The 72,089-nt window shown below is 29.0% G+C and overlaps 1 protein-coding gene across 1 annotated transcript; it reads right to left on the bottom strand.

The window, feature by feature from the left end:
* Positions 1-13,015: 13,015 nt before the first annotated feature.
* LOC129966679 (LHFPL tetraspan subfamily member 2a protein-like) lies at positions 13,016-65,874 on the bottom strand. Its single transcript, XM_056081194.1, has 2 exons — positions 64,975-65,874; positions 13,016-13,802 (listed from the first exon to the last, which is right to left on the bottom strand). The coding sequence occupies exons 1-2, from the start codon at positions 65,519-65,521 to the stop codon at positions 13,540-13,542; spliced, it is 810 nt and encodes a 269-aa protein (XP_055937169.1). The 5' UTR covers positions 65,522-65,874; the 3' UTR covers positions 13,016-13,539.
* Between the last annotated feature and the right edge of the window lie 6,215 nt (positions 65,875-72,089).

The raw sequence follows: 72,089 nt of genomic DNA, 5'->3' as shown, positions 1-72,089 counted from the left end.
TCTTAAAAGTATTTAGTCTTATTGATAGTTTCAAATGATGAAAGCCAAAGAAAATTACAGAAAATAAAAATTAAGAACTCAATTAAATTTATTTACAAAGAAAATATTTAAAAAAGCAAATGAATATTAATTACTGAAAATTTTAAAGATTTGAATTTTTTTTGTAGGAGTATAAATACTACTTGATCTAAAATATATGACTCAGGCCCTAGTACCCAAATGAAGGACGTCTATTTTAATAGTTAAAAAAAATTCTTGGAGCAGCTGTTTCTAATCTTAATTCTACTTGGTAAATTTTATCCTATTTGTTTCATGAAATTCTATCAAATTCAATGGTCGGATATTCATGATAAAAGAGAAATATGGCTCCTTCTATCCATTAAAAAAGAAGCGTGGAATATTCAATTCTAATTCCACTTGTCAGTTTTAATTCTATTTTGTTTAATAAATCTGGCCAATCCACGATTCAAACACTCATGGTAAAAGAGAAACGTGATCTATTCTGTTGGTCTGAGAAATCTTGGACCACTTGATTTAATTCTAACTGATTGGGAGTTCAAATATTATTTAGTACTTCAAGTCTTATTAAGCTTACGATTCAGAGATTTATGATAAAAGTGAAATGTAACTTCCTCTGTTGGTCAGACAAACCTTGGAACAATTAATTCTAATTCTATTTGGGGTTTTTAAAATCACTTGGTTTAACAAATTTCCATGATTCAGATGCCCATAATGAAAAAGAAAATGTTCTCTTTTGTTGATCAGAGCAATCTTGGAGCTCTCGATTCTAATTCTAATTACTAGGGAGTTCTAATCCTACTTGGTTCTACAAGTCATATCAAGCTTGCAAGTCAGTTGGAGATTAATAATAAAAGTGAAATGTAACTTCCTCTGTTGGTCAGACAAACCTTGGAACAATTAATTCTAATTCTACTTGGGGTTTTAAAATCACTTGGTTTAACAAATTTCCATGATTCGGATGCCCATAATGAAAAAGAAAATGATCTCTTTTGTTGATCAGAGCAATCTTGGAGCTCTCGATTCTAATTCTAATTACTAGGGAGTTCTAATCCTACTTGGTTCTACAAGTCATATCAAGCTTGCAAGTCAGTTGGAGATTAATAATAAAAGTGAAATGTAACTTCCTCTGTTGGTCAGACAAACCTTGGAACAATTAATTCTAATTCTACTTGGGGTTTTAAAATCACTTGGTTTAACAAATTTCCATGATTCGGATGTCCATAATGAAAAAGAAAATGTTCTCTTTTGTTGATCAGAGCAATCTTGGAGCTCTCGATTCTAATTCTAATTACTAGGGAGTTCTAATCCTACTTGGTTCTACAAGTCATATCAAGCTTGCAAGTCAGTTAGAGATTAATAATAAAAGTGAAATGTAACTTCTTCTGTTGTTCAGACAAACTTTGGAACAATTAATTCTAATTCTACTGAGGTTTTTTAAAATTCTTGATTTAACAAATCTGTCAAATGTATAATTTAGATATTCATAATAAAGGAGAAACGTAACTTCTTCTGTAGGTCAGCCCTTTGGTAACACTAAATATAAACTTGATTTAGATCCAAAATATGTATGGATGAATGAGCACCTTTTAGAAAAATGAAAACAAAATGGTTGAATGTTCTTTTTGAATTGGAGGAAAACGATTAATATTTCCAATGTTCAGCGCATCTTCGTTTAGCTATTCGTTGATAAATGGAATATCACGCAACAAGTTTTCGAATAAGGTTGGTTAAGAATAGAGGAGCAGGCGTCCTGGCATGGGGTAGCGCGTCTTCCCCGTGATCTGGGCTTCTTGGGTTCGAGTCCCGGTTTGGGCATGGTTGTTGTTCAATCTGTGAGATGTGTGAATATGCCTTCCTGTAAAAAGGTGTCGTGCAAGCGGATGAGTGATGCGTGAGTAGCAAAGTCGCACTCTTGGTCCTAGTTGGAGCCACTAAAAAAACAAGGGACGCTCTCCCACCGGCTTAAATCGCTGGCTTCGTAACAGCGGGATTGTCCATGGCAAGTGCCATAAGAATAGAGAAAGCGGATTGAATCGGTGATCCCTTTTATTCCATTCCTAATTCCCCGTCAAGCTATAATGGGGAATTTGAATTAATTAAAGCCTTCTATGTATGCAATATGTTAAAATACTATAACTTATAATGAACTTGAAAAGGATGTCCCAAATTAACGCAAGATATGTATTTGCCACTATTCGTGCACTAAAGTGTTGGCAACCTTAATAAAAAACCCATTTGATAGCTGATAGTTTAGAATTAGTAAAAATGGAGATACTACAGAACAACGTGTTTTCATTGTTGAAAAATATTTAAAAAATAATGAAAATCTTGCGGTAACGGTTCGAAAAGTTGTGAACTGGCCTCCTAGATCGTGTAATTAAATACCATTGGATTTCTTTTTACGGGGTTATTTGAAGCCAAAAAGTCACTAATGGAAATTCAACGCTACATCAACGAAATGCAGTCACATTTATGCAAAATGGTCATGGAAAATTTAGACAAAACGGGGTACATATGCCAGCAAAGCTGTGGAGACGATTTGCCCTATGTGTTATTCTATACATAACCTTATCCTGTGTAATTTACGATTCAATAAAAACATAAAAATTTAAAGTAAAAAAAAAAAAAACTGTATTTTTTTTATTTATTTCAAATTTTGCGTTAAAACGTTGCTCTATTGTGTAACACTCCATTTTTACTAACTCTAAACTATTAGCTGACAAATGGTTTTTATATAGAGCTGCCAGTATTTTACTGCACGAATGGTGGCAAATTCAAATTTTGCATTAATTTTCGGATACAGGACACAGGATTTGTGGATAAAAGTATTAAATCAAGTTACGGTATATACTGCTTTTTCCCGAAAGAATGAGAACAATGCAGAATTATTGTACTCCTTTCTGATTCAAGAGTGAATGCTAATTGAAATTAAATCTCCAATTTGCTAAAAGAACTCTTTGTTTAAATTATAATGGGAAATGAGTTTATCAGATTTGAATTGCAGAAGGGAAGAGAAAATGTATCATTTTAAATATAATAATAATCTTTCGAAAACTAATTTATTTGATGTCGGAATACGTTGGAATTTAATTACGGGAAATATTTGTCTGCGATTCAAATAAATCTGAAAATCTGAGAGATCTGAATGTAACGTTATTTAAATAGATAACTACATAGTTTTTGCAGTTTATTGAAAAGACCTTTATTTAATTCACTCCATGTTTTTCTTCTTGTATAATTCCCTAAAATGAAAGATTTCTTCAATGTTGCAATAAAAATTTAAAACGTTTAAATGCATTTTCTTTTAGTTTGAAAGATCATGATTTCCTTTAAAAGGATTTTAGAAAGCATTTTTCTCAATTATGAAGCAACGAGTTAAAGCACGTTTATTTGAATACATTTTTAGAGAACTAAGAGATTTTTATGAAATAACGGGAATATAAGATTAAGAAATTTTGAATTATTTTTGCCAGCATTTTTATAAATATATGGCGAAGAAAATAAATTACGACGTGCGAAGATTAATTCTTTATCAAAAAGGGCACCCGAGAATTCTTATTTCTTTTACTAGTAGTAATGGGATTAACAACTCTTTATTTTTCATTCGCCAGTTCATAATTTATGTTACTCAAGGCGCTATTTTTTTAAATTTTAACTTCAATTTTTTAATCCATGGCATTGACAGTGGATTAAAAGTTCTTAATTTAAATGCGAAGCTTCTTTCATATATATATATATATATATATATATATATATATATATATATTATTTTCTCGTATAGGAACTTTAGTAAAAAAAGGTTCAAAAGTTAAAAAAAGAATTTAAAAGTCGAGATTTTGAAGAATCTCGACTTTTAAATCGCCTGAGATAAACAAATATTTTTTGGATTATATGTGTCACAATACCATCAAAATGGAACTAGATGGACGAATGAAATTTAGTCTTTGCAATAACATTGCAAATGTGTATCAAAGTTTGAACGAAATTTGTCAAAGTGAAAACAGTGTGTCTGTCCGACCGCCCTTATGCTCGTGGAAATAGGTAATTAAAAAAAAAGCAATAATCTAATAATAATAGAAGAAGTTTAGCATAATAATAGAAGAAGTTTAGAATGCAGTTCTTACAACAGATTCTCAACATTCGAATTGTAAATCAGTGTAAATTGTAAATGTTTTTTTTACCAAATCACTCAAGATTTTGACTGTCTGTCATCTGTTTAATAGTATAAACGTGAATATAGTATTCACAGAATACTCCGATCAGGAACTTTAGTAAAAGAAAGGTTCAAAAGTTAAAAAAGAATTTAAAAGTCGAGATTTTGAAGAATCTCGACTTTTAAATCGCCTGAGATAAACAAATATTTTTTGGATTATATGTGTCACAATACCATCAAAATGGAACTAGATGGACGAATGAAATTTAGTCTTTGCAATAACATTGCAAATGTGTATCAAAGTTTGAACGAAATTTGTCAAAGTGAAAACAGTGTGTCTGTCCGACCGCCCTTATGCTCGTGGAAATAGGTAATTAAAAAAAGCAATAATCTAATAATAATAGAAGAAGTTTAGCATGCTGTTCTTACAACAGATTCTCTACATTAGAATTGTAAATGAGTGTAAATTGTAAATTTTTTACCAAATCACTCAAGATTTTGACTGTCTGTCATCTGTTTAATAGTATAAACGTGAATACAGTATTCATAGAATACTCCGATCAGTCCTGAGGCACACGGATAAGATCTGAATGACCGGACGGCCATTACAGCATTGGTTGGAACTAAGGTTAAGCCCTAAGAGCCATCACTAGCCTCGATACAACCCTTCCCATGGGAAGCACGTCCTGTTAGCAGTAGGAGGTACTCACACCCACAGCATTTCTCTATCCACCACGTGGCGAGAACTAATCAACATGCTGGAAGCTTCCTATTCTCGTATCTGAGGACCCCCCCCCCTCACCACACCGGTGGGAGTAAGTGAAAAGCAACAAGCTAAAAAACTAAATTGGATTTGTGATCTTAACGTTAAAATTGTAAATTTATCTATTAGAAGATTTTCAAATGCAATCCTGGATTGTTTTTGCGACATTACGCATTTAACCAGAAATCTCGCCATATTACTCACATATACGAAGATGGAGAGATAAATACCCTGGAAATTTACTGTATTTTGGAGCTATTGATTTGTTCCGCTATCGTTAAATAATAAAAAATAGGATAGTTAAAATAGGACTAAATAACATTGCAAATGTGTATCAATGTTTGGACGAAAATCTTTAAAGTGAGAGCAGTGTGTCTGTCTGTCCGCTTATATGCATACTTTACATAGGACTTCAAAGAATTATTTTTAGATGATCCGGTTTAAGTTGGTGAAAATTCTACATTATATTTCCTTAGAAAATTTTATAACATTTGCAATGTATAAAATTCTTATAACAAATTTTCATTAATAAATTCTTATAACAAATATTCATTCATTCTTATAACAATGTATAATATTATTTTAACAATTCTTATAACAAATTAATTGTTATAAGAATGTATTTAGAGTTTTAAATAATTTTATATAAACAATTTTCAGTATGGAAATACGGTAATTTATAAAGGTAAAATCTCGAATATTTTAAAAGGAAATAGTTTCCTGTTTAAATAATTAAAAAAAAATCACTTCAACCACTACTATTACTATCTCAAACCTTACCAGTTTTATCAATTTTATATAGCTTAAAAAACCAATAAGTTCCATGCCTCTATGTATCCATTTTTTTTTTTAACTTTTTATACAATAATGATTTTATTTCATAACATTAGCAATATTTATATTTTATTTTAGGATTTCATTACGGATTACATAGTGTAATTTCATAACATAATTTCGCAACAAAATTCTCCTCATTATCACTAAGGAAATTAAGTAAAAAAAACTAAGTAAAACAAAATTCACAGTTATGTAAAACAATCCAAAAATAAATAAAACAAAACTGAAATCCCATCTGAGTCATTCAAAAGTCCTTACTGGAATGCTCCACAAAGCTTTAAACGCTCCTTTTTATACATTATCCAGATTCAGAGAACACTTTAATCGTCCCCCTCCCCCTTTTTAAAACCCCTCAGCGCATGTCACGGTATTCGTAAAACGTGATAACATCCCAAGGTACGTGTGCATCAGTTAATGATGCTTCAACTGTCAAGGTAGTGAGCATCGTTGCTCTCATTGTAGTCAATTAGAAAAGAAAACGGCTAAGGGGTAGATTTTCATGTTCTTTTGGTGAATTCCTAGTTTTTTTTTCTACCTCCTCCCCAACCCATTTTAATTAGAGGGTTAAGTAGAGGGAGGGAGCATCGCGTGATTGTTTTCGTAGGGGGAGGGTAAGAATGGGAGGATGTACAAGAAGAGAACTTGGCATTTCGCTAAGTTGCTGAAATCTGAAATGATTGAAGCTCCTTACGATGGTTTGAAGGTAATGCGGGCATTCTGATAATGTTATTTTTGATGTATTCAGCATCATTTAGAGCATGTTGGATATGTAAGTAATTACATTTAGAGGAAAGTATGTCGCATATTTTAATTAGATATAAGATGTTAACCGGAATTTTTATTGAAGATAGTTGTTAGCAAAATCATACTCACTAAATTATTGAATTTTTTTAAAATCTTAATTGAAAAAATAGAGTAAATTTCTTAGATTGTTACTTTTTTTTATTTTCTTAAATACGAAGTATACAAAAAGATAATAGTATAATCATCAAATATTTCGAATCGGAATTTTGAAAGGTTTCTATATTTTAGATCAATACGAGTATGAAAAACTTGAACACAAAGGTTTCGAGGAAGGTGATATTTAATGTGTGATTGTTGCACCAAATTTGTAGATTTCTATCAAAACTCCATTTAAATAAAGTCTATCTGTCCTCCCGTTCTAATATAAGTTTACATAGTAACTACAAAGTTATAAGTTACATGATAGCTTCCGCGATAATTCAAAGTAAAACGAAAGTAAGTTACATGATGACTTCCACAACCATATAAACGCGATAATTTAAAAATGCAATAACTTAAATATATACAATTTGATATGTGATTTTGTGATTACAATTGCAACTCTGAGTAAAAATTTGGTTTCCATTGAAAAAAAAAAAGCGCTTAAAATACATTTTGGTGTTTCGGTGTTTGGGTATTAATCATATCCCAGTGATTAAATGCCAAGATAGAGCACACATAAGTAGGCTCTTTCGTAACTATCCTTCGCCATTGACATGTGGTTAATAATTGTTTAATATTGATGATTTGATTGCTTAGGCCAAAGTTTTGCAGGAGTTTCACTTGATAATGTTTATAGACTGCTAAACTAAAATAAATTGAGTAATATATATTGCAGGAATCATAGAAAATACTCTATAGAGTATACAATGATTATGAATATTGGAAAAGCTATAAAATTTAGAAAGTAGTTCTTTCTTGGATAGAAGAATTCATTAAAAATTTTGCAAAGTTGCAGTTGGGATAGCCCGGTTGGTAGGCCGTTGGACTTGCATCTCTCAGGTTGTGAGTTCGAACCCAGCTGGCCGAAGACTCTCCGTGTGCGTGGTGTCTGGCGTACGTATAAATCTGTCGGGGTTACGAAGTTCTCCATGTCGAGAGTAATACCACTGGGGTTCTGATTCAGAGGTGATCCTTCTCTGATTCGGGTCTAAATTACGATCTATGGATGAGAGCATGAAAGGCATGAATGAAGTCCGTCCCGTAAAGAGGTTGTGATGCGTGAGTAGCTATGTCGTACTCTTGGAGCTTCTGAAAAAACAACAGACGCTCATGTGGCTTGTAAAGTGCCGCAAGTCACAAAACAGCAACAAAATTCCAAATAGATTTCTAAATTAAAAAAAAAACACATTTTTTTTAAGTTTACCTCAGTGACTCCGATGTTTATTATAACAAAAATGCCTTTTTAATCCCTTCTCTAATTTAAAGTGCAACATTTTCAATTTTCAATGATAACAATAATTTTGATTGTTACAGTTACTAGATTTATATCTAAGCGAATTGCTTAAATTTTAAAGATATATATGTATATTTTAGGGGTGGGTGGGGCTCATATTATTCTTATTATGAAATTAAGAAAACTTTTAAGCTTAAAATGAAGATTCAATGTATGAACTTAAAAATAATATCGTTACGATGCTTTAGGAAAAAAGATTCGAATATCTTTAATAAAAAAAAGGGGCATATTTAGTTTTACGATCAATTTCGCTGTTATAACGTTGAAATATGAAGCTAAAAAGAAGATATATATTTGACTTTCCATGTTATAGGAATTTCAGAATGCAACAAATACCACAGAAATATTTATGATGTTTATCCAGTATCATTAGATGTGTATAAAAATCTGAAGTGATTTGTCAAATTCAGGCCCAGTGATTTGAAACTTTTGCCTCCTGTCAAGATGACCTTAATAATGATGTTTATATTTATATAAGTAGGAAGAAATATTTGCCCCACGGTCAAAGAATCAAAGGTTAACTTCAAAATACTTTGCCACATCATTTAATAACGATTGATAAATTTAATTCTTAGCAATTCTCTTGCCTCGCCACGATAATATTGAATTGCACAGATACTTTAGGCTTAAAATATATATCACTTTTTAATCAAACAATGTACTACGATAACTGTTAATAATTTTGGTTGATGATCAAAGTAATTGCATCGTGATCATGAAAAAAAAATGAATTATATGTATTTTAAGCTCAAAATAAGCATGCAACCTAATGTGACCACAAGATTGCCAATGAAATATTAAGGATTAACGCACTTGATATTTGGGGTTCATATTTTTTGTCGAAAGAAAATAAGACTAATTTTTCAATTTCCCGTAATTCGCGGTTGCTTCTCAGAAGCATTCTTTATCGTGAGGCGATGGAAGATGTGAAATAAATCTTCTGTGGCAATCCGAAATGGACAATATTTCTCTCCCACTAAATCTCGATTACAAACTGAGATGGTAGACTTTCAACTTAAATAATTAATACTGTTCATTTAATGAAATAGTCAGAACATAATTTAATTTAAGCTGCTGAAATCTTGTCAAATACTAACTTCAGATAGCAATTATATAGGGCAAATCAAACTTTGTTTGAAATGTAGAGATTTCATATTAAAAGAAAAAAACCAGTATGTCAGCGCTAAAGCATAAGTTTCAAACACTAGTTCTGGATAAAATCAAAGAACTGGAAATATATGGAATTGTGAAAAATGAAAGAGCTGGAAATTAAATTCGTCCAACTTGTTCTATATATAATATGCCTGTTTACATCGCGATGAGAGCAAAGTGACAGACATTTTCCCCTTCAGTGATTTTACTAAGAGAATCTGATAGGGATTTCTTTGAATTGTGTAGACTTAAAAAAGGAAATTTTAGGTGTCTTTGAAAGGCATGTGTGAGTATTAGGAATTTTTAAAAAATTCTTACTTATTACTCTAAGTATGAGAAAATGCAATAATCATCAGGTTTCTACAGCGCATGAATAGAATGAATTAACATGGGCTAACCTAAGATAAAAATTTGGAAATTACTTAAGATTTAAATAAGATTTAAAAATATCATAATATATATATAATAAATTTGGAAATACAATGTAAAACAGACGATCGATGCATTAATTGCTCCTCAGGGGATGAAATAAATGCGGAATGCAAGAGAAATCAGAGCATTGTTTGCGAACAGTATTGAACAATTAAGTGAAAGGACATTGTCTTCATCCCAAATATAAAGAAAAAAAAGGTAAATAATAAACCAAGTATAATATATGGAATGAAATACAGTTTCATATTCTGTCCTACATTTTATTTTCATTTTACTACTGATTATTGACGACTTATTGCAGCGCATTTCTTCAACTACAGCTATTTGCGCATCCGCGTTGCTTGTGGTTGATACATTTCCTCTCTTTTTTTTCATATCTTTTAGTTCTTCTCTTCCTTATTCCGTTTTACTTTCGGTTGTCATTTTATTTGTACTTATATTTTCTCTCATATATATATATATATATATACAAAAATATATTGTTATATATATATATATATACAAAAATATATTGTTATATATATATATATATATATATATTTATGAGAGAAAATATATTGTTACATATATATATATATATATTGTTACAAAATTTTTCTACTACAAATACCGCCAATCAATCGTAATAATGCAGCACATTTAATCGCTTGTTCAGCAGCTTGCTTGCTGTCTAATCCTCTGAGTTCTCTTACTTGTCGGCGACTCCAACTACTCTCACACACCACTTCCCTGCAGCTTCATTCAGGGTGCCTGTCTTTTATAGTTCCGGGATGCGGAGCTAGAATCTCCCAGATCAATCAGCACGTCTCTGGGTGTATCTCAGTTCCTACTGGATGGATCGTGAAACTTCTCAAACTTTCCAGTATGATCCATTTTGTCGCCAAATTCATCGCCAAGCCACCAAAGGATCGCCAAGTTTGTCGCCAAGCTCTGAGGTCATTGACGCGGCACCCGTTCAGCATGCACAGGACAGATCGTACATCCTGTCTTTCTTACGATGTCACTAGGCGTACTGGGAAGCAAATTTACAGATTTGTAATATTATATATATATATATATATATATATATATATATATATATATATATATATATATATATATATATATATATATATATATATATATATATATATATATATATATATATATATAATTCAGAGCATTTATGTGACTAATAATAAGTTCTAACAATACTATTTTGCTTTCAACTCAGATTTCTGATGAAAACCTTTTTTTTCTGTTTTTAATATACCGCAATTTCAGCAATTTTTGAATAATTTTGAAGAAAAATTTAACTATCTCATAGAAGTATATATTTCTGGAGACAATAAATTATGATATAGTGCTTTTGACAGAATCTTTGTTTTTGATGAATGAATCAAATAAATTTAATACCATAAATACGCAGATGTTTCAGAAGAGCCATTAACAATAAATCCAACAGCTATGAAAGATGACATGGACAACTTCATATTTTAACCAGTTTAACTTTTGGGGGCTTGCTTTTGGCACGCATGAATAAATTTTGGACACTTTTTGATAAATCACCGAATAGATATAGATTAGTTTTATAAAAGTTAGCAGACGGATATGTTAAGTGAATCTGTATGAAGATCAGTATTTGTTTAGACCTCCATTATTTTGTCAGAATTTCTATATTTTTTTTAAGTTATTTTTATGATTTATTTATGTATGACTGATTTTTTTTTATTTTGCTGATGAAACCGAATCCAGTTTTTTGGAAATCAGTAGAGCATAAGACAATTATTATTTTTATCATTACAAATGTTTTTTATTATTGATTTATATAAGCGAAAACCATTTATAAAATTAGGAAACATCAGGGTTTAATTTAAAAGATTCAAACAAGAGATGAAACATTCATTTTATTGAAAACATCTTTCTTCTTACAAGAAATGATCTTGTTACATTGTAGAAACATGACAGATGGGTTGTAGAAATACATAGTCTACATCTACGCGAATCATGAAACAGTTAAGCCGTTCTTGAAAAGTGCATAAGTGTTTTTTGAATGTAAACATTTTGGAAATTTCAAAAACATATTTAAAATAAGTTGCATTTTTAATTAAAATTTAACATATAACAATATGATGATTAATAGTACTTTCAAAATTTTGCTTCTATAATATTAAAGACAATAATCCATTCAGGTTATATAAATGGGTGAAATCATTTGAATAAAAATTAATGCTTGCGTTTATAATCAAAAATAAAATATTATCCAATTAAACTTTTCCAGTGAATACATAGGTAGCATATCAGAAGGGGACAGTAAATTTATTTTAAATTCGTGATGAAAGAATGTGAGAAAAAATTAAATAGGTTTCTTTAAATTAAATTGAACATTAAATTCCAAACGAATTACATTTTCAATAAAATTTGTATAAATATAGATAAATGTGTGTAAAGAATGCAGAATAAAAAAAAAATACTTTTTATATTTAACTAAAAAGCATCCATTGTTTGGTTAATTTTTTTTATTATTATCTTTCCAGTGTCAGAAAAGAATGAAGTTGGGAAATATTTTTATATAAAATTAATTTAATTATCAAATTGAATTAATATTCAAATTTTAGATATAATTAATATTATTACAAAAAAAAAAGAATCAGGAAAATACCCATTAATGTATAATGCGGATTTAATGTAAATAAGGATTAAAGAAATTTTATAAATAACAATAAATCGATCTCCTACTATTAACTCAATTTTCAATAAATATATACAGAGGCAACTATAATTTTCAAACATCAATCAAATATAAATAGAAAATTAGATTAGTATTTTCAAATTAGTTTGGTTTGCATAATAATATTTAATTCACTAATATTAGTCACTAATTCAGTCACTAATATTAGTGCTTGCACAATACCTTCTATTGTAACCAATCAATTGGTCTAATTATTCGATTTTCATTTAAAAATGATCATATTTATGAACAATTATTATGTCCATAAGTATGATTATTTTTGTATGAAAATTATGCATTGCTTAAACGTTTTAGCATGATAATGTTTAAAAGTTTTTAAACTATTAATAAATTGTGATGTACATAAAGTAAAATAATTCAAATAATATGTAATAAAGTAAATAATAATAATAAAATAATATGTAATAAAATAAAATAAAATGCTCGTCAGGGAAAGCTATTAGACCTCGAGCTACTAAATTTAGTAACAGATAGTCAATAACAAAGTATTTTTTCCCAATTTTAAAATAAATTTAGCAGAATATTAATAGAATTTTTAATATTTTTTAAAATAATTTCGGTGTACATTATTGAACATAAACATTTTTAAGTTTATTTAAAATAAAAAAAAATCTTTTATAACTTTTATAAATTAAAATTTTTTTATTTACTTGCAATTTTTACATAAAATTTTCCCAAGATATTTTTAAATATATTCTGCAGCAATAATTGTTATTGTTATAGTTACTGTATATGTGCACATGAGCGTTGTGTCGATATCGAAACAATTTTTTTTGATTAAGCGTTATCGCCAGTATGTGATTAAGAGCAGACTTTAATTATCAAATAAAGATTAATGAAATAAACCTTAAATATTACCATGCAAAGACGTTTCAGAATAGAGATTTAAATATTTAGATTTTTTTCTTTCAAAAATCATATTTCAAACCAAGAATTATTCTAATTTTTAAAAATAAAATTATGTTTACAACTCAAAAATGTTTTAGAAACTTCTTCAAGAACCAGTTTTCTTTGAAGAACATATTGATATCTATCATGCAGTATTTTGATAGATTAGATAAACTACATTCACTTAGTGCTGGATTAAGTTGATGCAATTCACTAAAAATGACAAATAATCTCCCAAATCACATTTCATCTACATTCAGTCTTGTTACAGCTCTTAGTTTTACTGGTCCCATGAGATTCAATGATGCGTGGTATATTTCAATTCACAGCAAGAAGTTGGGATTCATATGATCAGCACGGATGTCGTATCTCACTGGCTGGTCATCGTAGACTCTGTAGAAGCTGAAGTAAGCGAGGAAAGGGCAGTAAAATGTGAGAAGTGTTCCTGCAGTCGATGCAACATAGGCCCAGCCGACACGACACAGGTCCGGTCCATAGGCATGGGCATTAGATCCACAGTGGAGCTTCCCTACGTGAGTATCCAGTATCAGCGGGTATAGGAGAAGACTGATGGTTTGCAAGAAGCCTAGAATAAAAAGAAAGAAAATCTTGAATGAAAAAACGATCAATTTCTCTGTTTGTTTATAAATATATTTATTAAAAAAGATATGTCCAGTATATATGTCCAGAAATATAAAATTCAGTAATAAATTATATATATTAGCGAGCCGGCGTCCTGGCATAGGGATAGCGCGTCTTCCCCGTAATCTGGGCGTCCCGGTACGGACATGGTTGTTCTACTTTTGTGTTCTATCTCTGAGGTGTGTGAATGTGCCCCTCTGTAAAAAGTGGTTGTACAAGCGAATCTGAAGCATGAAGTAGCTAAGTCATACTCTTGGCCCAGTTGGCACTACTGAAAAAGCAAGAGACGCTCACTCGGCTTAAATCGCTGACAGGTAACTGTCAGCGGGCTTGTAAAGCGCCATAAGTCACAAAATGCATTAGCGAATATAAATCACAACAGCGTTCTGGAAAATGGAAATAAAAAGCACTTGTTTTAATTTGGAAGAGAATTTATCAGATATGCATGTGAATTTCAAAAGAACGCTAATGAAACATGGACATTCACTTTGCACACACCGAATCTGAGAATGAACTCCTTACAGTATGTTAAAAAATAAATAAATAAAAAGAAAAGATGTAATGAAGCATCATAAAGATCCTATTCATGCAAAAAAAAAAAAAAAAAAAAAAAATTTAAATAGCTGGAGCATTGGTAAAAATTTCATTTTTTGAACAATCCAATTTCCAAATGTTCAAAAAAAGTTATCTAACATGCACTTCAGTGAATGCATTGGGAAGGACTTGACTAGAAGGAGAAAGGTTATGGTTCTTCCCTCTGAACGCTACTGTCGAACTAATCTCTGGAGGTTTTCCTCTTTCAGACGAAACATAATGACATTCCCCCACCTTCTCCCTCCAGGAAATCAACATATTTCAATATATTGGAACTAAATCAATATGACTGGTAAAAATTGCAATTCTTCACTTTTATCATTAATCCTTGACTTATAGGTGGAAAAATTTGCTAAGATAAGAGGATTTCAGCAACTAATCTGGAGCCGCCGTGGTCTGGTGATAAGGTTTCGGACCGTCATGTAAGTGGGTCTGTTGCACGCTAAATCCGTCGGGACAAAAAGTCCTCTTGCCGGTGTGGTGCGGAAGTTTGAAGAGGGAGTGGCAGATCTGGCGTCGTCCTCGTTGTAAAATACCCTTAGTGTTGCTTTGAAATAGGACGCTAATATAACTGAACTGAATAGAAATTGAGCTCTTAGCCACTTCAGAAAAGGGAAATTTATGTCTTCATATAGAACGTATTATAGAAGTGCTTATTCTGAAAACGATGGCTTGGTTACCGGATGTTGAATGCAAATCTCAAGGTATCAAGAGTATTATAAAGGTAAAATCCTATAAAACTGGTTTAATTTTGTATTTTAAAATTCGCTGGAGAAAGAAATTGAAAGTCTTTTGAACGCCACTTACTTTTGACTCTATGAATTTTTACGAATAATAAACAGACATATTAACCTCTCAAAAAATCAGATGTTGGTGTGGCATAGAAATATGGAGAATGGGTGAGTGTTGGTATATTCCTTTCTTATGATCATGGTTCAAAATTGAAAATTCCATTTTAAAAATAGCCTTCATGTTGTTTAAAAGCATACTGTAAATATTCCTAAGCAAAATACAGGAAAATATTATAAAATGAACTGATTCAACCTGCACTTTAAAAAATGCATGATATTGCTGCCTTCTTCAAAGATAATCATTCCTTACTTTAAACATTAGAACAAGTTCTATCTGACATGGTCCAGCAATCTCTCTCAAAAATGGAAAGGAAGATCTATCTGAATAATATATTATTATACACCAATCCAAACCGGATGATCATTATTGATTCAGTAAAATGCAACATTGAAAGTCTTCACTAGTGAAAATCCATTATATTTAGATCTTCCATTCATATTTAGATTCCGGATTTTAGATTTTCTTCTAAATTAAGAAATATGCGAAGTCAAATTTCCTTAAAGTCGGTTTAAATAGTTATTTATTCATCATTCAACGGTACTATTAATTTCCTAATTGAAAAGGCAATATTTTAAACAGTCTCCGATTTCGTTTTCTCTTTCCATGTTTATCTAAAATGACTTTTTTAAAATTTTTCTAGTGTAAACATCAATTAAAAAGTTAATTTCTGGAGAGTAAAGTTTTCGTTGGTTTTCGTGAATTAAAATGAAACCAAAAGAAAGCTGAATTTTAAATGTTTCAGAAAATATATCCCTTATTGGAAAAGACAGATTCGAAAATGATAATCAATCTCTTTTCAGCAATTTTGTTTGTGTTAGTAAATCATTTAATACCACCAAAGCATTTAATTACTTCGCTTAATAAGGAATGCAAGATCAATTAGTTCTAATGCATTCGGAAATAATTAAAAAGGAGTTCTTATGATTTTTTTAAAACACTGATATCAAATCTTGAGCAAGACAAAATTGGCGTAAGAGAGTATTAAATAAGTTGTACAAAAGGATATGATTAGCCAATTTATTTAGACTGTAAAGTGAATATATATATATATATATATATATATATATATATATATATATATATATATATATATATATATATATATATATATATATATATATATATATATATATATATATATATATATATATATATATATATATATATATATATATACATTTTTATTGTAACAATATGGGATCGGAATTGAAAAGTGTAAAAGGTAAGTCAGCCATCTAACTCTCCGACCCGCCACGAAGGCACACGGATTTAAACCATAAAAACTGAATGACCTTACCGCCGCAACAGCAACATTGGCGGGAATTGTGGTTGAGTCCTAAGGGCCACCAGCGGCCACGGTACAACCCTCCCCCAAGGAAGTACGTCCCGTCATCGATGGGAGGAGTCAGATACCTCACCTATTAGTGTACCTTCCAGGGTGGCGAGATCCAAACACCATGCCGGAAGCATCTCATCCTCATTCCGAGGTGCCCACCCTGGGGGTTAGTGTAAAAGGTAAAAAAAAAAAAAAAAAAATGCCTGTCGGTAGACTGGAAAGCAAAGATAGATTCCTTTACATCTGAGCTACCATCTAGCAATATATATTGTTGATGTCAAAATTAGAGCATGAAAATCACTTTTCAGACCTTAACTTCTAAGATATTGCAGTTATCGAAAAATTTTAAATAATGAGGTGCTAATTTCGCTAACTGGATTTATTTTTCTATTCTTCAATAGTAAGAAAGTCACACACACACACACACACACACACACACACACACACACACACACACACACACACACACACACACACACACACACACACACACACACACACACACACACACACACACACACACACACACACACACACACACACACACACACAACACGCATTATTGCATAAATTATTACACAAATAGTTATCATAGCGATGAGTAAATCCTAGCTTTAATTATAGATTAAAGCGTAATCATTTGATTGTTGTTTTCATTTGTCTTGGTGTTGAACTAAAAGTATCATAAACCAGCGAAAGTAGTCTCCCTTTCTAGCATGCTCTCCAATAAATAAAAGTTTTATCCCCTTCGAATTATTTTGTGAACCTTGATTAAGATCATGAATGCCTTGCATGGCTTTAGCGAAATGGCGGGAATCTAGCATGCTTGGCATGAAATGGCTTGTCGTGAATCTAGCATGTTCAATGAATCTGACATGAAAATATGCATTTTGGAAGCCTTTTTTTCCTGAATGATTGAAATAAAAATTTGACAAGAAACTGCACTTATAATCAAAAGATCATGTACCGAATTTAATTGATCACGTAAGTAATCACGTTTAAATGTAAGTAATTACGTTTAAATGTATAAGAAAGTACAGATAAATAGAGAGTCACTTAATTTTGTTAATTTATATTTTATATACCTGTATATATTGGGTATACAGGTATATATATAATATACCTGTGTACATATACTCGAGCAGCTAGTCAGAAGGAAATTTTTCTGAATAGATTTAGTTCAAAATGTGATAGAAAGTTACAATTTTGGTATAAAAGCCCAATTTTCATCCATTTAGCAGTAATTGTTTCTGAATTATCGTTCCCAGACAAGCAGACATAATACCAAAAATATATATTCGATCTCAGGGAAATCTGAAATGTGTAGATTCGTCAAAATCTGAAAAATAGAATAAATTATAACGTCAAAAATTCATGCTATAGATATTCAAGTTGTTTGACTGAAACAAAATGCAGCCTTTGAAACTATTAATAAAAATTTTATATTGCAAATTGTAGAGGTAGAGGGGGATATAACAGTAGTTGGGGGATACCGTAAAAAAGAAATCTAAACTCTTAAAGATATAAGGAATGAAAAAAAACAGGTTGGTAATTGCTACTTTAGCTCATCAGAAAGTTAATTAAAAATTCATTATTACATTCCAACTTTGCAACCACGGCGTAAGCCAACTTAAGTAAAAATGCAAAAAATCTTTGTTAAAAAAAAACAAAAAAAAAAAAAAAACAAGAATTTTCAGCATTTTGTAAGATTTACATAATTTAATATATTAAATTAAATAATATTTTTTGTTATTTCACATTTATTTTATACTCAGTTATCCTTTTTAAAAAAAAATAACACGAAAGATAGATAAATGTAGCTGAATTATTTTTACTCATCTGAAAGATTATGAATGTTATTGAATTAAAAAATCGAAATATATATTACCCTCAATTGAAAAAAAAAACTGCATAGTTTTAAACATATTAAGAGGAAGATTCATGTTGTGGAATCCATTCCAACCATTTCACATTAAAAAAAAAAAGAAACCGATTTCGACAAGAGTTCTATTCCGTCGCATATCAGCTTTAAAGCGATATTAGAAACATTTGGCCATAAATCTAGCAAATCAGCTTTGGGAAACTTCTTTTGAGGGAAGATTTGAAATCGATACTTGAAACTTTGAAACGCTTAAGCGATATTTCTTTTCCTCATTGCGTCGTTCAAGGTATGCCTTTCTGTTCCGTTTTATGAAGGAAAAGACCATTATTGGGCGATTGTGTTTTAAAAAGAAAACTTTTTTCAATATATTCTGAGATACTACTATATATTAGATATGGTAACGAATGCTATTATTAGGAAATAAATGCTTAAATGGAAAATAAAGGATGTGATGAATGCTTTATATGGTAAAATTAGTTTTAAATTTGCACATTTATTTAGAAATATTTGAAAGGAAAATACTTTTTTCGATGGTTATTTTTTGTATAGTTTCGGTTTATACCTAGATATAACGAAATATTTTATGAAAACAGATGCATGATTTTTAAAAAATGCATCTTTAACAATGCATCTTAATAAGACTATAACAAAAGTATTGTGATTTTTTCAAATTTAAATTGCTGTTATGTTTCATTTTGCAAATATTTTTCTTTCTAATATTGCGAAACTATGATATCGCATCTACGAATCTGCATGATATCTTAGAAATCGTACACATAAAATTTGAAGTAGTATTTTCTGTTTAAAAATTATCTTCAGGATTATAATATTTTTTTTTTCTAATTTCTACAGTAACATTAGGTTTTGTATAACTATGTCGGTTTGGAACTGAAAATAGATTTGGTTACATACAACTACCGATTTCCAGCGCTTGAAATTAAAACCTATGTATTATATTTTTTAAAGAAAATCCATTACATAATCGTATTGAATTATTTCATAGTCTAAATATTTTTTTTATTTGAAATAGTTTGTAGTCAGTGTGATCTCAACATACCTCAAGCAGAATTCATAAAAATAATTAAGGTTTCAATATACATTAATGTTCAAAATTGGGAGTGTTTTAGCTTTCGGTCACTTATCTTAGAAGATATATATGAGATTTGATATGTATATAGGATGATGCTGTTACGAATCTGTCCCATAATCTCAGAGTATGGAACAGAAATTTACAGATATTTTAATAGATGCTGAATGGATGCCAGAGCAATAACCTTCTGATCTTGGCGAACAAAATGAAGGTTGTCGAAAATTGTATTGAGGACAGAAAACTTTCCACAAAAATCTACATGCTGTTAGAAAACTTTTATAAACTTGAGAGTTCCAAAGAGTTGGAAGAATTCTTTATTTATTTTAATCGCGGAGAATACTCTTTATCTCTATGGACATGCTGGTATTGTTTTATTATTTGCTGTTTGTGTCTGTATTGCAGATTTCTGTAAGAGATAAGAGTTTTGAAACTTAAACTTCTTGTTGTCCGTAGAATAAAATATCGTTTTTCTTTTATCTCGCGTACTGGACTTCCTTCATCCATCATTCACTTATCAAATGATTTTTGTAGCAGTATAATATAGTAAGAAATATCATATAATAGTTAGTGCCTACATGCATGATCATTGTACAGCACATCGATGTTGTAAAGTATGAGACAGATGTTATAAGACCACGAAAGAAAAGTTAATAAGGAATATGATCCTCTCTTGGAGCTAAACAATTACAATGTGAATTCATTTGATAAATTAGACACTGTAAAGTCTCGATCCAATAAAAGGTAGCGTTATGATCAAATTCTTTATTTACAGCTTTATTACATAAATTTACAGTTCATCATCTAGGTTAAATGATTCTTATTCGACACAACAAGGATAGTTCCTCGAATTCTTTCGGAGAAACCTCCCTAGGAAACAGCTAGCCGACTCTTTAGCTTCTCGCAAACAGGCCGTAGCTCCAAGGATCCACTGAATCTTGTCGGGTGGAATTCTCGTCGGACAATCCGCTCTCTGCCTCCTTCTCCACAATTCTCTTCCTCTCTTCCAATCTCCTCGCACTTTTATCCTGTTCCCACCCTCATTCACATCGGATCATGTTCCCGGTTATCCAATAGTCGTTCAGCAACAACTTCACCGGTCTACCGTCGACCGTGGGAATCCGTTGGGCAGCCACCCTCCACAATGTAAAGAATGCAGGTTTGCATCTGTTTCAAATACAATGCAGGTGGGGTCCCTTATCTGGACTCGCACTAATTGCCCAGATGTCCTTACTTTAAAGGGGCTGACCACCTGGCACTTCTGGAAGCACTTACACTGCGGTAGGGCGTCGCCATTACTGATACTGCTGCCTGGATGCTAATTATGGAGCGTGGGAAAAGAAACGTCACCATAGTCAAGCAGGGAAGAAGCTGAATCATTACAACGCTTTAGTGTCTCTGGGAAACTCAATGCCACACTTCCAGAAAAGTTATTGTGCAAACAAGAGTATCTCAGATATTCTTCGGGACCAGAGGTTTTAAAGAGAATGTTGAAATCATTAGAAAAAATCTTATTATTATCTGCCTTCTTAAGCGTTTAATAGAGATATGTATGTGCCATTATTGCTTTTTGAATAAATAGAATTGAGTGCAGCATTGAGGCAATTGTCATTTTTCTCACTTCTAATATGTTGGTTAAGATGAAAAAAAAATCCTGTTGTCTGAAGTTAGGCTATTTAGTAAAAGAATGTATTATTGAATTATGATCTAATGATACCATGGCATCTTAATATAAATCTGTCGGATGCGAGTAAACCATCGGTTCACTTTAGTTATATTAACGTCCTGTTTTTAAAACAATATTAGGACTTTTTTGGGACAGACCTCATAATTTTAAAAGGCGGTGAAATGACGTAGACGACATATGAACTAGCACTCTCTTCCCAGACTTCCGACCAAACCAGCGGGGGGACGTTTGGTCTCGACGGATTTAACATGTACCAACCCTGTTTATACGATGGTTCTTCGGTGGAATCCGGTCTCGAGCTTGGAATTCTACGGTATCGAAATTGAAATCTTATCCCAAGACCACCGTGGACCTCAATAAACCATTCGTGAAGCGTCGTGCAGAAGTTAAGAGAGAAGTTAAAAGTTCTAAAAGTTCTGGAACAGCCTTTTTTTCATCTGATCACGATTAAAAATGGGATCACAAAATAGCCGTATTGTGACTTCAGAAATGAAAGTCTAACTAAACAAATTATTTTTATTGCTATTAAAATGCATATATGCTTACATATAAATGTAAGCATATAATTTTTTAAGACAGTAAAGAGACTTTCGATTTTTTTGACGTCATTTCATTTCGTCCCGGGAAGACACGCATTATGTACAAGTAGGAGCGACGAGCACACACACAACACAGAGCGAAATTGAGGGAAAGCTCATGAAATTTTTTTCCCTGTGAATATATATTTTGAGATTTTAATAGGGATGTCTAATACATGTCAATCACAAGCAAGGGAAACACGGGGATCTTTTAGTGGAATTTGTTTATATCAGCAATATTTTGTCCCTTCACTCGGAGTGTGGAAACGTATCGGTCTTTAGCCGATTCAGCAATTTTATTAAGCTTCTGTTGAATTAATTAGATAGAAAAAGTGGAATGGGATCCGGAAATAAGAGAATATTTTAGAATGAAGTTAATATGGGCTAAATTGAGCTAAAAATTAAGAAATATATATATATATATATATATATATATATATATATATATATATATATATATATATATATATATATATATATATATATATATATATATATATATATATATATATACATATATATATATATATATATATATATATATGCATATAATATCTTGCCTTCTCATTGTGATCATCAGTTTCAGAGCGAAAGTAAATTGTGCCCAAAGAATGATATTATTGAGAATAATATAAAGATGCAAATAGTGTTTCTCTACGACGGCCTTTAAAATAGGCGAGGCGGAACATATATACCATCCCTCTTCTTGACCATCGGTCATTACACCATTGGTGCAACTGGATTTGATTTCTAAATACATAGGAAGTAAATTAGAGTAATTAACACATTTAAAATTGTTAAATGGCTTTTCTTAATATTTTATCTCAACTTCAGTATTGGCATACGTATGTTATCGTAAATTGCAGATAACACGTAGTTCTTAAATTACTTTCCGAAAGCAATTCCTAATTTTGCTCGAGCTAATTTATTCAAATAACTACGAATATGAAACTTTCAAAGTAAAATTCAGGAACTTTGATGGTCGGATAAATTTCATGGTGATCGAGTTGAAGTTAAAGCTGGCTTCATTACTGCCACCTAACGAATCGATACCTACGTTCTCGAAATTTTATGTAGATTCTTTAATTCAACTAATTTGGAGGATTCGGTTCCCTCATTTTTAGAAGTACGTGAATACGAGCCAGTTTTAGAATATTAAGTAAGGAATAGTTGTTTTCGAAAGTTTGGGGCTAATAATTTGTTAGAAGATTGATTTTTTTTATTGGAACACTAGCTTTTTACGGTTATAGTGAACCAATTATTTTGATCTTTAAGCACGATAGAAATAAAAATGTTGGAAGAAAATTAAATATAAGCTATGAGTAATTCGAAACAGGAATTGCTTACAAAAATTGAATATTCCTTTTTTGTATTTGTGATAAAATAGAAAATTAAATGTTTTGGGAAATAATTACATATTAATTAAAGAAAAATAAATTAAAAAATTAGTAAATTCTGCAGATTTGATATACTTAAAACGAATTGAATTTCTATCAGGAAAACATTTGGACCTCTTAAACAAAATTAGATATAATTTTATATAAGGAATTTTTTTGGGGCTTTTAAATAGCAGTTTTTTAAAAAAAATTATTCTTTTTATTAATTCGCATACAGCAAATGTGCACATTTATGTTATTGGAATTTAGATTTTTTTAAACCACAGTTCAGTTAAATGTACGCTCTATTTCAAAGCAACAATTTAGCTATTTTGGAATGGAGCTCGTAATTTTGAGTTGCGGTTAGATGATGCAGACGATACTTGAATCAATAGCTTAATTCCAAACTTCTGGGAAATATTTGGTCTTGCTGAATTCAACGGAATTGGATTTGACGACAGAAACCTTCCTTCCTAAAAGTTAATTAATGTTAACAGTAAATTTGGCTCTATTTAAGCAACGATTTTGAATGCACAATTCTAAAAGAAGTTTTTAAAACGTATCTCTAATTAATTGAAGAGATAAAGCGAATCATTTACAGAGTAGATTGAATTATTTTGCCTCTCATTATCTTTGTCTAAAGTCCTTGACTTCATTCCAAAATATGGGGAATATAATCTTTGTTGTTCACGTGCATGGTATAAAAATATATTAAAAAACTTCTATAAGGAAATTTCTTACTAATCACATAAAAAATATTTCTTGCCATCGGAAGAAATTTTAAACTTTTAAATCAATATTCCTTGTAATTATTTGCAGCCCATCTTAATTTCGCATTTAGTTTTTTCAAAAACAATTTCCGAAAAATGTTGATGCTTATAAATACAGATTTCAGAATATTATCTGAATATAAGTAGCTCATTTAAATAATTGTATAAAAAAAGATTTATTAGAATTTCTGTTTTTTTTTTGTGAGAAATTTGCCAAAAACTGCAAACCTTCGTCAATCATCTCGGTGAAATCTTGGCATCTTCTGCTTAATTGAGACTGCGAATTCGTCAAAATCTGAAAATCGCCAAGAAAACTCGAGAATGCAACCCTCTTGATATATCATGTATAGTGGAACTTGGCGATCTCGGTGAAATCTGAAAACCGCCAGGAGTTGTAAAAATAATGAAGTATAGAATTTTTCAACTTTAACAAATTCACTATTAATGAAATTGTAGGGCCCCATTTAGCATTAAGTAAATAAATCAGCATAATGAAATTGTAGGGCCCCATTTAGCATTAACTAAATAAATCAGCATGCCATAGGAGTTCTGATAATTTTATTCAAAAAAAAAAAAAAATTAAAGCATTTCTTGGTTGAGGGTTGCAAAATTTGTATTGACACGATGGCAGTTCTGAATTTATTCACAATATTTGTAGAATTTTTTAAAGTGTCCTAATTGTTACAAATAAATAATGATGAAATTTTTCTAATAAGAAGTTTATCGTTAAAAAAAATATAAAAACAACTACAATTGTAACGATTTTTTTTGGTTTAGATTTCTTCTATATCTAAATCTTTTATTCCCCTCCTTAAAGCTAGCGTTTCTGTGTTGCATGCAGCAATTATTTCCTCTGCATGTCTAAAGGAACATTTGTCAAAAAAGTTGTCATAAAAGGGTTCCTGAAATCACGCAACAATGTTTTCAAATATTATAAGAATGAAGGCAAGAGCCCAGAGAATCATGATAATATACCTATCTTTGTATGAATAAAAGTTATATATATATATCATTTTTTTTCCAAAATAAATTATCCGAAATTAATCAAATTCTGTCTCCTTATTATTTAAAACAGGATAAATAATACTGTAAACATTTTACAGTTCAAAAATTTATTAAATATTCAATTAATGAACATTTTAATCTTTTTTTTATTTTAATTTGTTTTTTGATACATTATTTATTAGTCTTAATAAGACGACTTAACGATGCTTCTAAGTTTAAGTCAGTCGCTCAAATGAACACAACCTTCTCTTTTATTTAAATAGATGTGAGCAATCTATGGAAATTTGCATTACTAATATAACAAATATAATAATTTATGGCGAAATTAGCTACCAGTAGTTTTTAAAAAACTTCTGATTTTATTACCAATGGTCTAATTTTAGTTAAAATCAGACAAAAAAGATTTTGAAAGTAGAAAGGTTTTTTAATATTATAATATTTTATATACAAAAATAATTCTTACCTTTATATAAATATATTACATATGAAAGGATTTTCATCCCAAGCAATGCTGGGTATATTAATTAGCACAATACTAAATTTCTAAGATATACCATATCAAGTTGAGAAAGATAGATATATCAGATCAGGGGGAAAGATCAGGATAATAAAGATCAGAATGCGAAAAGATTGCTATGCAGCAATATGGTAACAATTCTCAAAATATTTATAGAATCTAAGAATAAATGTTTATATATTTATAGATAGTTTCTGAATTTTATTGGAATATACATTTTGACTAAAAACAGAATCAAATACTGATTTTATTGATAATCAGCCTGATATTTCTTGAATATTGGAATGCGAAAAGAAATCAGAAACAGACGATCATTTCTGTCTCTTTTATTTACAAATAACATTATAAAACATTCATTATATATTACTCGAGTAATTTATAATACGGGGAGAGACATCCTGAGTACGTGGATGAAAGTCACTTGTTAAATAAGCATTTTTTTTTTTTTGCTTTTTTGCAGAGTATAACAATGATACAAAGTTGAGTTATTTTCTCTCCAGTTATATGAGTTACCTCTTTAGGGAAGGGTTAGACTGTAGCCAAGACATCACTCTCAGTTTCCATAAAATTGTCACAGGACGTCCAATAAATTAAATTTTCGGTGTCTAAAGAAGATAAGAATAACTTATTCTTGGTTAACAATTCAAATAAGTTAAACCCCCTAATATCAACACGCATGGATAAAATGTTATAAGCAACAATATGCATAAAAGATCTCCGGATAAGTGACCATTCCGATGGGCTGTATTCTGATGACGGGATATAATTTCCGAGGATAGGGTTGGGTCATGGATGTGAACTATCTTAAGGATTTTACTCTGATTTACCGCTTAATTATCCGATTGCGATCATTCAATTAAAATCACGTGCATAAGCAAAGAACTCTTAACTGGTTACTGAAATACAGTTATGCCATATCATGTTATAGAAGTTAAAAAAGGAATGTTGGTTACTAAAGAAAATCGGTTTTATATTCGGAATCAATCTAGACACTTATTTTTTTATATTATGGGATTCGAATTTGAAAGAATTAAAATTGATGGATCATAAGTGAAAATTAATATCTGACTATGCACTGAAGTCTTAAATACTGAGCATTGCCTTCAATCAACCTGCCCATATTTTTCTTGAATATAAGATGGACGATCTTGCTTTTGCTATTAGGATAGTTACTGAATAGGATACTTACTGAAAATGTTGTTAAATCATTTTACATTACTTCCATCAAAACTTGAATTAAATAAATAACTAAATGGATATTTTTTCCTACAAGTTACATTCTTTTTTTTCATTTTGTTTGCAAGATTAAAAATACCATATTTTATTCTGATATAGTGAAATAAAAGTTACAACTCGAAAGTAAAATATTTAAGTCTGTCTCTACTAATTTTCATAACTTTTTTTATTCATCTAAAGCCCAGCGTTGTAAGCTGACAAAAAACTGCGCCAAAGTTGGAAACCGTACTTAATTACAAAACATGATTTTTTAAAACCTTTCTCCCCTTGTTTTATTCAAGAAATCAAAGTTAACAATTTTCTTAAAATGCATATAAAGTTAAGAATGGGCCAACTAGTTGGAAGCAATTAATAAATATCTAATTACAAATTCCGGACAGTTTTTTTGATAATTTTGTATGTTATAACGATGATAAAGTAATTTAAATATTTGAAGTTGTGTGATATACTTTTATAATCTGACAAATCTATTAGTGTGCTTGTAAAGTGCCATAAATAACAACAACTTTTATAATAATATTATAATAAATTCTTTAATACTTATTCTAATATTATAAAAAAGTATTCGTCATGCTTTGCAGTTGATGTCATTTTTAAAGTATATAGATTTTTTTTGGCATACAGTAGAAATTTTCGTAAATAATTAAGAAGCAGAAAAACTGAGCTTTTTGAATATATCCTCTACAAATATTTTCAAATGCACTGATACTTTTTTAATGAGAAAATAAATAACTTTTTGAACCATCCTTTGAGTGCATTTTAGAAGATAATGAATATCGCTCGCAGGTGGAAAATAACGATCGCTTAGGGATAGAAGTTTATGCACTTGTTAACTGCATTTTGTTCAAACTCATTTAACACTTAATATCTTGACTAGATTTTAACAATCGAGAAATAAATAACAGTAAAAGAAAATGGGACGTATTTACGTAATTCCATTTCAATTTAAAGACTATTCCATCTTTCTTGAAATTGTATTTTGATGCAGATTAATGACGTGTAAGCTGAAAAACTAATATTCTTTATGAATAACGATAAACGATGTTTTTGCCATCATAAACTAATAGGCTGAAAGAAACCCTTCAGCACTATCATTGAAATAAGATAATAAAAAATAAAATGAAAAATAAAATGAGATAATGCATTTTTGTAATAAATTGTTATATATAAAATAGCAAAAAAAAAAACAAACAGGCATATGAACTTATTATCAATAAACAGCATATGTTGTATTTATAATGCAAATTTTTTTCTGTTGTAGCATGAAAATTTTAAAACAAATGCATGAATTCATTTTTTTTTGTTTTGACTTAGTCTTTTTCAAATGCACACCGACGCTGCATCAGTGTATTTTCTTCAATTCATGAAGGAGAGATTTGATTTTGTGAAAAAGAAGATCGCGATGGAATGCTGAATTAAAAAAATTAACCGCTTCATATTGTTTAGGAATATAAAGAATTGGAAATAGAGAACTATGCTGAAAATAATTAAATGGCACTAATTTCACTATTAAGAAAATTGGTACTATTAATTAAATATGCAAATGAACATTAATTAAATATGGAAATTAGACGAAATATAATATTTTACGAAAGTATGATAAGGAGCACAGAGAAACAAAAATCAAGAACCATGTTAAAAATTGTATGGTACAAATTTTATTCATTATTAAATGAGTAACATTAATAAATATGAAAATTAGTCGAAGCAAATTGCTTCATAGGTGTATGATTCAGAATATAGAAAATAAAAATTCAAGAATGATGCCAAAAATGAATCTTATCAATTTTATTATGAACAAAACTAGTACTCTTAATTAAATTCGAAAATGAGTCGAAGCACGCCGTTTTACTATAAGAATCAGATTAGTAATAAATAGAATCCAAAATCGAGAATTATATTGAAAGAAATTAAATAGAACCAATTTTATTATTAAGAAAAATTTCATATGAAAGCTAGTAACAATTAAAACAAGAAAATGAATAATGATTAAATATAAAAACTAGTCGGAATATATAATTTTACTAGAGCATGTTTAAAAACATAGAAAATAAAAAAAAAACGAAGAATTATGTCAAACATTAAATATTATCAATCTTATTATGAAAAAAATTAGAACCAATAATTAAATGTAAAAGCCAGTAATAATTAAACATAAAAATTAATCGAAGGATGCTGCTTTATTACAAGAGCCAGATTAAGAACACATAGAATCCAAAATCGAGAATTATATTGAAAGAAATGGAATAGAACCAATTTTATTAGGAAGAAAAAATTTAATATGATTATAATTCAAGCAAGAAAATTAATAATAATTAAGTATAAAAACTAGTCGGAGTATACAATTTTACTAGAGCATGTTTAAAAACATAGAAAATCAAAAAGCAGAGAATTATGAATATTATCAATTTTATTATGAATAAAATTAATATCAACAACTAAAAATGAATGCTAGCAATAATTAAACATGAAAATTAGTAGAAGCATACTGTTTTTAAATAGCCTGATTGAGAATATAGAAAATAAAATTCAAGAACCATGATTTAAAAAATGGAATAATACAATTTTATTATGCTATTTGTTGCAAAGTCATCTTCAAATCGTGTAAAGACTATTAGAGTGGTTTCAGACACTCAAATGATTTTACTGATAGCCAGGGAAAGTCGTCTTAAGTATTTAGATAATTCTGAGGGAATTTAGAAATTTAGTGATGAGGCAAGAATCAGTGCCATCTGGGAAAGGATTAATTAACTATAATGGGTGATTTATAAATGCATGTGCTGGAACAGGAGCAAGAAAGGAAAAGTTATTATTGTTAATATAAATGAAAAATGCTGTTATTAGTATTAGAAAATGAAGAAAATAATTTTTTAATGAAAGAATTAGTGTTTAAATTAAAAATAGGAAAAGAGTAAATGATTGATGCTGTTTTAAAAATAAAGCATACTAATACATTCGTAATATATATTTATTGAATTTAAGAAATTTTCTTACGATATTAATTATGGATTAAATTCCTTATAGCATAATATCAGGGCTTGATGCTATTAAAATTTTATTTGAATTTTAGAATTTTCATAAATTTTTTTGCTAATAAATCGCAAAAAGTTTTGTAAAATATTATTTTTTACTTGTTAATCTTAAAATTCCTCACAATGATTTATTATAATTTAGAGAATTTTATCATTAACCTTTTCTTAAATTTACTACTAGATAAATTTTGCTATTGTGCAATCAATATTTTGCTAAAACCAATCGATTTATTGATAAGTAAAATATATGAATATTAAAATACTGGAAGATGTGACCGTCTTGATGGGCTGTTAACTTGTTAATATTATCTAGGATATAACTGCTACAAATTAATTAACGTTAAGTTGTAATGGTCTATGTTGTTGCCTATGTGCATGATATGTGCAATGGAACATCTCATGCACGTAGGCAAAATGCTTAAGAAATTTAAAAAAATGTTATTCGTAGTATACTTTACACGTAGGTATAAATATTTGAAGTTTCATTTTCTTGCAATCGTTTTTTCTTTATTCATTATGTTCATAAACACTCAAATCAAATCTCTAAAATCGGTTTGAAACAAGTAATGATTCACTATCAGAAAAAAAAGCAATGACAAATACTAAGTAGGCAAAACGGAGGTTAGCATTAACCTCCAACTGAAGTGAAATAATTCTGAATTTTCTTAAATAGAAAGTAATAAAAATTACAGATCTCTATTCATTAACTTTTGTTACAACCCAGCTTAAAAAAATGTAAATAAAGTATGAAATTTACAATCCAATAATTAATTTTTATTCACGCGATAATCGATAAATCAACTCATTTAAGCTTGAAAAAAACCTATCTCACTTGCTAAACGACGAAACAGAAGTTAGGATTTCGCATCCAATAACGAAACAGACTAAAGGAGAGGCGATATTTTTGATTCCGCCGATGTTACAGACGGCGATGAAAGATTATATATAATGAATGCATTTTCTGTCGAGAATATACTCATGAAAAAAACAGAGAGAAAAGAACTTTTACATGCCCTGAAATTATAATAGGAAGTCAAAATTTGATTAGAAATACCCATCTCTGTAAACACAGAAGGAGTGAAGTTGAATCAAACAGTGTGGAAATCAGCAAGGGAATTAAATGAAGAATCGCGTAATCAGATTTATCGTGTTAAACGAAGACAAATAAATAAATACAAATAATGGATAATTTTACAGAGATATGCAAAAAAAAATCACATTGCAATAAATGGTTTAGAAATTGAAAGCAGAAATTATTGCAGCCAACCGTCATGAACTGCGACGGAAAATATACACACACACATTGAAATACCCATCTGTATGGACAAAATGAATAGATTAAAAAAACAAATACCCCCCCCCCCTCCCTCTCGGCTGGTAGTGATTTTGGAATAGGTAATTCAAACCTAAAAGTTATCAGCCATTCTACCAGTCTACATAACAGTTATTCCGCAAGTCTAATTTGGAATCTTCTGTAGACAATTCTTTCAGGCTCTAGCGAGGGATATTTATAATGAAAACTGAAGAAGAATTTGACTCTCTTTTTCCTTTTTTTGGTTATTTTTTGCTAATAATGATCTGCAGTAGTTTTGACAGCCGATGTATACACACGTGTGTCATAAACTGTAAACTCTTGAAGGATTTACTCATGAGAGCACAGCATGAATTAAGCCAATTTAAATTTAATATATAAATATATTTAATATATAAGTAATTTTTATTTTATATGAAATTATTTATAATTTTAATTTAAATTAATTGTTTCTATTTGTTAATAAATATTTTAACTATTATCCAGTACAGTCATCTGATTATGAGTGAGTCAGATCACGCATCATACTTTCAGCCACACTATATTCATCAAAGCCTTTTTAAAACAACTTTGAAAGGTTTGACATTTTTTACATGCCTCTGTAGTCGAAGACAATAATATATTAGTTAATAATTAACAAAAATTTCGTTTCAAAACTATGCCAACGATAAAGATGGGTTGCCAATAAATATTGAAAATCCTTTTTGATAATTTATTTAAATTTATATAATTATATACGATGCTATTTGTTAAAAATATAATTTAGAAACTATGCTGAAATTTCAGATAACCAATAAAACTGAAAACAAAAATAGTTGTGAAAATAAATGTCTCCAACCATTTACTGAATTTCTTGCTTTAACCATTAAAATGTATACAATAAAAAATGATGAAAATATTTTCAGCCTTGAACCGCTAAGATATTAATTTACAACATATATATTTCAAAACATGGGTCACTTTTTTAGAAAATATCCAGCAAAATAAAAAACAAAAATATTGCATATTTATATTTTAAAAATTAGCTTGTTTTATTTTTTTTAATCAATACCATTATATGAAAAATTCTTTATTTTTTCTTAAAATAAAACATTCACGTTGCTTTAAAATTAATTTCGGAATATGTTTCACTTGGAAAAAGAATGGTGCCCAGAGGGACTTGTTCCTCCATGTTTTACCTTTATTTTGATTTTCAAAACATGATAAGAAAATCGAGGTGTGTAAATTAATATTTTTTTCTTCAAAAGTACTATATTTGTATAACTTTAACAAATCAAATTATGTATTCGAAATATGATTATCTTCATATCTTGTTCCTTCTTTTCAAAACATACAATCATTTTATTTTGTAAGTATCATTGCCTGAAAAATAGTAAAAAAGAAAAAGATCTGAATTAAGAGGAGAAAGATAAATTTATTTATTAAATGATACCTATAGAAATGAAATTCGGGGCACTCGAAATATTTGATCCATTTATCATCAAATTCTTCTGAAGAACAAAGATGAATTTTTTTTTGCTGTGTTCTTTTATTATTCTAAAATCTGATTTTTTTAAAGAAAGGTTTCAAATTCAAGTTTGAATAGGAAAAATTATAATTCTGAAAAAGGGACTTTCCCGAAGTGAATTATGTAGGTTTATGAAGACCAACTTGGGATATAAAAATGATTTCTAACAATTGTTTTTTTTAAATGACACTTTTAAAGTATTGAAATATGTAACTAAAAGAGAAAACTATACATATTTTTGGGGTATAAAATATTGCAAAACTTCAAATTATATAAATTAATCTTACTTATTCAGATCAATTATAAAATTTAAAATTCTATTTTCAAAAATTTCATTCTGTTATTTGTAATATCTGCAGAGAAGAATAAAAAAAAATATTCATTATACACTAAACACAGTTGATAGGATAGATTTTTGTTTCGCCTTTTCGATTAAACATCATAAAATCTTTTGAAAATTTTGTATAATTCCGTATATATATATTAATGCGTGAAAATGGTAGTGTAATTATGATAACCAACTTTTTTATTTGTTTATTTTATTATTACTTGTGACTTATTTTTATAAATAAGTCACAAGCACAGTTTATAAATAAGTCACAAGTCATAATTTATAGCCTCCATATAATATGAAGAATCTGAAAATGCAATGAATTGAAAAGCCATAAATAAAGAAAATTTTATGTACGACATAATTTTCTTTATTTAATGCATTAAAACTCGAAAAATGCATATATCTACACTTCTTCTATATATATTTAATTTATGAAATATAATGCGTTCAAACTATTAAGCATTCTAAAATAAATTCTTAAGAGATTTAATGTAATATAATTAAAAAAAAGAAAACTATCTACATAAACTTGGAATCAAGAAAATCTAAAATATCAAGCAAAATAAAGTATTCAAATTTTATGTACGACATAATTTTCTTTACTTAATGCATTAAAACTCGAAAATGCATATATTTACACTTCTTCTATAGATATTATTTAATTTATAAAATTTAATGCATTAAAACTATCAAGCATTCTAAAATAAATGCTTAAGAGATTTAATGCAATATAATTAAAAAAAGAAAAATATCGACATAAACTTGGAATCTAGAAAATCTAAAATATCAAGCAAAATAAAATATTCAAAATCAATATTTATAAAGAAATAAGCTGAGTTTTCTTATTAATTTACACACTATAAACTAATATCTCTTAAAATAATTTTTCCTTAAGATAGCTTTTCTTAATGTAATATTTCTATGCAACATTTTTATTCGAAAATCTATTTGAAAAATTAGAAACAACGCATTTTCTACACAGATAAAAAAAAATTATGTATACTTTTTTACTTAAATTATAATCGTAACATGTAATCTAAGAAAAAGGATCGTTTTATGAAGGATACAAAAGTAAGATTAAAAGCATTTCATTTCAATCATTATAAAACATTTCATCTCTGCAAATATTCCTAGTAAGAAAAAGAACTTTCATGATAGAAATGCAAAATTGAATTTCACATTTCCTTTAATTTTACGCGCATTTTGTTTTAGTAATGCTCAAAGCGCACATATTAAAATACTTTACCATTATATTCAAAAAGTCTCAACACGATGACTAAAGTAATCGACTGAAAGAAAAAACGAAATAAATTGATCTCAGGTGTGCTCCTCTTTACTTGATGAATAGTGCGTCCTTTAAATATATTCGCATTTATTCCGAAAGAAATAGACTGCGCCCTTCTGTTTTTCTGAAAGAAATGTTTAGAACGTGAAAGCCATTTTGACTTGGATGTCAACTTATGTTTTAAGCAACAATCGTTTTGTCTCCAGAAATGCACTTTTTCAGTCGTGAAGCATCATGAGTTTTGACCACTTGGGAGCATTTGCGCTGACAGAAATCGCTTAATTCACATAAGCATTCAAGCGTCTCGAATATGGAGGAAAAAAAAATCTGAATATTGCCAACAGAATCTTGAAGTATACGATACGATAGAAAACCTTTTATCAATTCATTTTTTTATTAATCTATATATAATTTCATTTTTCAAGCATGTTTTTTACTGGAATATTAAACGCTTTTTTTTGCATTCTGTTTAGATAAATGTGGAAAAGATGAGACTACATTTTTCTGAAAGAAAGATTTTGCACGATTTCATAAAAAAAAATTATTTTTGTTTATGGATTTTGTTATTTTATCCATGGTTGTCTAATTTATTATCCATTTCCATGGTTATTTAAGATACACATAAATTTCCAGTTAAAAATATTCTAAATGACGTCAAGAATTTTATTGTATGTATTTTATATTTTTTTCAGTTAAATAATGCATTTCTAAAAATATTTCGATGTCTAAGAATTTTTGCATTTCCCGATTCTGGAAATCATGCATAATAAAGTATTTTTTTAAACACTACAATTTATATAAAAGAATTTTCACTTTTCTAAGCCTAAATTTGTCCAAATTTTGAACTTTTAATTAATACTGTTTTGGATAATTTGAATGACCGTTTGATGAAAGATTTACCCTTAAATGCATTATTTTCCTTATTAAATCGGTCAGTTTTATTCGCAGAATGTTGTTGAAGGGTGGAATATTTTTTTTTAAATTTGAAATATTAGCATGACTAGAATATGTTTATTGTTTAAACTATTTATAGTTAATAATTTTAAGCAGTATGTTTATTGAAGAAACATCTTAAATCGCTCTTCGTGTTATTTATAGCAATCTTTTTTATTAGAAATATTTATTTTAACGATTTTGAAAAAGCTATTGAACTGTGGTTAGAGAGGCACGATATTTATTTCATTATGTTTTATGCTATTATGGTTATCTGTGTATAGAGTGCATATTGCAGGGTACTTAACTGATGAAATACACTGCACTGTCATTAACTGTTAATCTACTTACTGTTTTTATTCGACAAATATTTCAAATAAAAATTAAATAATTCATATAATTATAACGCTATATTGATTAATTCCAGATTTGAATGATAGAGACAAAGCTCTACATATCTGAATAAACTGCAGTAACAACTATTAGGAATTTTTCAGTTTTTCTTCATTTTCAAAATTTTAACATATGTTATTTTATATGTTTCCTTTAGAAAACATCAAGTTAAAAATAAGGCAGTATTCCAACATGTAACTGATAAGAAAACAGAAATAAAAAGTTGATTATTTCTTTGAAATGAAAACCAAACTAAATTTAGCAATGAATTCGTTTTTTAGTAATTATTTGTTATTTTCCATAAATATTTGAGAAAACTTTGCAATCTTCTGAAACTACCCGATTCTCATGCTTTCACAATTACTGATAAAGAATCTGAAAGCTTCCAACAATCACTTCCCGATCTCTCTCTTTAACAGAGTCAAGCGCTTGCTATCATAAACAGGTAAACAAACGCTATCAAGAATGTACTTTATGGTATAGAATTCCACTCCAACACGGCAAGCACACAATGTCCCAACCCATAACTCCTCTTTCCCGACCAAGCATTATCATAAACCTCTATCTCTAGGAGGGAGGAAACCGCACTTAAACTGTGCGGTCAATCCACACCTCCAATTTCCCACCATGACGGGGCGCCAGCACTAAAAGCCCTATATTTTTACGCTACATCGCACCGCCCTTGCGATATTAAACGCTTCCTGCTGCCAGGCTCGACAGCAGGATATACCATGATTTATAGTGCTGCCATACCAGAAAACGGATTTGTTTGTGCAGAGGAAATTAACGAGGTACAGGTTTCCGGTGACTCGTGCTTCTGAGGTTTAAAAATTATGCAAAATTTGCTTTAGACATCAGATTATCAGATAATATCTCTCTTCTCTCCCCTTGTTGGGGTAATTCGAGTCGGGTGTAATCCACCGCCTTGCTTGTTGCGAGCTTCCTTTTTGGTAGGAAGAGGGGTAGGGGGATATTTAATCGTTGTCAAGGAAGAATGACACCAGTGTGACTTTCAATTCATTCAGAGGGGCATAATGGAAGAAGAAGGGGTGTTGCATCTTCTCAAAATTAAGTCGTTTGGGGGTTATAGAAAAGAGCAGAAACGATCCGTCGGCCCCATCGTTGAATGGAGATTCAATGACAGGATTATTTTTAGGAAGGAAATGAATTTCCTCGAAATATTTATTCGGTGGAATGTGGGAAGATGAATATTTAATTTATAGACGAGTGAAATTATTTTTATTTTGAAAGTAATTTAAAATGTTATTTATTTGGGAAATATATTTTAAAATCAAAATTCGGAATATTTTTTTAAAGAAAACCCGGTTAGATGTTTCAAAAATATTCTTCGTAATTCAATAAGTCTTGAAATAGAAAATTTCCCTGTTCATTTTAGTTGATGGAAGGGTTTTCTTATTCTATTTACATTTTGGAAAAAGCCGGCGTCCTGGCATAGGGATAGCGCGTCTTCCCCGTGATCTGGGCGTCCTGGGCTCGAGTCCCGGTTTGGGCGTGGTTGTTCTTCCGTTGTTCTATCTGTGAGATGTCTGAATGTGCTCTCCTGTAAAAAGGGGTTGTGCAAGCGAATGAGTGATGCGCGAATAGCAAAGTCGTACTCTTGGCCCTAGTTGGCGCTACAATAAAAACATGAGACGCTCTCCCTCCGGCTTAAAATCGCTGTCTCTGTAACAGCAAGCTTGTCCGTAAGGCAAGTGCCCTAAGAAACTAACAACATTTGGCAAAAAGAAAAAAAAAATGTTTTCATCCCTCAATAAATATATGAGTTATTTTCAAATTCTTTTATGCTTAAAAATAATTCAACTATTAGACCAAATCTATTTATTTTTTGTAAGCCATAATATTCGGATAAAAGGAAAAATATTACATTTAAGATAAAAATATTCACGCAATAATAAAATAATAATTTAAAAATAAGTTTTTGATTTAAGTTTCCCTTAGAATAAATCAAACGAAATAAACCAGAAAACTGAAATCATAAAAGACCGAACCAATAAAATTTAATATAAGATAGAGCATCATTGAAAAAGTATGCCAATTGTATATGCTAAAAATCGAACGAATAGGAATCTTCAACCGAATAAAAGAAAAGCCTCATTATTGATGACGATGACGTCGTACCCGCGTTACCACGGAAAGGGGTGCATTAGCTTCTGGGGGTAAAGACCCCTGAGCACCCGAGGGCAGAAGTCTGACTTCTAGCTCATACGAAGATGAAACTCACACATTCGTTTGCACAACCAATTTTTATAGGAGGGTACGTTCACACACCTCACAAATAGAACACAGATGAAGAACAACCATGCGCGAAACGGAATTCGAACCCGGGACGCCCAGATCACGGGGAAGATGCGCTACCCCAATGCCAGTACGCCTGCAGCCTCCTTATTAAAAGATAATTTTTAAAACTATATGGGATCAGCCGAAATAATAAGTTATGTGTTGTCATTTTCTTCCAGTGACATCATTTTTTTATAGAAAATAGAACAGCAACTTATTCGATAAAGATCTATAAATTTCTGTGTTCAAACGGATGTACAGTTTCCTTTTTGGCTTTCCTACTTTCCTTTTCACAGGCTGAAGACTCAATTCTTCGAAACATCAGCTATCATTACTATAGTAGCCTTCAATCCATTAGATCACATTACCTACATCTCTGTTTATTACTTTCTCGTGTACGTAGCATAGAAAAAAGTATTGTAATTGCCTAAAAATACTCTAGATTTTGATAAATTTTCCCGTTTTAGTCCTCTCTGAATTAGAAAAACAAATTTTCGGAAAATATCCGTCTGTCTGTTTGTCTGTGATAAAGATAACTTAAAAAAGCTTTAAGCTGGATGGATGAACTTTGTTATATGATATTTACACCAAATGCGTAGATTTCTATCAAATTTTGAGCAAACTCTGTTCAGAGGAAGAACGCCCACCTATCTATTCGAATATAAATTAACATGATAATTTTAAAACAAAACTTACGGCTGGCGTTCTGGCATAGGGGTAGCGCGTCTTCCCCACGATCAGGGCGTCCTGGGTTCGAGTCCCGGTTTGGACATGGTTGTTCTATCTGTGAGATGTGTGAATGTGCACTCCTGTAAAAAGGGGTTGTGCAATCGAATGAGTGATGCGTGAGTAGCCAAGTCGTACTCTCGGCCGTAGTTGGCGCTACTATAAAAACTAGAGGCGCTCCACCTCCGGTTTAAATCGCTGTCTTCGTAACAGCGGGCTTGTCCGTGGGAAGTGCCATAAGAAACAACAACAACGAAGAGTGCAAGATGAATAAAATTCGGTACACAGATTTAGCATCTATAATATAGATACCTATCAAATTTCGAGCTAAATCCGACAGCAATTGACTTTTTGTCGGTCTGCACTTTGAGAAACATATAAAGCGGAAGCTCAAAAATGCATTAATTTAAATATACCAAATTTAGTATAGGACTTTGTTATTATAATGTAATTTTGTTTCAAATTTTTGTTTCTGTCGGGAAAAAACGCGTCTAAAACGCAAATTCGATTTTCAAATACTAATAACTGCATGCCAGGGTTTCATCCACCCCTTCTCCTAAAAAATCGCCAACGATCATATGAAAGAATCAGTTAAAATATTAAATTCATGCCAAAAATAAAGATTTCGTAACTATGATACGCCAATGCCATGTAAAGCGTTCTTTGGAATAATATCAGATTATTAGAATATGCGAGAAAGTTCTAGGGAGACTATTCCCGTTGATAGTGCTTAAAGTTGCACATCCAATTGTATATGTGAGTTAATTTTGATTCAGGAAATGATAAATAAATGCAACAAACTACAAGATAAACAATACTAACACAAAACGCGTGCAAACAAAAAGATGACACACAAAAAAATGAAACTTTTGTAAAAAAAGAATAGAAAGAAAGTAAAATTAATAAGAAATAAGATATGGAATAGGAAAATTTTGTACTATTGGATTTGAAAGTCAATCCAAAAAGAATTCGTTCCTTTAACCCCTTAAAGGGCCATTTTTTTTAGTCACATTATGTTAAAATATTTTTAGGCTTGGAATTAGAATAAGAAAAGGGATTCATTTAGCTTATAAGATAAATTTAATTTAATTGATTAATTAATAATTAAGTAACAAATCAAGACATATCATTTTGTGTAAGATAAAGAAATGAAGCATCTAAGTTTCTGTCTTTGTAAAAAAAATTGTCAGAACTTGTGTCAACATACATAATTTCATACAAAGATTGATAAATTTGGTGGGAAGCATACTTCCCACGGCCCTAGAAAGGGTTAAAAGAAGATTGGTTCTCATCACATATGAACCTCATTAGTAGTCGAAATCTGGTTCTTAATAAATTACATGTGTGGATGCTTTTTAAATATTGTCGTTTACTTCCTGTTGTAGGAGTTTGAAAAAACCAGAGACAGTTAATGGACTTTTTGTAATATAGTCCTGCTGTAGGAGGACTATAATGTAATGTTGTAATTGTTGTATTTCCTGTTGTAGGAGTTTAAAAATACCAGAGACTGTTAATAAACCTTTTGTAATATAGTCTTATTGTAGAAGGAATGTTGTAGTGTTGTAATTGTTGTATTTCCTGTTGTAAGAGTTTGTAAATACCAGAGACTGTTAATGGACTTTCTGTGATATCATACTTTTTAACCACAGGAGCAGTTATGATTTGTTTGGTAAATGGAGGAAAAAGAAAAAAAAAAATATTAAGGGAATGAACTATTTCCTGAAATGAACGTAATTTCTTCATTCCATTCTATAGACTTGTTTGAGACTGTGGGAACTATTTCAAATGAGCCACTGCCAGCTTCTTCATTTTTTTCTATTCTACTGCCAAGCGTCTAAATTTGAGACGCAACAAAGCAACATAGCACACAACAATACATCAGGTTCAGTTTATTGGATGTATTTGGATAAATTGTTTGTCCGACCTACGTATAGTGCTAAAACGAGTCAATGGTATAGGATATTCTTTCAGGAGGTGCTCTCACAGTTGCATTCTCGAAAACTTTCGTCATCATGAAGAATCTAACATCGGCAAAATCTAACAACCTATTCTTTTCGTTACTTTCCTGATACAACAATTCAAGTAGCTTTGGTACACTGAAAGTGCGATCACATGTTTCATCAGTGATAACTGGATTTTCCCGGGAATTATTACCGAGCTGTTATGAATCTTCTATCGAACACCTAATTGAATTTGCATTAAAGTTTCAAGGTTTTGCATCAAGTACCAAAAAAAATTATTTGATGATACAGGGGAAAATGTATGCAAAATGAAGGAAACATCGCTGCAAAAAGGATTAAAATATGAAGAATAATTTTTTTCAAGGATCTTGTCGAAGAATATGTCCACACAATTTCCATATCCCTATTTTTAAACTTTCATACGTTATTTTTTGTAAATGTTATATATCTTCTGTCGGAATACTTAAGAAAAATATCAAGGTTTTGCATCAAGTATCCAAAAAGGTTTTTATTATAATGATACAGATGAAAATGTATGCGAAACATGGTTGTAAGAAGGATTAGAATAATAAGAATTGTTTTTAAGGATCTTATCAAAAAATATGTCCATGAATTGAACGTAATTTCCATCTCCATAGTCTTAAATTTGCATACATTTTTTTTGTAAAAGTTATGAACTTTCGGTCTAATACCTAATCACTTGCATCAAGGTATCAAGGTTTTGCATCAAGTATAAAAAAAAACGTTTTTATTTGATGATGCAGGTGAAAATGTATGAAAAATGAAAAAACATGATTTTTAGAAGGATTAGAAGAAGAATGATTTTTTCAAGGATCTTGTCGAAGAATATGTCCATGAGATGAACACAATTCCCATCTCCATATTCTTAAATTTGCATACATTTTTTGACCATGATTTAACTAACATACAAAAAACAAATAGATTGGAACTCTTTTTCTAAGCTTTCGAACTGTTCACTGAAGAAGTCCGTCCTGTTTATTGATTTCTAGTAATCAGATCTTTTTTGGCAAATTTCAAGTGCTTACTCTTGACTTTTGGAAACTCATTCGATTTGACTTTAAGAGAGAGAGAGTGCTGAGTTGTTTTCGAGAAGCTTTTTATGAGAAAGTTTTTATTGGTATTTTTCCCGCGATGAGAAGAGACACTTTCTTTTGAAGCGCGACGATCAATCGAGCGAGGAGTTTTCCAAGGAACTTTCTTCGCTCTAGTTTTGAATTTAAATATTGTACTTCGATGTCCGTTTTACGAAACCTGAATATAAATAGAAAGCTGGATGTTTTTTGGAATAAACTAAATCAAATTTAAGTACTGTGTTTTGAATATTCGGGACATTTATCAAAGAAAAAAACGTATTTCTTGGATAAAGATGTTAGCCGGACTTTTTTGTAAATGTTTGTATTTTGGATCTTGTAAAAATGGTTGATGACTTAGAAAAAAGATATGCAGAGCTTTATAAAGGAAAATGATTCTTAGTATTAAATAATAACTTTCTTAATATTATATTTTATGAAAAAATAATTTAGATTTTTTTAAATGTTCAATTATAAGAAAAGAATTGTTACTAATTTATCTCTTTTTGTTTATTGTGCTTTACAAATTAATTTCAAGAAATATTAAAGCTTAAATAAAGGATTTTATCGGTATATTGGCTATGCTTCGAATTTAAAATCATTTACTTATTTTCTAAACTCTGTTTAACCGAAATTCCTTTAATAGTTAAACGGAAAACATTATTTCTAACTTTCGAAATGAAATTCCTCTTTTCGGTTTATTGGAGAGTTTCAAATGTTTACCTATTCATGCAATCTTTTCAGAACTGAGGAGTTTGTATATAATATTATGCTTTCGTGTCAACTTCAAGAGTAGTTCCAAGGATTTATAAACTCTACTGAATATTACCATTTTACCATATTTTAATTTGATGCTTTGTATTATATTCATAATTATAACATTTTATTAATGTCAACTTTATTCATAATTGTTTATATTTATATTATTATTAATTTTTACATATTTTATTATTATTTTCATTGTTTACATTTGTGTAACTACGAAGTGCATCTGTAATTTCATGTCAAATTGTGGAATTCTTCAATGGTATAATATAAATATTACACATTAATTTGATGTCCTTAATTATGTTATATAAAGGTTACCCATAAATTAACTTTGCAACTTTTAGACTTTAATAACTTCCAAATTATAATAGAAAACTATTTTGACCATGTCGCAAGATAACTCATCAAGTTTGTTTTACAGATGATCCAACGGATGTTATAAACTCTAATAGTAATTACATATGATGTAATGCAATGCATGTAATGCATTTTCGTTACAGATGATGTAACGAAAAATGTGGAGGCTACAAGATAAAGCTCAGAGTGTTGCCCGTTTCATAGAGACAAAGTCCGATACCCAAGTGCAATAAGACTTTAGAATTTAATATAGAAATTAACTACTGGATCTATGAACTAATCGAGCTGAGTTTAGTAACCGGAGGCTATATACAAACAAGAAGACACGCATTCTCCTCATTTGAGAATCCCTAAGTTGTTGGATTGAACTTGGCGAGAAATTAAATACCGACTGAACACTATTTCTCCAAATAGGTCACATATTGCCATATATGAATGAGAAAACAAAACAAAACATTGTATAAATTGTTATTATTACAAGTTCAAAACTGCATGTTATTATATAGTTCAATTTTAAAAGTATGGATATATGGATATGGAAAGTAAGAAATAGGATATCCAGTATTCTTTATTATGATATATTTTATTTTCATCGACATTTTTCTTAATTATTTTTATTTGCCTTACCAATACCTTTTTTTAAATTTAAATTCCCTTTTTTGTATTATATTATGAAAATTTTTATTATCATTTTATATAATTTCTTTCTATACATATTTTCTTAATTCCGTTATATAAATTTTATATTTTGAGTATTATATATTCAAGTTTATTTTTATTATATTTTTTAAATTTAATTATATTTTTAATTATGTTATTTTTCTATTTAATGTCATACTTTATAAAATAGTCGTGCCTTATTTTTTCCTATGTCATTTACCTTATTTTTTGCTATATGTCACTCACTTATGCTAATAAATGAGTGACATATTCTTATATTTACTAAATTTTTTGAATTGTTTTATATATTTTTTGACGTTTTATATACGCTACATTTTTTTACATTTCTTGATATTATATTTTCATAAATTTCTATAAACCATATTACAATTTTGCTTTATATTATCACTGAAAATATTAATGGTTTTGTGCTTATTTGATTTATTTGTCCTGTCTGAATGGGCTCACGATAATTTGATTGACAATTACTTGCATATGAGTTGTGAATGAGTATCTTTTTTCAAAAAACTTGAATATAAAGAAAATGCCTGCTATTTTTTGCCATATAGTAAAATCAATTTTTGAAACAACTGCATTTTAAAGATGCAAACTATTGATTAAAAATATAAATAATATATTAATTAAAAATATAAATAAAATTTTGTAAAAATATTATTTGATGTTTGGAAAAAAATGGATAATTTTATATAAAGGAATTACGACTATCAATGGCAACGGAATTGTGATTACCTGCCCTATTTGTCTTGTCAGAATGAGCCCTCTATTTGTTGTTAATTTACAATTACCTCCATATCCATTGTGGACTAGTCGGATTTCCTTTTCATGGAACTTGAATACAAATAAAAGAGATTGTTATTTTCCGGCATATACTAAAAGCATTTTTGAAAGAATTGCACTTTAAATATTTGAAATACTAAGTTAAAAAAGCAAATGATGTTTTTTGATAAAAAGAACGGATTAATTTTTTTAAATGTTTATGTTATTTTATATAATATTTAAATTATTAATATTAAATATTTATTATTCTTAATAAATTAAATTATTATTAATAATTTATTATTTCAAATATCTAATATAATATTTGTATTATTATTTTTTAAAATAATGTTTGCATCTTCTAAAATGTTAACAAAAAGGAAATGAATACTTTTATACATAGGAACGACGAATCGTATAAGAAGAAGAAATTATTATAGACATTATTTTTCTCATAGATATGAAAGGACATTTTTTATCAGCTGTTTCATAATATTATGATCTCCAAACATAATCTCAATGAAATATTATAACATTATGAGAAGATCGTGGTATTTTGTCCTTAGATCTTAATACTTTCCTAATATCTGTCCTTAGATCTTAATACCGTCTCGTTGGTTTATTGTGGGCACTCAGAGATTGCAATGGTGCTTCAAGTGTTGATCTTGTCACCAGATTATTGTCCAGGATTACGAAGTTCGTCGCCTAGATATCGATTAGCTTCAAGACAAGATTTTAATCTAACTGTTTCACAGTGCGGGATAATACGTTTAAGTATCTTTTCGATACATAAAGAAAGAAATAAATACCTCAAAAATAATATACCCATAATAATTATGAGATTTTTTGTTAATTTTAATGAATTTCTTACAGATGTCTATGTTAATTATGAATTTCTCATGCTTTGAAAATATAGAAAATTCGATCTAATTAAACTAAGCGTATTTAAACTCCTTCTTTTTGGAATTATTTTCAAAATTGTTTTCGAATATAGAATACATGTACATTTCAGAAACTTAATTTGCTGGTATAAAAAGATTGTATATCACTCATGTGTAAGATTATCATTATTTACCTAGAACAACTTTTAATGGTTATAAATTAATCTATTCGAAAAGAGAAAATTTTTATTTAACTGGCAGTTGGAAAACCCCTGAAAATTTGAGAGTTCTAGTTTTTCTTTTACATCTTTTTTGTTTAATTATTTTTGGTTGATGGATTCAAGTACTTAAGACCTTCAAGACTGCAAATTACACAACTTGAATAAGTAATATTTCCAATATTTTTTTTCCATTCCGGTTACAGAGCCATAGTCTGTAATCTATTTATAAAGCTATGACTTTACAGTGTTGTCAAATGTAGTCCATAGATCCACGTGAAACAACTAGAATCATACATTCACTTATGGATATCGATTTGAGTTCTTGAGCTCAAAATTTGTCTTGAACTATATGAAAATCAAGCTTGTTATTCAAACTTTTTAAAACACAGTACCATTCAAATTGGCTAATACCATGCATTTTAAGAATTATTTTCCATTTATTTCATATTTTCTTGGGCTTTGTTTAATCCTTTTAAAATATACTAACCACAAATTCATCAATCCTTGTATGCTGTTAAGTAGGTTGACATAAGTTCTGACCAGAAACCTAGATGTCTTATTTGTCTTTTAGAACACAAAATGACTTGATTTGGTATTTAGTTATTAATTAACTAATTTAATTAATTAATCTAATTTATTTACTAAGACAATGAACCACTGTCCCTAAATCTTTCTCAACCAAAAACATTTTAATATGCCAATGTTAGAAAAAAAAATGACTTTTTAAGGGGTTAAATAATTTGGAAGAAACGTCGTTTTGCAATGCGAGTTTGACTCTATTTAATAGTCCAGATTGTTGGCTTTGTAGGAACAACAGCTTAATTAGCTTAACAAAGCTAATTTACTTAATGATTTTTGTGTATGAAGAAGAATTTTCTGGATAATGTAGAAACTTCTACCTGGTTTAATAGTTCGTTCAATGTTTCAGATGTGAATATTATGATTTTATGAATGGTGAGATTTCCTATCTAATTTAATTATGCCAAAAACATCCATCCAAAGTTAAGTATATGGTCAAAGAATGATTCAACAAGAGGCATAAAAGAATTCTTATTTTAGATGTTCGAATTCGTTGAAGATTACAATACTTCCTTTTTGTGAATTGGAAAATAAAATAAATGACGTAATTTATCTTTAACGAATATTTGTATTCCCAAATTCAAAGTCCAAATCTTATTAGAATCAGATGAATTGTTTTATAGGCCTTTATTTTCATATCGCCAGAAATTTAACTAGAGGATTGACTCATATTAATAAGAGGGTATTTTTTGTAGCGTTCACAATATAAACGATGTTATATTTGTATAGAAATGAACTTTTGATTCTAGTTCTCATTTTATCAAAATTTTAAACAAACTACTGTTGAAAGCTTTTAAAAAATATATTTTCTACAGATCCGTAAAAAAAACCCTCTAAAACTCTCCCTCTCGAAAAAAAAAGAAAAAAAGAAAAAAGAATTATGGAAATTTTATGAGCTGTTATTTAATTCTGACACTTCACATGGGTGCGGAGCTTTATAGGAACTTATGCACACATTCGAAGCCGATTTAATTCAAATTATGAAAATTTTCCGAAAAGATCACACACGAGCGACTTTCGGAAAATTCTCGATGGAACATTTTCTAAGAGGTCCCGCCTTCCATTCCAACCACCCCTCAAGACATCCCCCTTCTTCTTCCTTGTTTACTTTCTTCGTCAGTTCGGGACCCATCTGTGACCCGTTCCTTGTGCATCATCGCGTGCTTGTGACGTCATCGGATTTTCCGACCAAACGAACTCATATCGCTATTTTCGCTCGAGACACCCCTTTGGACACCCTGCAGTTCTGTTTGCCGAGAACATTATTCAAATAAGTTTTTTTTCTTGGTGACACAAAATGTCTCCCATTAGGGGTAGGGAATAAAATATCGGAACAAAAATTGGTGTTGTGTGTATATTTTAAAAAAAGTTTTTTTTTTCTTTCCTCATTCTGAATCAGGTGGAGTATGTTTTGCTCTTCCCTGAGGAACTGAGGGAGAGAAGATTTGTTGTTCCAAATTTGGCTTTGTGCTGAAATTACTTTCCATTGATTCAGGCTGGGACAAGAGATCCAGTCTTATTTAAAGTCACACGGTTTTTCAATTTATGTAGGCGAATGAGAAGGCAAACCTCGGTTCTTTTGCTTCGCTTCGACGTCCTTTTCATATTTTTTTATTTTATATATTTTTCTTCAAAAATTTAAATGGCGTAAACAACTTTTAAACCCACATTTTACATTCTTTTATTTTATTTATGTTTGTAAAAACAGAATTTTGTTTTCTTTTATATATTTCTTTTCTTGGCGTGCAAACGATATAAAACAACAAAAATAATATCTTTAAAAATTTAACTATAAGGTAATCTTTTGATTTTAATCAGATTTTCATTCCAAATTACAAAGCGCCATCTGGTAGTCAATTTCAGAAACAATAATTGCAACTTTCCTGATATTTCAAAGGATAAATTATACAAAAACCTTATAAAATAATGTGTAAATATAAAGATTAAAATGTAGAAAATAAGAAAAAAAATACGATTGAAATTTTTTAAAAATAATTTTTAAATACATTTTTGTTAGTGTATTAAAACGAGAATATTTTTTAAAAACAAAAGACGTGAAAACAAAGATTACATTATCATGAGATGGTGGAAACACTGAGGATTTTTCAATCTATTTTACTGTATATCTTTTATTTAGAATTCAAAAAATATAAACATTTCCTATCATTAAAAAAATTCCCCTGGACGTAGTAAAATATTTTTAATTCATTTTGATATTGAATTTTAATAAAAAAATTTAGCTTTTTCTTAGTTTATTTCGTGAATGAAATTTTAAATATATATGTATATATTTTATAATGGCATATGTATTGCTTATATGGAAAAGTATCAATGCCATTATTTCATTATTTAAATTTTCACTTCCCTGTAACAAAGAAAAGATCATGAAGTAAACAGATTTTTAAATTAATACTCAGTGGAAATAATTTTTATCCAACTAATAAACAAAGAAAAAAATCATTCTTTTTAACATTTGAGAAAAATTCTGAGAAAGCAATATTTTTGAATTCATAGAATTTTTTTTTATATTCTAAAATAAAAGCATTTACCTTCAAACTCAAAAATATCGAAAATACATTCTTTTTTTGTTTTCTATGAAATCTACTAATTAACTATTATTTGAAAATATCTGTGTTTCGTAAGAAGATGGCATTACATATTCACTTAATGATGTTTACATATTTCAAATAAACTATAGCAACCTTATTTGAAATGACTTTTTTCGTTATTTAGAATAAATTTTGAAAACTAATTTCACCTTTTAGATCACTTCCTAAGCACTGGGATTTATAAATAATGCAACTTCATTTACTATTTTTCAAAATATATATATTTTTTTCGCTATACGAGAGTTAAGTTCAGCAATTATTTTTCAATTAGCAAAGGACATATTTATAGTCAGCTCTCGCACATTTATTATTCTTTGGCGAATTCGTAGTTTTTAAGAAAAAAATAAATATTTCATCCTGGATTTGTAGTAATTAGCTGTGCAGAATTTGTTGTTTTTCTTGAAGAAAAATAAACGAAATGGTTATCAGAACACATTTTTTGATTTGCATTTTTATTGATTTTAAATTCCGGCTCCCTGATTCTGGAGGATTTAAAAGAATTTATTTTTAAATCAAGGCTTTTTTAGTCAATCGCATCGCAATAGTTATTGCCAATTAAAATGAATAAGTCAACATTTCAAATTAATATCAAGTACAATATTTCTACTGTAAAATTTCATATTAAAAAAATTGCTGTGAGACATAATTTACAAGATCTCGAATAATTTATTTTTGAAATTTTGAAATTTTTTTTCCAGATATTTTAATGCATGTGTGATTACGTATCATGAATAACAATTCGCAGAAAAATTCAATACTCTTTTCTTACTTTTTCATTCATGAAACAAACAATAAGAAAATTTAGTAGTAGTCAAAAATTTGAAATGGCCATTCTAAGAATATGCACATTTTAGATTTTTTTTAAATCCGAAAAAATAAATACATTTTTGGAATTATATTTGTCTATCTTTGAGCACAATAATTCTAAATGTAATGAGCTAAATAAATGAAATTTAGTATTTACTTTTTACATTAAATTAAAAGATTTTTGTGAAGTCTGTCTGTCAGTTCGTATACATTCATTCGTCCGTAAGCATGACAAAGCAGAAATAAAATTGGTTTGATACATGAAATTTGACATATGGTTTTTATAATTAGAACCGAAGACCTGAATCAAAGTTTGAAGTGAATCCATTGACAAAATTTGATCTCGAGAGTTTAATGTATACACATATTTCAGATTCTCAGGTTAGTTAATTACCAAGAAAGACGAACTTGGTAGTACTTGATAGTACTTGGAAATTTCGATGTTCTCTGTGAACTCCGGTTACTACTGGATAATGATACAGTTTCAGTTCTGTAGTTCGGCGGGTTATAGATGAGATTTCAACATCTGACGCTTCTCCTAGAAGACTTGTCTGGTACGTGTTAAAAATACTGCCTTCGTCATTCTAATGCAGTTTAAATTTTTAAGGTCAATTGCAAAGACGTTGTTTTACAACTGATTATTGATAAAATGTGACTTTATTTAAAAAATCCAATAAAAATATCGAAAATTAAACCCAACGAATGAAATAAGATTGGATATTTTGCATTTTATGAATTAACTAAAGTCTCTATTGAATGAAATTCAATTTAACGAAATTTATTATTAACAAATCAAACATCGTGTTATAGAACACTGATTTCAAACGACATTTACATGTTATTTATTCTTCATTCTATGAAAAATAATTTATATTTTATAATGTTTATGTGGTTTTGTTTTGAAACATTGCTCTAATTCTCATTTGTTGAAGCTCCAATAAAATCTGCTATTAAGAAAGACGATAGTATCTAAAAGTCACGGGAATTATTGAAGAAAGTAATAGCAATCCAATTTGTTTTACTTTGTTCAAGGTGTTGAGATTGTTGAATAACCTACAGGGTGGTTATAATTAAAATTCCCCTATAAACAGCATCCTACAACGCAAACGGGTGAACTGATTGCAACGAAATTTGGTACATAGACGGTACACGAGATGCGCTCACGGAATTTCGAAAAGAAAAAAAAATGAGTTCAAAAATCTCCCCCAGAGGTTTTTTCCGCAAAAACATTACATTTAACACAATAAATGACCAAAACGGAATACAGAAACAATATTAACATTTATTGACTTATTTCTGATCACCTAGTCATCGAAGCACATTAAGTAAAGGTAAGGAAAAAAAAAAAAAAAAAAAACACCAGTACGCTGTTTGCAAAAAAAAAAAAAAAGTTCCGTTTGCAGAAAAAGAACATATTAGGACGAAACTGTGCAAGAGGAGCAGTTGTTAATCGTCTCCAAGGTGATACACGGAAAGGTGCTCCATGTGACTGACCACCCTGCAAAATTTCAAGTCAATGGACAGTGTGTTCAATACCAGATCGAAAATGATCAGTTGTGATGTTTCGCACATGAAGCGTTATGGAGTTCTTTAAGCAATTCAACTTAGCAACAAGATACTGTCATCATTACAGCCGGAAACATCGACATAAAACATGACAACGATTGCAAACGTTTCTTGCCCTAACCTGTTTTGCATAAAGCTTCTTCTTTTCAAGCATGAAAATTTCGGCATTTTTCCCCTTGAATTGACAGCTGTTCCCGGCTTTACATTTTATTACTCATAATTCTTGTTCTGGATTGTTATTATTGTTTCTGTATTCCGTTTTGGTTGTTTATTGTGTTAAATTTAATGCTTTTCCGGAAAAAGCGCCCTCTGGTGGGCATTATAGAGCTAATTTTTTTTTCAAATTTCCGTGAGCGCATGTCGTGTCTAGTCTATATTACCAAATGTCGTTGCAATCCGTTCACCCGTTTGCGTTGTAGGATGCTGTTTATAGCTGTTTGCATTGTAGGATGCTGTTAATTATAACCACCCTGTACATATCATAAGAAACTACAAACCATAAAGTTAAAAGGATATTTATGAAATTAACTTATAAAATAAATATTTCTTGAGTCAAAAACTATTAAAAAACTTAATTAACAAATAAAATTTTAATTAATAAGCTTAATTAATATAAGTATAATGATTGCAGTAGTAAATTCAGTTTTCTTTATATTTTACATTCAATTGTTGTGTTCTTTGCCTTTATGGATTTGGATTTCTTTTTTGATTTTATAGTTTTATAATTGTCTTATAGTGGTTTGGCTTGATTCAATTTTATTGCAGGTTTGTTTAAATTTGAATTTTGAAATAATATTTTGTTTATTATTGTCTAATTTTAATGTGTTTGCTTTATTGATATTAATTTTTGTCTTCTAAAAATATAAATTTTTCAGGTCACAAGGAACCAATACTTGAACGAAAGTGAAACCCCTCCTAGAAAAAAATCCCTGGTTTGAATCAGTGCCTGAGGGAGATTTTTGATAAAGTCTTCAGGCTGGATTTATCATTTTCTTCTTTTTAATTACATTTTATTTATTTTTTTGTAATTGAAACTTAATATTTATTTCTAATTGGCCACTTATTATTACTATTTTAAAGTATTATGAAATATAATGAAGATACAGACGACAACTGTGAAATATGTTAGCATCATTTAACACAATAGATAGCGAGTGTAGTTCTAAAGAAACGTTACAGATAATGTTTATTTTTACAAAAATGTAAAAAATCAGTTTTTTATAATAAATCTATAGAAATCAGATCTGAGAATATTTTTAAGTATTAGAATATGTGTTAAAATTAATAAGTAGGAGGAAGCAAGGTAAATGTTAGGTAATGTTTCGGTCTGTTTTTATTTCATTTTTCATAATTTAGTTTTAAAACTTCTATTTTGTGAATTTTCTTTAACACAAAACTTTCAAATGGAACTTTAAAACTTAATTAAATAGAGAATGAATGTCATCGTTCGTATCGTTCCATTTTCCTCAACGAAAACGCCATTTCTCTCTTTAAAAACAATTGTTATGAATTACCCTCTGAAGATGAAATAGAATCCGTAAAACAAAAGTAAAATTTTCTTTTCCTAAGTATTTATAATGCAATTCTGAAAAATTACTTCTAAACTCTTCTTAGACTCCCCCCTTCGTATAGGATCTACGAGAATAACAAAAATCTCTTCTTTTTGCATTATTCAAGGACCCACTGCAAAGCATGCAATCTCATACAGTAAGAATCCCGAAATACATTATTCAAACTGTTTTTCTTTCCTCTCGTGGGCAACGTGTTCTCATCATCTTCATCTGTGATTGAGTATTTCATGCCACGCAGTAAATATCGAACGTGTCGGGTACAAAGAACTCAGGGTGACAGATGATTCCACGGGGATGAGTTGCAGCTATAGATGGTTCGAATTTTATCAATAAATGATATATTTTAAGAAATTTAGTTCCAAGTTATTGGCATTAAAATCTTTTGAATGACACGACAGAATTGTTAATTTATGTGCTTGGTTAAGTAAGAGGGAAATGATAATGGGGGGTTATTTTAAAGAACATGTATGAAAAATGACAGAAATCTACTAGGTGGTTCTTAAATATTGCCTTCTTTTTATTTGCTATTTAAATAATTAAGAATTGTAACATTTTAACAATGTAGGTAGGTAATAGTAATTAGAATAATATTTTTTATTGATTTTTAACATGACTGGTTGGATGATATCCGTAAATAACCTTATGCGAGAAGCATGATGAAAAAATCATGAAAACGCTCTGAAAGACAGTCCGTTTGGAAAAAAAAATACCAAAGAATTAGAAATATCAAATTTGGCAATTAGGTATTGATGGTCAAGTAGATTCTAATTAAGATAAGGTTTTCCAAGATTTTAATTAAAAACTAACAAGGACTCTAATATTTTCTCTGAATATTTGTGGGTTATATCACTATACAAAATCATGCTTTTGCGTTACTTTAAAATTCAAACAGTAGCTTTACAGGGATATTTTGTCTAATGTTAGTAAATTTGAAGAACATTTTAAAATATTTTGTAGCACTGCTTTTTATTTTTTTATTTAATGCATTTATAGGCATTTATTATTGCACTTTTCCTATATTTTCTTGCACGTTGTAGCATTTTTGAAGGCATATTTTGCCTGTAGATTATCCATGTTACATTTAGTAATAAAGTTTTAAAAATAATATAAAAGCAAATGAACCAAACTGAAAGCAGAATTAGGTTATGCTGTTTAGTGCTAGAGGCTCAGATCTTCTTTCAATAAATTTTAGTTTGGTTTTAGTTATGTAAAAGTTCCATGGTGAAATAGTTTGTTGTAGAGAAAACTGCTTTGAAATGGAACTCATTATTTGAATTATGGCTCAAAATCGAGGACGATACTCACTACAACGTTTTTTATTACACAAGAAAAGGATAATTTACCTTAAACAATAGATATAAATATACGTCTGGGATTGGGTCTATCTGGTCTTTTTCATAAGGACATCTTTGCCTTTTGTCTGCCATTTTAGGGATAACTACAATTGAGGAGCATAGACATATCACAGTAAAATTATTTCAGCTTTTTTCTTTTCGTGGAAGTTTTTCTAAGTTTTTAAGCGAATCAAGAAAAATTAAGTTATAGATAATATCCCCAATTAATAAATTATTAGAATCAAAATTTACAAGTAATTTTAATTTTGAATTATCTTTTAATAATTAATCCCTTTTTAAATCAAAAATACTAACTGGTCAGTTTCTGGATATGAAGGATGATTTGAAACTTATGAAACTAGCTACTTTGGGCGACAAGCCTGTTCGACGAGATTTTGGCTTTCCTGATTATTAAGTTATAAATATGGAAAGCTATCCCAAGATATCTAACCCCGATCGGAAACAATAAAAAAAAAATCCTTTATTTCTTTGGTAGGATTAAAACGAATAGATTTAAATAAATATTGATTGCGAATGTCATGTTGTCTAAATAACTGATGTATAGCAAAGAATAATCTAATTTCTCTTCTAATGTATGGGGCATTGAGTAGAGGATTTTTAAAACGCTAAGCAAAGTACAAGAACATCATAACGACGTCGTGTCCGTGTGGGAAGGGGGGGGTGAAGCAGCCTCTGAGGGTAAAGACCCCTGAACATCTGAGGCCAGAAGTCTGACTCCTGGCTCATACGAAGATGACACTTACTTGTACAATTCTTTTTTACAGGAGGATGGGGGGGGGGTTCTTTCACACTCCTCACAGGGTGAGAACAGCCACGCCCGAACCAGGATTCGAACCCGGGACGCCCAAATCATGTGGAAGACGCTCTACTCCTAGGCCAGAACGCCAACAGAGAAACATCATCAAACAAAATAAATGATGACAGTGACTTCACATTTCTAATTTTCAGTGTCTAGCAGTGTGGAGTGGTAGAAGTATCCATAAAATGATAAAGTTTAAGCAATATAATCCTAAATTAAATCATTTTTATTCTACCTCACTCATCAACATGCCCTGGTCTCTTAATCATATATAAATAGATAATTTACATTCATAATAATATAAATAGGTGTCTAAACAACTGAAATGTAGTATAAATAGTTTTTTGCGTAATACTTTGAGAAAAGAAAAATCTATGAATATGAAGTTTAATAACATATTTTTAAATAAAATATGCCAGTAATCAGTAATGAATTATTCCCATCTTACTTCGATATCCGGGTAAAATTGAATGATAGCTCAGGTGGCATCCTCGTCATCTGACAAAATTGTAAGATTCTGCCCTAAATATCCTATTGATACTTCAAAACGGGATATTAATATAATTAAGATAAGCTAAGTTTATCATTTTATAGCTATTAATAAAATTTACGTTCTCGCTTCAACTCACTTTATAAACGAATATGTGATTCGTTTATAAACGGTTTACCTAATCAAACTTTTAAATCTTTCTTCTAAATACAATCTAGGTTATATTAAAATTTGATATCTTTCAATACAATAACATAAAATGATTTAAAACAATCTGTAATCAATTAATCTCTTAACCTGGTAATTAGAAACATTGCTAATATCAGAACAGCAAAATTTAAATAGGAGAATAATTTTAATGAATAACTAAATAAAATTTATTTGAATTCTATCAATATTTTTTTATTAAAGGTTCAATTTTAATTTTCAAGCGATCATAACATTTTCAAACGAAAAAAAAAATGCGCATATGTAGTCTTAGCGACTTGTTATAGAAAAATAAAACTAAAATCAAAAAGAACAGACGAAGCAAAATATATTTCAAGAAATCATCAAACTTTCTTAAAGTTTTAGGATTAGTTTCTACTTTTCAGTTGCCCCAGGATCAAAGAAATCTTTTCGGTAGAATTGATTCAAGTATAAATCTTGCTCAGTAGTTTTATACTAAACGAAAGCAAGAACTTTGGATAAAGATGCAAGGAATTTATTTTATTCTTTTTTTTAATCCGGGCAAATTGAATTTTTAAAATAAATGCCCATTTAATTTAATGAGGAAAAAAAGATAGGTACAAAAGTCTGTTGTATTTTTCAGAGTTCCCATATATATTTACGAAAGTACATAGTATTTTAGAAGACTATTAAAAATGCAGTAATATATCTAGTAAGAAGTTATCTTCCTTTGAATGCAATTTATTTTATAAGTTGTAAACAATTTTAAAGAAAGCAATAGATTTTTCTGAAGAAAATATTTTTTTTTTATAAAAGCCATTTTTGACTCGATATTTTGAAATTATATATCGTTCAAATAAAATTTTTTTATAATTTAATTGAAAAATTATTCTTTAAAACTTGTTATGAATACTTTTGAATTTAATGAAAGTAATTTTCTTTTATCATTTCGAAAATATGTATATTTTGAAAGATTCTTTAAGTGCTAAAGTAATTGAAAAATGTATATGGGTAAAATAGTTAGGTAGGAAGATGTTTAAACATATTTTATGATTTTCATATGTGATTTTAATAATTTGTTTAATTAATAAATATTTCAAAATGTATTATATTTTAAGTAAACCGGTTGATGTCAGACATGAGAGCTACCAGATTAACGATATAATCTCATTGGTAAATATTCATTTAGAAAATGCTTTTTTGTAGCAAAATTTAGATTTAATATATTAAATAAATTTATTACATTGCATGTATAATATATTGCATATATTATAATAAAAAAACATAGATTCTTATAAAAAATTAATCATACATAGAGAAATTAATATTTGTTTGTCTTTAATATAAATCCACGGTTTTTGCTGGATCTCTAAGAAATTTGGCCATATTCTCTTTAAGGCAATATAAAGGTAATATTAACATTTTCAAATTCCAAAAATTAATTTAAAAATAAAGCATTAAGTTTTAGTTTATCAAAAACTTTTTCCAGAAATACCATCTCAATAAAATAATTTTTTACAATATATTAAAATTAAAAAAATTACTTTTTTATCATATCATCTCATTTCCATACGCATTTTTCTTTTATTTTCATAAATTTTTGAAATTTAATTTCATGCATAATCAGTTACAATAGTTTTTATGTTGGTATTTAAACCAGTCATGCAATGATGTATTTTTCTCATTGCTAAAATTAAAATAAAAAGTCCTTTTTTTCAGCATTAACTTCAAAATATAGATTTCACGTCCACTTTTTTCAAAAATATCCAATAGTTTAAGTAATGGATAGTGACAACACTAACTTCTACACGAAAACACGAATATACAGTAGCAAATCCCAATTGTAATAAGTTGTAATAAATACCATCCCCCACATGTAATAAACACTAGCAGAAAATTGCTATTAAACAACTGCAACAGTACAAAAAGTTCAGTGGGAAGTCTCTGAAAATTAACGCTCCAACGACAGACTTCGTTCAACTATTCTTTCTAGACTTAACCACTCACTACATTCACTCACGGCTGTACACCTTCACTTCTTACAGCATACGTGATAAGGCGTCGAAAGTTTAATAAGGATATTGTATCTTTTCTGATAATCGATATATTGCCAATATTCCAATGTTTCAAAAACTTTAATTTTCTCGCGAAATTCGTCAAATGGCCGCCAAATTTGTCGCCAAGACATGGGGTCATCGGTCCAACATTCTATTCGTTAAAGTTATATATGAAACTCTCGTCTTTACCATGAAAGTAACTGTGTACTATACTGTACAGGAAAGAAATAATAAAAAATCATAATAATGTACAATTTGTAATTGACTGATTCTGTTAAATTTATATATTTTAACCTTTCCAAATAATAAGATGAAATTTTAAATGCATTCTTCCTATTTAAAAGTTTCGGCAGGACAATCAATATTTCGGATGAACTAGCTGATCATCAAAGGAGGTTAGTTTATAATAAATTATTCAAAATTTGGACCAATTCTTTTCGCTGCCTACATGCCATCAGCATTCAATGATTTATTTTCTAGCTAGCCAGTTCCTTTCTATCCCTGTTGAAAGCGCAGGATTATTGAAATGCCTTATTTTTGAAAATCTGTCATTCCATTATTTGTCATTCTAAAATACTTTTGAAGATGAAAAAGTAATATAGAACTTGATGAATTTACTTAATTTATTTATATATATAAAATATAGTCATATTTGTATTGCTGTTTCTTAAAAATAATTCACTATTAAATTACTATAAGGACAAATTTATTCTTTATCAACTTGAAAAACTATTTACTAGATTTCGAAAACAAATATGTATTCGATGAATTCTTGGAAAATTCTCACAGCTTTCTCTCTTTCTTCAAAACAGGAAAATTATCTCTTTTCCTAAAACCAGGAAAAATATTTTGATCCCTTTTTTATGAATCCCTTCTTGGCTTATTATTCTAAGAAGTTTGCTTGTTTTGAGGAATTCGATTTCATTTCATGCGAGGCATCAGAGCATTATGCCTAAGAGATGGAATCTTGTAAGATCAATAAAGCTGATCTATAAACAGAAACCTAATAACTGCATGAGATGGTGAAATGCAGTTCAATATCTTTCGCAGTTTCGGTCTTTGATGGCATCAAAAAGAAAAAAAAAAAAAGAACACGATAATAAGAAAACCACAAAATATTCCTGGAAAGCTCAATATGATTATTTATAAATAGATTTGATTTGTAATGATCTTCAACATTGCTGATAAAGAAAATTAATTGACTTTGGAGGTCATATATAAACTACAGTAATATCCTAATTTTATGTTAATTCATTTAATAATGCCTCATGATATTTTGTTATATTTTTTCAACATTATTTGCACGAACTATGGATGGGAGTTTAATTTATTTTCAAAAAATTTCAAAGTATCTTTTGCCAAAATAAATTTAAAATGTTACTATTTCAATAAATGCATTATTTTGCCATATTTCCTAATGTCTTTTGAATCTAATTTGAAATGAAATTAGTTTTCTCCATTTTTCACTTCCAACATATTTTTGTTTTGTAAAACTTTAAAAAAGTTTGTTAAAGCCAACATACATAACTGCAATTCTTTATGCACCTACGTGGTTCTTTAGATTCAGATAATAAATAATTGAAAGATAATTAAATTCAGATTCATATAATCATATAATTGAAAATTTTATTTAAAAAAAGTTTGGTTAATAAGATTAGCATATATATACTTTAAAAAAAATGGGTCATGACTGGAATTTCATGCTTACACGAACTCCATGCAATCATAATTACAGAAAAAATATGTGCATTTAATCTTCTAATTATAAGTTGTTTTTCGCGATATTTTCACTTTACTTCGATATATTTTATTATTCCTCATGAGTCATCACCGCATCTATTATTTAATGAAACATTTAGAATAGTTAGAATTTCTTTATTAAAATGAAATTTATTTTTGAAAATTATGTAAAAAAATATTTTCTTTGTTAAAAGTGCCGAACAGCCGAGAAAGTTTGTACTATAACTGAATCGGCAAAATTAAAAAATATTTTTAATATGTTGTAAAAATATGTCACTTAAAGTTATATTTGGGAGTTATATTGGGGGAAAAAAGCAAAAATCTCACTAAAGTTTTATTTAAAATTTCACAAAAATCTTTTCTAGATTTATATTTTCATCTTCAAAAATATATTAATGCCAAGCCTGATACCAATCTAACAGTCTGGTCTGCAGATCTATCTACCGATAGATTTATTTACCAGACTGTTTGATTGGTCTAACTGTCTGGTCTGCGTAGCGCCAATACACATTCTTATTCACACATATAGTACATTCTTCTTTGTTATAAATAAAGATAATAAATTTTGGTAACGAAATTATTGGAAATATATAGTAATTCTTTTATATCTAAATAAAGTGGAATCTAGTTAGTTCTAAATATTTATGCATTCTAACCTAAATATTTAGAGCTGAACAAATACAGATACAGTTACAAAAAAAAGTTTGAAAATGCAATTTATCGTTTTGAAGAAGAAAAACAATGCTTCGACTAGTTTGAGAGAGTAATTTGTCTTTGATGGTTTCCTCACCCAACTTTTTGAAGTTTCTGAAGATCGTAAAATAGCAATTATTCAAATGATATCATTTTATCAGGCTGCGTTTGCTATTATTTCTCTGGCAATGTTATCAGTTTTGTTAACTTTGTTTTTTGAGGGGTAAATGTTGTTTCTGATAAGAAAGGAGTGATTAATGGTTTTCGCCTCATTTTGTTTCCACCGCTCACTTAAACAAAGCACCTTAGTTTTGTAATACATGCAGATAACTTTGAGGCTAATTTGAGTTCCCAAAAATTTTCCAAAAAAAGTTTATTTAATGAAATTTAAAAATTCAAAATACAAGCCATTAGACACAGAAATGAGATAGCAAAAATTGTATAATTTAGGTGAATTCAACTATATATATATAGTTGACATATAAATAAGCATTTTCTGGCTTGTATTAAAAAGAATAATGCGGTCATCTGGGATAATAGTCAATGACTGGAATATTTATGCATCAGGGATCTGCACATGCATGATTTATGATGGAGATATTATGAGAGCTCGAAATATTAAAACTGATAAGAGATAAGACTGATAAAAAGCTCGATTGCTAGCTAAAACTGATAAGAGAGCTCGAAATATTAATATTAGCGGAGATTGCTCATTCAATCCGAGGTAAATAGCAAAATTTATTTATCCTTATGTAAAACAAGAATTAAATTTTAATGTGCGTGAAGTCATTTTTTGCACCAAAAGAATTTTACATAAAATAAGCTTTAGCTGATTTCTTTTTGGCACAGTGTGACAAAGTTTGACCCTCCTTCCACTAAAATCAGCTAAGTCAATCAAGAATTCGAAAGGCCTTAAAAATAACAATCAATATGTCGAAATAGTGGTCATCATTCTAAATATATATCTAAAAAAAAAAAAGATTAATTCTTCATCGTAATTGACTTAACTTGCATCTTTTGAACCCACTCCTAAACTCTTCATTTCTGGTTTTCTTTCATTTCCCTTTATTAGTTCTTATTTGCTTTCCTTTGCTAATTAATTCAACTATGTAACAACATTTTTTACATTATTCTATCACAGCATTATATTGTTAGGTGAGGAGGTAAAAAAACCTTTCGGTTCAAGTACTCCTTTAACATCCAATGAAATCGATAAATCGGCTTACTAATAGGGCAAAAGGTAGTATGCGGTTATGTTTACGTAGTGAAAGAATCTCGGCTTTGAAGTCTAGAGTTCGAAACTTAGAGTTGTCACCGAGATACACTAAGCCCGTGGGCTTATTGAACATTAAATCCGGTGAAATGAGTTAAGCGTCTTAACTTTTGTGTAGTGTAGAAACTTGAGAATTGGGAGCCTTATCAAGCTTTATTCTCACTAAAATAAGAGAAATTTCCAGAACTTATCATCATATAATTTCTGGATATACACAGAAGTTGAAAAAAAGATTAAGGGGAAACAAAGATTTACCATTACGATACTATCAATCCAGCAATACTTTTCTCCCTTCGACTTTTTGCATGCTTCTAGAAAATGAATTTTTCGCTTGAGACTTGATGACCACATCTACAGTATGAATCAATTCTACAATTTTGGTGTTAAGGCTGCAGTTTATTTTATGATATGTTAGAAAAATGGTGGAAATGACTTTCGAAGCATTAATAATAATAGCTGGTAAATACGAGGAGAATGTAGAAACTAAATTCAGGTTAAGCAATTTTAGAAAGGAAATGATTATTAGAAAAACACTTTTATTGCATGATGAAGTACAATATTTCGCTCATTTTTCAACATTACCACTCATGATACGAGGAGGGCATAAAAAGCTTGTACCCCATTTTGATGAATATTTGAACATGAGTGGTAATGTTGAAAAATGAGCGAAATATTGTACTTTATCATGCAATAAAAGTGTTTTTCTAATAATCATTTCCTTTCTAAAATTGCTTAACCGGAATTTAGTTTCTACATTCTCCTCGTATTTACCAGATATTATTATTAATGCTTCGAAAGTCATTTCCACCGTTTTTCTTACGTATCATAAAATAAACTGCAGCCTTAACACCAAAATTGTAGAATTGATTCATACCGTCGATGTGGTCATCAAGACTCAAGCGGAAAGTTCATTTTCTAGAAGCATGCAAAAAGTCGAAGGGAGAAAACTATTGCTGGTTTATTACCATCAATGCTTCGAACGTCCTTTTCATCTTTTTTTTCAATAAATTGTCAAATTAAGAGAATATGAATAAAGGGCAGATTATAATTTTTATCCTCTGCAAACATCGACCAATAAATGTTTTGATGTACATCTAAGTTGAATATGATATGGTTCTTTATTGATTGCTAGGCATTTTTATAGATGACTTTAATTCTATATGAAAAAGTTTTATATTTGTTCATAATAACAAACTTTATTTGAAATGATAATAACTAAAAATATTATTAAATATGAAGTAAGGTAAATTTTTTTTTGAATTTTCTATTACTAAGTAGCAATAAATGAAAAATTCAAAATTTAATACAATCCTCTAAACTATTAAAACACAAATAAATTGAACAAACATTTTAAAATTGATTTTTTTTGAGATCATGAATTGATAAATATTCCACAAGAATTATAATTCCAAATATTTGATGAAAACGGTTATTTTCACTTTATATAAAAATTCCTGAAAATAATGAGCTTTGAATAATTAATGTACCTAAATAGGCATCAAATCAAATCATGCTTGATGTCAAGATTTATAGCTACGAAATGACAATCGCGCGCACTTACAAAAGAATCAATAGGAATTTTAATTATCATATATTCACATTCTCTAGTATTAATATTATAGAATTTGGTATGCAATAATATAATGAGACATATTTGAGAAATACATATTTAAAAAGACATAAAATTTGCTATTCATAAGCCAAATGTTGCTTCTTTAAAATTTAAGGAAGTTATATTATTTTTTTCTAATCCGTGCTCATTGAATCATTTCGAAAAATTAATTTAATTAATTATCTATATTTATTTAATTACATTGAAATTTTTGAAGGATAAACAGAAAATTTGCAGTTCAAATTATTGAATATTCCAAAAGTATTTACATTTCATTATTGTGATAAAAATATTTTAAACCTGTTTTAAAATAAATATCTCTCTTTTCGAGCCATTTGTAATTAATGTCATCGCTATTTGATTATTCAAAGAATTAATCAATAAATTAGGCTTCTAATTTTAAAAAGGTCAAGATACAGAGGAAATAGCCTTCAGACAAACTTTCATTATAATAAGAATGAAAAGAAGTTCCTATGCTTATTTGAGTAGTCTAAGGAGCCATTATAACAATTAAGTTTTGAAGAAATATGACTTATTTTGATTTCTCTAAAAGCAATTTTCAAAGACTTTAGCGCATTAATTTAAAATGAAAAAAGACGAGAAAATTTTCAATTAAGACGCAAGGATAAGATTTCAGAGATATTTTGAAGATAAAAAAACAGAAAATGTTGGAAATGCAGCTTTGGAATTTCTTCGTTCTTCGCAGAATTTTTTAATTATACCCTCTTCTTCTAGGTCAGTATTTTTGGATAAATTCTTTTATCACGAATTCTTCCAATCCTTATTAATGATAAAAATTAAATAATTTTTTCCTGAATTTTTTTTTGCTAAAGAAAGTACAAAAAATTTGGGCTTTGTGTCATTTTTTCTAGAGTTGATTTCTTGTGTGTATTAAAAAAATATCAATGCATATTAAAATACTCGTTAGGGTTAAAAAAGCTGTTTTAGTATGATTTCTTCCAATCATTATTAATGATTAAATTTAAATAATTTTTTCCCGGAAATGTTTTTTGCAGAAGAAAGTACAAAGAATTTGGGCGCTATTTCAATTTTTTATGAAGTTTATTTCTTGTACATGAAAAATATCAATATTCTTAAATTATATTCTATTACTATTATATTATATTAAAATTCTCGTTACAATTAAAAATATCAACCTGTTTAAGGAAATACTATGAGTATGTTATATAATTACACATATGTCTGAAAGCATAAATACATAAAGATATAATATGTCAATAAAGTGATCCATAGAATATGCATAAGGGTTAATTTCAAGCAATTCTTTAAGCTATTTGTTAGCAAAATAAAATAAAAAATATTATAATAAATGCAAAAAAATTAAGTTTCCTTCAAAAAGTTTACAAATAAAAAAGAAACTGCATTAAATAATCACAAGAGCAAATACTGATTTAGTAGATTTAGATAAATATCTTCAGAAATTTTCAGTTATTACTTTCTCAGATACGTAATAAAGAGAAAGTTAATCGTCTAAAAATTCGAATGCCAGATTTTGTTGAATCTCTACGTTTTAAATCTCTCTTTTAAAAAATACATTGAAATAAAATGTCCGTCTGACTGTCTATGACAAAAATAACTAAAAAAAAATGGATTAAAATTTGGTATCCGGTCTTTTCACCAAAATAAAAGATTTCTATCAAATTTTATGTAAAATCTGTTCAGAGGAAGTCCGACTGTCCGGCTGTTCAAACATAAGTAACACGATAAAACTACAAAACGAAGAGAGCTAGATAGAAAAGATTTGGTGCACAGATTTAACATCTACTGTGTAGACACCTATCAAATTTTGAGTCATATTCAACAACGGGTTGACTATCTATCTGTCTATATGTTTAGAAATAAGTAATCGCAATTATTCAAATAAATAAAATTTGGTAGGACAACTTGTGACTGCATGTGCAGTATTGTGTCAAATTTTCATTTCAATCGGTTGAGAAAAACTTACTTAAAACACAAATTCAATTTTTGGATACTATTAACCCTATTTTTATGCAAATAACTCGCCAAGGAGGACATGATATATTTAGTAAAAATGCAAAATTCATGCCAAAGGTTAATATTTCGTGCTTATTGACGTCAGTGCCATGTAAGGCGATCGCTGGCATGACAAATTAATTATAAAGTAGGCATAAAAGTTTTAGGATATTAGTCATTTTAAGATAATAGCTATTTAATTGTTTTAGCAATCTCTAGGAATTAAAAAATGATCACTATTATCCTTCTATAACATTCACACTTTTCCAGGCATTTTATTAAATATCACAGTTAAACATTTACTAATAATTTTACAGTAATCATTAGTGTCATTAATTTTACTTACCAGCTATCACGTACACGTGTGAAACCAGATGAGCGCCTATTCTCCTTGCTGTAACACGACTCATCAAACTCAAGATCAGTACAACCGCTCCACATCCTTGAAGAACACAACCAGCTCCATATAGGACACAAGTTCCTTGCCAAGAACTTGACGGAAATCTGGTGACTCCGAATCTATGACAGTGGAAGTCCGTCTGGTGCAAGTCTCTGTAACAGACATTGAACATACCCAAAGTGTACACCAGGGAAGACCGGTCGTAGGTCAGGATGGAAAGTTCATTAGATGACAAGGTGTTGTTCTCTCGAACGAACCATTCCGTTTCCACGAAACCGATGGTGCAGGTGAGAGTGACTAGAATTGAAAGCATTGTCCACAGAGCTGTTACTGTCCATGAGGTTTTCCACCTTTCCATGTTGTCATAATGTTTGTGTTCGATAAGTTCCTTGGTGAAACTGCACCATAAGGGTGTCCGCAGGACAACGTAGTCGCTGGAAGATATTGATTCAGTTCGATCCATTTGGAAATATTCCACAACTTCTTTATACATAATTGAAACAGAAGTTTCTAGCAGATGGGAAAAGTCTTTAAGGAGTCAGATGGCATGTGAGTTTTTAAGTAATTTTTTGGTGTAATGAGCTCCTAATCAACTACCAAGTCTTTCATAAAAAATTCAGCTATTTACACTTTTTTTGAGTAAAGTTTTTCTTGAATATGTTTTATGCCACATCGAAGAATTTTTCATGCCTCAGTAAACCAATGAAATACTCACACATTCTTTTTAAGCGAAATTCTTATATTTTCACAATTAAAAAATAATTTTAATTGTTTTCTTTGCTATTGCAGTCAGAAAGTCAGAGCTTTAAATTTTTTCAATGCAGAATTCATGAATAAAATCGATAGAATTATAATTTATTGCTCATTTTTTATACACGAATCCTAACTAAAATATATTATTTTTAGTATATTTCTGATTTGATAATAGTTAATTATACTTAAATTTTATTCAATAAAATATAAAAAAAACAAAGTTTTGTAAGTAACGATATGCGCTATCTAAAATTAGTTACAATGTACAATTGCCACTATTTAAATTTGATTAAAAGATTTATTTTAATTAAAAAATTAAAAAAATTAAAAGAAATAAAAAAATTAAAAGTAAATTTTATGAAAACAGTGCAAGTTCAATTAAACAAATCTAAAACGATCAAAAGAAGATAAACATCAAGTCACAAGAAGTTACTTTCTCAAAAAACTTATTCTGATTAAAAAGTTATAATTATATTAAATTTTCAGCAAATAAACATTTGCGAACAAATAGAATTTAAATTAGTGAAAAGAACAAAGGTGCCTTTGCCTTTATTTCTGCAATCTCCTTATAATCCTTTTAATGAGAAAATGCCTTTAACGTTCGGGCGAACAATTCCGAACACTGAGTGCTAATTTTGGTAATTGTGCTTCAGCAATAGAAAAGGATTAAAACTGTTTGCCTCTCGCCAAAAGCAAGTCGACTCACAAGTGTTAATGAGCAATTATGAAGCATTAGAAGGGCCACAGAGGATTTAGCAAACTGTTGCTAATGATGTTGGGCTAAAGTAGTTGCTGTGTCAACAACAGATTATGTGTCGCATCTTTTGATGTAAATTTCTGTTTTCGTGAAGATTATTCTTGGGAGAAATTATTGTTTTCTAAAGAAAAAGAATTATTCATTTGTTGTTTGAAGAACAAGGATTGTAGCGAGATTTTGTTTAGAGAAGCTTTCTTTATCGTTGACAAAAATAATTATTTTCATTTAAATTAATTTTTTTTCTGTAACTTGTAATGAGTTGAAATAAAAATTCTATTTTGAAATACTTTTCTGATTGGAATATTTTAAAATAAAAATTTAAATTAAAAGTGAATTACATTTTAATTTTATGACTAATGATAACGTTAAATAAAATAATACGTTTGATTTAAGAAAATTTTTACGGAATAGCAAAATTTATGCTAATATGCAACACATGGATTAAATTATTAAAATTCTTCTTAAAATAATAAATTTAAAATTCCAATTCCTGATTTTAATTTATTCCTTAATATATAAAGTTAATTTTCATTTTAAAAATTTAATTATGTGTCTTAAAACGAATTCATTATTTAAAATTTAAGACGTGATTATAATATTATAGAATAATTTCAAATTTCAAATTTTCATTTGTGTAATTTCTCAACATTTGGAAAACGAAGCTTTTGTTAATAAATTACAAGTTTATAATTTTAAAATTTTTTTAAAATTAATTAAAAGATAATCAAATGAATGTATCAAAATTAAATTTAATTGTTTTCTTAGTCTTCTTAATTATTTAGTACAATTGTATGGTTATCTTTAATTTTTAAATTTAAATATTAAGCACAGTTTTTATTAAATCATTATTTAGAAATAAAGGGATTAAAATCATACCTGTTCCAAAAAATGGATTAGAACGGCAAATATCTATTCTATAACTATGTATTTACCTTTAATAAATGTAGAAATAAATCCAAATGCAATGTCCTCTATTAATGGATTATCAATTTAGAAATATTCTGAAATTCAGATCTGCACTTTTTTTGTTCCACTAAATTAAAAACTTTCTAAAATTTAAAATAATTCTTCGAATTATGGCATTGAAATAGTTCAATATCTTCGAATTAAATCTTTGCAGGATAAAATTTTTTTTCAAAAATATAAAAGAAATGTCCCACTTCTCTCATTCACGTGGCAAAACATGACTCTGCTTCAACCATCAAAGCGACGACTGCTTCTTGCCGTTCTCTTTCATCCATTGGTGGACTTCGGCCTGTGTTAACTCCTCTTATCCGAGTACTTCAGAGCTTGGCGAGATTCAGAAAGTCGCCAAGTTAGCAACCGTAGTTATTCCAGTCATTTGTATTCTTGATTTTAGTCCAATTAAAAATTCTAGTTAAATTTTGTTTCGGAAAGAATAGAAAGTTTTCTCCAGTTTGAAAATTTTCTTAATTAAAAATTGTTTTAACAGGACGATTAAAATTCATTAATACTTTTTGAAACTTTTAAAAGAAATAGTCCCAGAAGATTAAAGAAGTGTTTTCAACTAAATAATAGAAGGAATTATTTTTGATAAAAATATCTTGTTTGTATTCAATAAAATGTAATATAAATGCAAATTCCGATCAAATTATATACTTTTTTTGTAAACTAATTGTAAGTACTAGAATGATTTTAAAAGATTTATCCTATTAAAATTTAATGCATTATTTGCATTTTTTAACCAAAATTTAATGGAATATTTTAAATTTGCATTTATAAAAATTTTTCTTTGCACTTGGTGCACCATTATTTATTTTATTTTCATCAATAAAAATAATATCATACATTGAAGCTTGATTATTTTGTCAAAATTTGAATATTTGTTCGACTATTCTTTATACAAAAATAAAGTTGTAATTTACGTTTTTCTTAATTCTGTTATACAGAAATTAAGAGCATAATTAATTACTTAAAGTTTTAAAATACTTCCCAGATAGAAATTGAGTTTTAGTGGTTTTGAAGGCTTAATTATATTCAGAATAAAATTTTTTCTTTGCTTTCTAGATTAGAAGTTTAAACAATGCATTAAAAAAATATTTACTCATTTTTTTATATTTCATTTACAAAATGTAATTTGTTCTATATTTTTTCAATTTTGAATTGAAAAAGTGAAATGGATGGATTTTAATCTGTTCACATGTATTTATATATTGAAAGTTCTATATATGCAGTTAATTTTGTTTATTTTAGAATGCCTTTTTATCAGTATATTTAGAAAACCTGTTTACTTTAGAATAGTTATATTCTTTCAGTTACATTTAATTTCAATAAAACATAGAAATTAATTAAAATTTTAGAAAAAAAGTAAGTGATTAAAGAATTTAAGTAAATCTTGAAATACATTTAAACGAAGAAAAAAATGTTTCATCTTTAATTATAATATACAATGTGATAATCTTATTGAGATGAATGAAGCAATTGATGTATTCACTGTCTCAAGCATTTTGTTTGTCTTTCTGTGAATCTGCGGTAGCAAAATTGATAAATTTCTATGTTTATTAATCTTTTCGAACAGATTAATAATTGAATCCCTTTAGAGTTAATTGTTTTATATTGACAATGGATACTCTTAGCAAATTATATGGCAATATGACATATATGAACATTCTATATGGCAAGTTGTTGGATCTAAACATTGTTGGATATAATGCATAGTTACTTCTAGGTTTATAAATTCCCAGGGAATAAAAGAATTTTTAGAACTTTGATAAAAGTCTTTAATTGAAAATTAACCAAAATGTTAAAGTTTCGTTTCTGTAATTACAATTGCCGAAATACTATTTTTTTCCAATTAAAAAAAAGCTTTTTAGTGATAGTAATTTTATTTTGATACTAATTTTTCAAATTTTTAATAAATTTCAGCATTTTTTTGGGAAATATTTCACTCTACACGTTTTAATGCTTTAATTACTAGATTTAAAAGCATGCGCGAATCGAGACGGTAATAAATACTTGTTTTGTGCACACGTTATCATGTATCTACGAATGAATTTTTAAAATAATGTCAATATATACGAATCAAACATTTATTGCAAGACATTATTATATCCTTAAAGAGGTAAAAAAAAAGAAAGAGGTAAAGATTGAGTTAAAAAAACATATTAGCAATTTGTATTGAAAGAAATAATAAGATCTGTGAAAAGTTTTTTTTTCTTTTTAAAAGTCTTTCATACTTTTTATATGCCATTTTTTTATTTCTATATTCTTATTTTAAAATTGTCTAATTATGAATTTGTTTTCTAATTCTAATTTCATATCTACTTTAAAGCAACGATTTTAATCATATTGCAATTAAAAAGTGCTAAATTTCATGGATAGAAACCTCATATACGATACTTTATTTCATCCATGAATTCTTATATTGCAAAATTAAATAACTGATTATTCAAAGAATTAAATTTGACTATAATATTCATATTGAATTTTATGTAGCAGAAAGTGATAACTGCTTTCAAATTTTGGTTTAAATCATTAATTGTTCTTTCTTCCCGTTAAAGTAATCATGTAATTTTTTAAAATAATATTTTTTTGTATTTGAATTTTAAGATGGAATTCGCTGCATTAAATGGATCTAAAGATTTATCAAATCGAAATTTTAAGCAAAAAATAAGAATAATATAAATTTATAAAGAGATTACTCCTTTAGAGTTTCACGGCTTCTAAATATTGCGTTCTGTAAAACCATTTTTCGTACTTAGTGATTCAAATGAAAGGGAAACAAACTTTCTTTGTGAAAGAAGTTGTCATCTCTTAATCCCATGTGCTTGAATGTATGATTTTAAAATATAATACATTCTCAGAAGTCCTGTTTTTATTCTTAACCTATCCATCTATTGAGAGTTTTGTGAACAATAGAATGCGCATTCCCTCACCTCCTCCCAAAGAAAAAAAAATCTAAGCTCTATTCTTCATCGCAGTTTTTAAAGATATTGCCAACGTTGTCATTCTTTGTGAAGATAGCGTTGTTTTCAGGTCACCGGATATCATAATAGCGGATGTACTTTTTTTGTAGATAAACGTTGTTCATTTTCCTCTGAAATTTCAGGTTTCCTTTTTTGATAGCTTTCTTTGCCCTAATAGCTAACATTTCCCCCTTTTTTTAGACATTAGGACAAGAGATAAAATATAACCAAAAAGAAATTTATCTTAATAATAATCCAGGAAAATACACACACACACACAACACAGTGGTATAAAATATGCCTTTTCACGAACTGACTGAGTCATCTGCATTCTAATTAATTAAGGCATGCCATGATTGAGGAATAATAAAGCAAGAATGGGGGGAAAATTTTAGTAATCTGTATTATTTCAAAAAACTGGCGCACTGATATGCTTTTTATCTACCAATCTATCATTGCAATAGAAATGGAAAGGATTTCTTGGAAGGAATACACATGAGGATCAATTTTCTCTAAAGTCCTTAAGGAAAGCATCGTAAAATCCTATGTTGAAGCAAAATTGAATTTCTGCGACAGGTGCAACTTAGAAGCTTTCAATTCGTTTAACCCACAGAAGTTGCCCTCCTACCCATTTACTAGGAGGGTAAGAATCACAATCACCATTTACTAATGCCCATTTTGAGACACAGAAACTTTCTGGTCTATTGCGTATGATCTGGAAGGAGTTCATTTCATCAAGATAGGGATGAGAGGAAAGTAGAAGAAGGGGACGTTTTATTTTCTCAAACAATTCTGTAAATTTCGATTCTCAGCAGAATTGAACGAAGGATATAAATAATAAATGTTTATAATCCACACACTATATTTATGAAAAATAGTTAATTGTAGTATCATATGGGGCTAAGTTCATGCATAAGTTTCGAATTAATATAAAATGGTCTCGAAATGTCAAATGAAAAAAAAAGAAAAAAAAAAAGAACTGAAATTGAATTGGACGAAGAGTAATAAAAAATTCTAAAAATGCACTTGCCTTATTCACTACACATCACCTCTCTGCGGAATAAAATCATCCAATAAGGAATCATTTATCCCGATTTGAGCAATAACTGATAACTATCAGTTTAAAATGTTTACTTTAGAAAAATTTCAAATTTTTTTATATTTTACAATATTTTATTTATTGTTGATGGATATTTATAAGCATTAACAATTTCATCAGCATTTCCAATTTCTTACGGAATCTAGTTAGAATTTTCAAAAGTATTAGTGTTGTTAGTTAAATACTTCATTTTAATTAGTTTAATCGTCAAGTGCTATGTTTGTTTTTACTGAACCAAATTCATATTTCTGAAGACATGCAAAGCTATTTTAGTATTAATAATTAACAGAAGCTGTAACCATACAGATGGAAAAATAATTAACAGTTGTAATTAGTCTTTTAAGACTCACAAATCCTCTTATGATCGGCAGTGCTGAAGAATTAAAAAAAATATTCTTAAGCCTCTAACATTTCTTTCATCCATGAATGAATTCTTGACTCTTACTATTGATTACACTCAGTACTTAATCTGCCGGAAAAGAATTCAATAAAGATTCATCTACAACATTTTCAGTTGCTTTCAAAC

This window comes from Argiope bruennichi, chromosome 4 (assembly GCF_947563725.1).
Source record: "Argiope bruennichi chromosome 4, qqArgBrue1.1, whole genome shotgun sequence".
NCBI lineage: Eukaryota > Metazoa > Arthropoda > Arachnida > Araneae > Araneidae > Argiope > Argiope bruennichi.
The sequence above is the reverse complement of the archived record's forward strand: the minus strand, read 5'-3'. Positions and strand labels throughout refer to the sequence as shown.

Coding starts and splice junctions, on each gene's coding strand:
- LOC129966679 (XM_056081194.1), bottom strand. CDS start 65,521: ATGTATAAAGAAGTTGTGGAATATTTCCAAATGGATCGAACTGAATCA. Junction 13,803..64,974: donor ACACGTGTACGTGATAGCTG/GTAAGTAAAATT, acceptor TTTTTATTCTAG/GCTTCTTGCAAACCATCAGT.